The 72,089-nt window shown below is 44.1% G+C and overlaps 3 protein-coding genes and 1 long non-coding RNA gene across 5 annotated transcripts; 2 read left to right on the top strand and 2 right to left on the bottom strand.

The window, feature by feature from the left end:
* Positions 1-37,433: 37,433 nt before the first annotated feature.
* LOC123443162 lies at positions 37,434-39,087 on the top strand. Its single transcript, XM_045119450.1, has 4 exons — positions 37,434-38,100; positions 38,245-38,361; positions 38,427-38,507; positions 38,588-39,087. The coding sequence occupies exons 1-4, from the start codon at positions 37,627-37,629 to the stop codon at positions 38,744-38,746; spliced, it is 831 nt and encodes a 276-aa protein (XP_044975385.1). The 5' UTR covers positions 37,434-37,626; the 3' UTR covers positions 38,747-39,087.
* Positions 39,088-39,151: 64 nt separating this feature from the next.
* On the bottom strand, positions 39,152-47,386 carry LOC123441550 (probable hexosyltransferase MUCI70). The gene is made up of 4 exons (XM_045117936.1): positions 47,116-47,386; positions 46,646-46,861; positions 39,562-40,134; positions 39,152-39,495 (listed from the first exon to the last, which is right to left on the bottom strand). The coding sequence occupies exons 1-4, from the start codon at positions 47,384-47,386 to the stop codon at positions 39,152-39,154; spliced, it is 1,404 nt and encodes a 467-aa protein (XP_044973871.1).
* Positions 47,387-48,267: 881 nt separating this feature from the next.
* LOC123443163 (heme-binding protein 2) lies at positions 48,268-49,547 on the bottom strand. The gene is made up of 2 exons (XM_045119451.1): positions 48,973-49,547; positions 48,268-48,821 (listed from the first exon to the last, which is right to left on the bottom strand). The coding sequence occupies exons 1-2, from the start codon at positions 49,200-49,202 to the stop codon at positions 48,383-48,385; spliced, it is 669 nt and encodes a 222-aa protein (XP_044975386.1). The 5' UTR covers positions 49,203-49,547; the 3' UTR covers positions 48,268-48,382.
* Positions 49,548-63,087: 13,540 nt separating this feature from the next.
* Positions 63,088-66,227, top strand: LOC123443161. 2 transcript variants are annotated; one of them, XR_006630583.1, is made up of 3 exons: positions 63,088-65,109; positions 65,186-65,271; positions 65,850-66,227. It is a non-coding gene; the product is annotated as an uncharacterized LOC123443161 (long non-coding RNA). The 2 variants fall into 2 exon arrangements; XR_006630582.1 differs by having other exon boundaries at positions 63,088-65,271.
* Positions 66,228-72,089: the final 5,862 nt, after the last annotated feature.

The raw sequence follows: 72,089 nt of genomic DNA, 5'->3' as shown, positions 1-72,089 counted from the left end.
TCCACGTATGGAGTTGAAGCGGCGCTTGATGTGCTTGGTCTTCTTGTGAAACCCGGGCTCCTTTGCAATGGCAATAGCTCCAGTGTTGTCACATAACAAAGTCATTGGACCCGACGCACTGGGAATCACTTCTAAGTCAGTGATGAACTCCTTCATCCAGACTCCTTCATGTGCTGCTTCCGAAGCAGCTATGTACTCCGCTTCACATGTAGATACCGCCACGAAGCTTTGCTTGCAACTGCACCTGCTAACTGCTGCATTATTCAAAATATGCACGTATTCGGTTTGTAACTTGGAGTCATCCGGATCTGTGTTGAAGCTAGCATCGACGTAACCCTTTACAACAAGCTCTTCGGCACCTCCATAAACGAGAAACATATCTTTAGTCCTTTTCAGGTACTTAAGGATGTTCTTGACCGCTGTCCAGTGATCCACTCCTAGATCACTCTGGTACCTCCCAACCAAACTTATGGCAAGGTTCACACCAGGTCTAGTACACAGCATGGCATACATAATAGAGCCTATGGTTGAAGCATAGGGGACGGTACTCATCTTTTCTCTATCTTCTGCCGTGGTCGGGCGTTGAGTCGTACTCAACCTCACACCTTGTAATACAGGCAAGAACCCCCTTCTTGGCCTTATCCATATTGAACTTCTTCAATGTCTTGTCAAGGTACGTGCTTTGTGAAAGATCTATGAGGCGTCTCGATCTGTCTCTATAGATCTTGATGCCTAATATGTAAGCAGCTTCTCCAAGGTCCTTCATTGAAAAACTCTTATTCAAATAGGCCTTTATGTTTTCCAATAGTTCTATATCATTTCCCGTCAACAATATGCCATCCACATATAATATAAGAAATGCTACAGAGCTCCCACTCACTTTATTGTAAATACAAGCTTCTCCATAAGTCTGTACAAACCCAAACACTTTGATCACCTCATCAAAGCGAATGTTCCAACTCCGAGATGCTTGCACCATCCCATAGATGGAGCGTTGGAGCTTGCATACCTTGTTAGCATTGCTAGGATCGACAAAACCTTCTGTCTGTATCATATACAATTCTTCCTTAAGAAAGTCGTTTAGGAATGCCGCTTTTACGTCCATTTGCCAGATTTCATAAAATCATAAAATGCGGCAACTGCTAACATGATTTGGACCGACTTCAGCATTGCTACAGGTGAGAAGGTCTCAACATAGTCAATCCCTTGAACTTGTCGATAACCCTTAGCGACAAGTCGAGCCTTATAGATGGTCACATTACCATCCGTGTCAGTCTTCTTCTTAAAGATCCATTTATTTTCTATGGCTCGCCGATCATTGGGCAAGTCCACCAAAGTCCATACTTTGTTCTCATACATGGATCCTATCTCGGATTTCATGGCCTCAAGCCATTTGTGGGAATCTGGGTCCACCATCGCTTCTTCATAGTTCGAAGGTTCACCGTTGTCCAACAACATGATTTCCATGACAAGGTTGCCGTACTACTCTGGTTTGGAACATACCCTTATGGACCTTCGAGGTTCAATAGCAACTTCATCTAAAGTTTCATGATCATCATCATTAACTTCTTCTCTAGCCGGTGCAGGCGCCTTAGAAACATTTTCTTGCGCTGCGCTACTCTCCAGTTCGAGAGGAGGTACAATTACCTCATCAAGTTCTATTTTCCTCCCACTTACTTCTTTCGAGAGAAACTCTTTCTCTAGAAAGGATCTGCTCTTGGCTACAAAGATTTTGCCTTCAGATCTAAGATAGAAGGTGTACCCAATAGTTTCCTTATGGTATCCTATGAAGACACATTTTTTCGCTTTGGGTTCGAGCTTTTCTGGTTGAAGTTTCTTCACATAATCATCGCAACCCCAAACTTTCAGAAACGACAACTTAGGTTTCTTGCCAAACCATAATTCATACGGTGTCGTCTCAACGGATTTAGACGGTGCCCTATTTAAAGTTAATGTGATAGTTTCCAATGCATGTCCCGGGAATGATAGGTAAATCTGTAAGAGACATCATAGATCGCACCATATCCAATAGGGTGCGATTACGACATTCAGACACACCGTTGCGCTGTGGTGTGCCAGGCGGCGTGGGTTGTGAAACAATTCCACATTTCCTTAGGTGTGTGCCAAACTCGTGACTCAAATATTCTCCTCCATGATCAGATCGCAGAAACTTTATTTTCTTGTCACGTTGATTCTCCACCTCACTCTGAAATTCCTTGAACCTTCCAAAGATTTCAGACTTGTGCTTCATTAAGAAGACATACCCATATCTACTTAATCATCAGTGAGGGTGAGAACATAATGATAGCCACCGCGAGCGTCAACGCTCATTGGACCGCATATATCAGAATGTATTATTTCCAATAAGTTGGTTGCTCACTCCATTGTTCCGGAGAACGTGGTCTTGGTCATCTTGCCCATGAGGCACGGTTTGCATGTGTCAAATGATGCAAAATCAAGAGACTCCAAAAGTCCATCTGTATGGAGTTTCTTCATGCGCTTGACACCGATATGACCAAGGCGGCAGTGCCACAAGTATGTGGGACTATCATTATCAACCATACATCTTTTGGTACTCACACTATGAATATGTGTAACATCACGTTCGAGATTCATCAGGAATAAACCATTGACCAGCGGGGCATGACCATAAAACATACCGCTCATATAAATAGAACAACCATTATTCTCAGATTTAGATGAGTAGCCATATTGCATCAAGCGAGATCCTGATACAATGTTCATGCTCAAAGCTGGTACTAAATAACAATTATTAAGGTTTAAAACTAATCCCGAAGGTAGATGTAGAGGTAGCGTGCCGACGACGATCACATCGACCTTGGAACCATTCCTCGCGCGCATCTTCACCTCATCCTTTGCCAGCCTACGCTTGTTTCGCGGTTCCTGTTTTGAGTTGCAAATGTGAGCAACATCACCGGTATCAAATACTGAGGAGCTACTACAAGCGCTGGTAAGGTACACATCAGTAACATGTATATCATATATACCTTTGACGTTGTCGGCCTTCTTGTTCACTAAGTACTTAGGGCAATTCCGCTTCCAATGACTGGTTCCCTTGTAGTAATAGCACTCAGTCTCAGGCTTGGGTCCTTTCTTTGGCTTCTTCCCGGCAACTGGTTTACTAGGCGTGGCAACTCCTTTTCCGTCTTTCTTGAAGTTCTTTTTACCCTTGCCTTTCTTGAAACTGGTGGTCTTATTCACCATCAACACTTGATGTTCTATCTTAATTTCTACCTCCACAGATTTTAGCATTGAATACAACCTTGCATGTTGTAATTCATCCCTTGCATGTTGTAATTCATCACAAAGACTTTATAGCTAGGTGTAAGCGACTGGAGGATTCTATCAATGACCGCATCATCCGGAAGTTCAAATCCCAGCTGAGTCAAGCGGTTGTGCAACCCAAACATTCTGAGTATGCGCTCACTGACAGAACTATTCTCCTCCATCTTATAGCTAAAGAACTTGTCGGGGACTTCATATCTCTCGACCCAGGCATGAGCTTGAAAAACAAGTTTCAGCTCCTTGAACATCTCATATGCTCCGCGTTGCTCAAAACGCCTTTGGATCCCCGATTTTAAACTGTAAAGCATGCCACACTGAACCAGAGAGTAGTCATCACTCCGCAACTGCCAGGCGTTCCTAACGTCCTGGGTTGCCGTAGGAACGGGAGGATCACCTAGCGGTGCATTAAGGACATATGCCTTCTTGGAAGTAGTGAGAATGAGCTTTAAGTTGCGAGCCCAATCCGCATAGTTGCACCCATCATCTTTCAGCTTGGTTTTCTCTAGGAACGCGTTAAAGTTGAATGAGACATTTGCGTTGGCCATTGGATCTACAATATTTGTAAAGACAATTTTAGACTAAGTTCATCTAATCAAATTACTAATGAACTCCCACTTAGATCGACATCCCTCTAGTCATCCAAGTGTTACATGATCCACGTCGACTAGCCCGTGTCCGATCATCACGTGAGACGAACTAGTCATCAATGGTGAGCATCTCCATGCTGATCGTATCAACCATACGAGTCATGTTTGACCTTTCGGTCTCCCACATTCGAGGTCATGTCTTTACATGTTACTCTCGTCGAGTCAACCAAAGTGTTTTGCGTGTGTAAACTGGCTTACACCCGTTGTATGCGAACGTTAGAATCTATCACACTCGATCATCATGTGGTGCTTCGAGACAACGATCCTGCGCAGTGGTGCACACTTAGGGGAATACATATCTCAATATTTTAATGAGGGATCATCTTATCTTTGCTACCGTCGTTCTAAGCAATAAGATGAAAAACATGATAAACATCACATGCAATCATATAGTGATATGATATGGCCAATATCATCTTGCTCCTTTGATCTCCATCTTCGGGGCACCATGATCATCATCATCACCGGCATGACACCATGATCTACATCATTGTGTCTCCGTGAAGTTGTCACGCCAACTATTACTTATACTACTATAGCTAACGTTTAGCAATAAAGTATAGTAATCACATGGCGTTACATCTCATACAATAAATTACGACAACTCATATGGCTCCTGCTGGTTGTCATACTCATCCACATGCAAGTCGTGAATCCTATTACAAGAACATGATCAATCTCATACATCACATATGTAACATCACATCGTTTTGGCCATATCACATCACATAGCATACCTGCAAAAAACAAGTTAGACATCCTCTAATTGTTGTTGCAAGTTTTACGTGGCTGGTTTGGGTTTCTAGCAAGAACGCTTCTTACCTACGTGATAGCCACAACGTTGACATGCCAATGCTATTTACCCTTCATAAGCACCCTCTTCATCGAACCCGATCCGACTAAAGTGGGAGAGACAGACACCCGCTAGCCACCTTATGCAACAAGTGCATGTTGGTCGGTGGAACCAGTCTCATGTAAGAGTATGTGTAAAGTCGGTCTGGGCCGCTTCATCCCATGATGATGCCGAATCAATATAAGACTAGTACCGGCAAGCAATTGACAAATCAGTGCCCACAACTTTTCTGTTCTACTCGTGCATAGAATCTACACATAGAACCTTGGCTCGGATGCCACTGTTGGGGAACGTAGTAATTTCAAAAAAAACGTCATGCAAAGATCGATCTATTTAGAAACCAGCAACGATCAAAGGAGTAGAGCATCTTCATACCTTTGAAGATCGCTAAGCGGAAGCGTTACTAGAACGCGGTTGATGGAGTCGTACTCGCAGCGATTCAGATCGCGGTGGATTCCGATCTATGCGTCGAACAACGGCGCCTCCGAGTTCAACACTCGTGCAGCCCGGTGACGTCTCCAACGCCTTGATCCAGCAAGGAGGGAGGAGAGGTTGAGGGAGAGCTCCGGCAGCACGACGGCGTGGTGACGGTGGACCTATGTGGAGGGTGAGGAGGAGGAGGAGTAGGGCTACGCCGAGAGAGAGAGAGAGAAATTGTGTCTCAAAACAGCCCCAAAACCCTCCACTATATATAGGAGAGAGGGAGGAGGGTGCCCACCCTTAGGGTTTCCACCCTAAGGGGTGCGGCAGCCCATCTAGGGCAAGGGGCGGCGGCCAAGGGTGGAGGAGGCGTCCTAGGGTGGGCCTTGGGCCCAAAGTTGCCCCTCCACGCCTAGGGTTTTGCCCCTCTCCACCCCTTGTGCATTTTGGGCCCTTAGTGGTGGTGCACCAGCCAACCTAGGGGTTGGTTCCCATTCACTTTTGTACCATGTAGCACTTCGGGACTGGTGGCCCTTCCCGGTGGACCCCCAGAACCCTTCTGGTTGTCCCGGTACATTACCGGTGTCGCCCGAAACACTTCCAGCGATCAAATCCTCACTTGATATATATGAACATTTACCTCCGGAACTCCTCGTGATGTCCAGGATCTCATCCGGGACTCCGAACAACCTTTGGTAACCACGTACACTATTCCCATATAACCCTGGCGTCATCGAACCTTAAGTGTGTAGACCCTACGGGTTCGGGAACCATGCAGACATGAGCGAGACACCTCTCCGGTCAATAACCAACAGCTGGGCCTGGATATCCATGTTGCTTCCCACATGTTCCACGATGATCTCATCGGTTGAACCACGATGTCGGGGATTCAATCAATCCCGTATGCAATTCCCTTTATTGTACCGGTATGATACTTGCCCGAGATTCGACCGTCGGTATCCCTATACCTTATTCAATCTCGTTGCGGGCAAGTATCTTTACTCGTTCCGCAACACATCATCCCATGGCTAACTCCTTAGTCACAGTGAGCTCAATATGATGATGGATTACCAAGTCGGCCCAGAGATACCTCTCCGTCACACGGAGTGACAAATCCCAGTCTCGATTCGTACAACCGAACAGATACTTTCGGAGATACCTGTAGTGCACATTTTTATCACCCAGTTACATTGTGACATTTGATACACCCAAAGCACTCCTACGGTGTCCGAGAGTTGCACAATCTCATGGTCTAAGGAAATGATACTTGACATTAGAAAAGCTTTAGCAGACAAACAACACGATCTAGTGCTATGCTTAGGATTGGGTCTTGTCCATCACATCATTCCCCAATGATGTGATCCCGTTATCAATGACATCCAATGTCCATGATCAGGAAACCATGATCATCTATTGATCAACGAGCTAGCCAACTAGAGGCTCACTAGGGACACATTGTGATCTATATATTCACACATGTATTGCGGTTTCTGGTTAATACAATTATAGCATGAATAATAAACAATTATCATGAACTTGGAAATATAATAATAACCACTTTATGATTGCCTGTAGGGCATATTTCCAACAGGCACTTCTCCCCCGGTTAATGGCCGAGGCACTCTTAGCACTTCATCTTTTCATGCTACGATGTTGCTCATGTTCCTTGTCTTACCATGCATCTCATTATTGGTGGTCAGATTGTTGACTCTAGTTGTAGTGTCATTCTCGACTTTGACTCATATTCAGTTCTGGACCGTCACACTCGTGCTCTTCTTGGTGCCGGCCCCCGGCACCGTGACTCTCAGGGTCTCTCGGAGCTTGGATGGCTTCAACTTCCATCCACTGCCATCATAGCTAGTCTCTCCACCTCTGTTGCCTTGTCTACCAACTCTTTTTAGTAGTGGCATCATCGCCTCGGCCACTTATGTGGCTCTCGTCTCTCATCCTTAGTTCAGCGTGGTCTTCTTGGATCCGTCTCTGGCAATGTGTCTTTAGACTGTCAGGGTTGTCGGCTTGGTAAACAGGTTCAATTACCTTATCCTCATAGCGAGGCCGTGTCTCAGCGTCCTATTGACCTTGTTCACTCTGATGTCTAGGATCCAGCTCCCTTTGCTTCGAAGGGAGGCCATTGCTACTATACTATCTTTATAGATGATTTCTCTCGAGACACATGGATATATTTCTTGTATTTTCATAGTGAGGTCTTATCTATATATAAGCATTTTGGTTCCATGGTCCACACCCGGTTCTTTACGCCAATTTGTGTGTTTGGTGCTGACTCTGTTGGGGAGTATATCTCCAATATGTTGCGTGGATTTCTTGCTGAGCAGGGTACTCTTGCTGAGTTCACTTGTCCTGGTGCTCATGCTCAGAATGGTGTGGCTAAGCTTAACATTGTAACCTTCTTGAGACGGATCATGCGATGATGATTGTTGCCTCTCTTCCGCCTCACTTTTGGGCTAAGGTTGTCTCCATTTCCACCTATCTCATCAATCTTCAGTCGCTCACTGCTTTGCAGGGTGGCATTCCTTTCGAGCGTCTTTTTGATCGTTCTCCCGATTACTCGATGCTTCGTTTGTTTGGTTGTGTTTGCTATGTTCTTCTTGCCCCTCATGAATGCACCAAACTATCCGCTCAATCAGTTGAGTGTGTCTTCTTAGGTTATAGGGATGAGCATAAGGAATATCGTTGTTGGGATCTGGTTGGTCGTCAGATGCGTATTTCTCGCGATGTGACTTTTGATGAGTCTTTTCCCTTCTACTCGGGTCCATCTTCCTCGAACTTTGGAGTGGAGGATATATTTTTTCTCACTTTTCCTCACACACATATCACTCATGTTGAGCCCTTTCCCGTCCGTCCTACTGTCCCTGCTTCTCCGGCTGTTGCAGATTCGACGCCGTCTTTTCCCATGGTTTCCACACCTCACTATCACAGCATTCTGGACCTTCATCCCTGGTGTGTTCTCCGTCACCCTAACCCATTTAGGAGATTCCTCCTCGTATTCTCCCATCTTTTCCTCAGTATTATACGCGTCATTCACGTAATGTGTATGTGTCTACTAATGTGTCATCCTCCTCGTCTGAGGCTACCTATGGATTGCGTTCTCATCCGCTTCCGCATGTTGATCGCCTTGGTTTTTCAGTGTTGGTGCTTCTGTTCTTGAGCCGACTTCTTATCATCAGCCTATTCTTCATCCTGAATGGCAGTTTGCGATGGCACAGGAGATTGCTTCTCTTGAACGCACCAGTACATGGGATCTTGTTGTTGGGGAACATTGCATGGGAAACAAAAAAAATTCCTACGCTCACCAAGATCAATCTAAGAGATTCACATCTATGAGAGGAGAGATTGAATCTACATACCCTTGTAGATGGCTAAGCAGAAGAGTTAAGGAACGCGGTTGATGTAGTGGTACATCTTCGCGATCCAATCACAATCCGTCCCATGAACTCCCGATCAAGAGCCAACGGACGACACCTCCATGTTCAACACACATACGACTTGATGACGCCTTCACCTCCTCGATCCAGCGAGCGTTGGTGAAGTAGCAGCCCGAGTCCTCCGGCAGCACGACGATGTGGTGAGGTGGTGGTGGTGACAGCTCAGCACAGCTTCACCGCGTGATGTTTAGAGGAGAAGAACTACGAGGGAGAGGAGGAGGAGTGGCGTAGCACGTTGTGGTGCGGCTGTCCTCTCTCTCCCATTCTATATATAGGGAGGAGGGAGGAGGGGAGGGCTCCCTAGAGTTTCCCTTAGGCGCCGGTGGCTAAAGGTGGGGTGGCGGCTAGGGTGGGGCCTCCCACCTAGGCGCCTTGTCACCCAAGTTGGGCTGGTCGGTTGCCCTAGGGGGTGAGGCCCTCCCTTCTATAAAGTGGGCTAGGGTTTGGGCTGGTGTGCCACCTCTCCTTGGCACATGAGTCCCCCAACACTTGTCGGGGGACCCCGAAACTCCTTTTGGCACTCTCGTGTTTCATCGTTATGCCCCGAAACACTTCCGGACTCCGATATCCTTCATCCTATATATCAATCTTCACCTACGGACCATTCCGGAGTTCCTTGTCATGTCTAGGATCTCATCCGGGACTCCGAACAACCTTAAGTCACCAACAAATGACTCGATTATGCTTATATCGTCACCAAACGTTAAGTGTGTAGACCCTACGGGTTCGAGAACTATGAAGACATGACCAAGACACTCTCTGGTCAATAACCAATAGTGGGACCTGGATGCCTGATGACCCACAAGTATAGGGGATCAATCGTAGTCCTTTCGATAAGTAAGAGTGTCGAACCCAACGAGGAGCAGAAGGATCTGACAAGTGGTTTTCAGCAAGGAAATATCTGCAAGCACTGAAATTATCGGTAACAAGTGATTGTGTGGTGAGATGATTCGTAGAAAGCAACAAGTAACAAGAGTAGCAACGGTGCAGCAAAGTGGCCCAATCCCTTTTGTAGCAAGGGACAAGCCTGGACAAAGTCTTATAGGAGGAAAAACGCTCCCGAGGACACACGGGAATTTCTGTCATGCTAGTTTTCATCATGTTCATATGATTTGCGTTCGTTACTTTGATAGTTTGATATGTGGGTGGACCGGCGCTTGGGTACTGCCCTTACTTGGACAAGCATCCCACTTATGATTAACCCCTCTCGCAAGCATCCGCAACTACGAAAGAAGAATTAAGACAAAGTCTAACCATAGCATTAAACTAGTGGATCCAAATCAGCGCCTTACAAAGTAACGCATAAACTAGGGTTTAAGCTTCTGTCACTCTAGCAACCCATCATCTACTTACTACTTCCCAATGCATTCCTCTAGGCCCAAATAATGGTGAAGTGTTATGTAGTCGACGTTCACATAACACCACTAGAGGAAAAACAACATACAACATATCAAAATACCGAACGAATACCAAATTCACATGACGATTATTAGCATGACTTATCCCATGTCCTCAGGAACCAAAGTAACTACTCACAAAGCATAATCATATTCATGACCAGAGAGGTAATGAGTAGCATCAAGGATCTGAACATAAACTCTTCCACCAAGTAATCCAACTAGCATCAACTACAAAGAGTAATTAACACTACTAGCAACCTTACAAGTACCAATCGGAGTCGTGAGACGGAGATTGGTTACAAGTGATGAACTAGGGATTGGAGATGAGATGGTGCTGATGAAGATGTTGATGGAGACGAGTCCCCTCTGATGAGAGGATTTTTGGTGATGAGGATGGCGACGATTTCCCCCTCCGAGAGGGAAGTTTCCCACGCAGGATCGTCCGGCCAGAGCTCTAGATTGGTTCTGCTCAAGTTCCGCCTCGTGGCGGCGGCGAATCCTCGAAAAAGCCTCCTCCTGATTTTTTTCCTTGACCAAACCCTTCATATAGAAGAAGAGGGGAGCCAGATTGCCAGCTGGGTGCCCACAAGCCCCCTAGGCGCGGCCAGGGGGGTGGCCGTGCCTAGCAGGCTTGTGCCCACGTGTTGGCTCCCCTCTGGCGCTTCTTCGGCCCAGTATTTTTTATAAATCCGGAAAAAAATCCTCGTTGATTTTTACGGCGTTTGGAGTTGTGCAGAATAGGCATCTCAACTTTGCTCCTTTTTCATGCCAGAATTCCAGTTGTCGGCATTCTTTCTCTTCATGTAAACCTTGCAAAATAAGGGAGAAAAGGCATAAGTATTGTACCGTGAAGTGAAACAACAGCCCAAGAAGCAATAAATATCAACATGAAAGCATGATGCAAAATGGACGTATCAACTCCCCCAAGCTTAGACCTCGCTTGTCCTCAAGCGAAAGCCTAGCTCAATAAATATGTCCACATGTTTAGGGAGAGAGGTGTCGACAAAACAAGATACGAACATGCATGCATCATGATCATGATCAGAACAGCAATACCAACATATAATCTCTCATGCTAAAGTGACAATTTCTTCACAAAGTAAAGCATGGATCAAGAACCTTACCGAGAAGTAACAACCGATAGCCTGTAGTCATTGAAGCAATTGCAATTTATCACCACATCAGAAAGAGTCAAATTAGAGCTTGTAAAGCAAATACACATACTCAATCATCCTTTCATTCTCTACAATTGCTACAACTCACGTGGTACTCATGAGATCAAAGTTTCAGCTGAACACAGAGAAAGATAGGGGCTTATAGTTTTGCCTCCCAACTGCTTACCTCAAGGGTAATGTCAACAATAATAATTCATGAATGCTTACCTCCAAGTTGACATATGAATATAGATTTTTCCATAGCATATGACGTTAGCCAAGATAAAGGTAAAACAAGGAATTGGTGAAGATCACCATGACTCTTTGAAGGGTAAAAAGTAAAGGTACAAGATAGGCCCTTCGCAGAGGGAAGCAGAGGTTGTCATGCGCTTTTGAGGTTTGGATGTGTGTCCTCTTAGTGCGAAGGAATGTCACTTTATATTGCCTCCTGTGATAAAGAACTTTATTATGCAGTCTGTCGCTTTTATGTATTCCTCATCATAGGTTCGTACAAAGCTTATTTTCCACACACTAATGGATCATACATATTAGGGAGAAATTTTTATTTCTTGCACCGATGACAACTTACTTGAGGGATCTTATTCAATCCATAGGTAGGTATGGTGGACTCTCATGGCAAAACTGGGTTGAAGGTTTGTGGATGCATAAGTAGTATCTCTACTTAGTGCGGGAGTTTTTGCTAATATGAGGTGGAGGCAAACGTCACATGCTAAGGGATCTCTAATCATATAACATTGTTCGGAACCAAGCAAACACAATTCATTATGTTGTCTTCCTTGTCCAACATCCACTTCTAGGCATGCAATAGTTTAGTGAGTATTCACAATCATAGATGGTGTCAAAGATGATATATTTATATGTGAACCTCTCCTTCCGTATCACTTCCTATTAATTGCAACAATGACCAAGGTCTACGTTTGTCTACCCTCAACAAGTTTCAATCATCATTCTTTTTATATGTGAAGCCATCACTTCCCATAAGATCATTACATGATCTTTCATGCTTTTATTATTTTCTCACTCTTTTGATCATGGCAAGAGGCAAAGCCCTTCAACTAAGACACTCTTTAATATATGGCTCACGAGCTCGAGTACGTCGGGGGTGACACAAAGCAAAACTGAAGACTAAAACAATAAGACTTTTAAACTACTAGAGAAAGAGAAAACTGAAAAGGAACAAACTAAAACAAAGGTAAAGGCAAAAGATGTGATGGTGATACGATACCGGGGCAACTCCCCCATGCTTGGCAAAAGCCAAGGGGATTGCCCATACCCATGCTCTGTTGTCTCCCTTTGGTGGTGATGGTGGTGGAGTTGTTGCAACATGAATTTGATCCTTCGTCTTCCAAGGCATAGGTGCTCCATCATGGAAAGATGAACGAGTCTCCGGAATCCTCAAATCTGCACCCAGCCGTATTGATTTAAATCTATACTCATACTCACAGTTTTGGTTCTGCAGGTCATAGATCTGGGCCTCGAGTTGATCAATCCTGTCATAGAGCCTGGAGAGGTGCTTCATGTCATTGGCATCGATCATGTGCTTGTCGGTGAACTCCGTGATCATCATGTGGTTGGCATTGTGTCCACGCTCCACCATCCCTTGGCACTTGAAGACCTGTTGCTCCATTGCTTCAAGCCTCGTCTCAACGCTTCTAGTCTTCTTAGGCCCCTCAACATCACGGATATGCAACATCCCCTCATGCATCTCGATAGTTTGAGGGTGTTGCAGCACTCCCGTGAGGTAGGGATTGATGACCTTCTCGAAGATCTTGTCCTTCGGAGCTTTTGGGGACGTCATGGCGATCTAGATCTGCAACAGAAACAGGCTCGAAACGAAAACACAGGACATCTGTGTGATACGAGGGTCAGACCTTTCGGGAGAATATATAATGATTTTTTCCAGACCAGAAGGAGTAGTCTGCACGAAAACGGAGTCCGGGAGGCGCACGAGGTGGCCACAAGCCCCCCAGGCGCGGCCAGGGGGTGGGCCCGCGCCTGGCAGGCTTGTCGCCTCCTCGCGCACTTTCCGGACTACTTCCAATTTTTCTATTTTTTTCAAATATTCCAAAACGGAGAAAAAATCCTATTGGAAAAGTTTCCGAATCTGTTTTCTTACCGAATCACATACCTCTTCGTTTTTGGAGTCTGAAATAGGCTGATAAACATCCCTTATGTATTCCTCCTGAGTTATGGTATTGATGATATTGCTTTCAACATTTATGGGAGTACCTGAGATATAATGCTTGATTCTCTACCCATTTACAACTCTCGGACAATTACCTTTCATGTTGTTGATCTTGATAGCACGGGAATGATATACTTCCTCAATAATATAGGGACCTTCCCATTTAGAGAGAAGCTTGCCTGCAAAGAATCTTAAACGAGAATTATATAGCAAGACATAATCACCTACATTGAACTCACGCTTTTGTATCCTCTTATCATGCCACCTCTTAACCTTCTCTTTGAACAACTTGGCATTCTCATATGCCTGAGTTCTCCATTCATCAAGCGAGCTAATGTCAAATAGCCTCTTCTCACCACCAAGTTTGAAATCAGAGTTGAGCTCTTTGATTGCCCAATAAGCTTTATGCTCTAGCTCAAGAGATAAATGACATGCTTTACCGTACACCATTTTGTACGGTGACATGCCCATGGGATTCTTATATGCAGTTCTATAAGTCCACTGTGCATCATCAAGCTTCTCAGACCAATTCTTTCTAGACCTATTGACAGTCTTTTGTAGAATTAGTTTAATCTCTCTATTGCTTAGCTCTACTTGACCACTGGACTGAGGGTGATAGGGAGACACAATTCTATGGTTGACATCGTACTTGGCAAGCATTTTACGGAAAGCACCATGAATGAAATGTGAACCACCGTCAGTCATTAGATATCTAGGGACTCCAAATCTAGGGAAGATAACTTCTTTAAGCATCCTGATAGAAGTGTTGTGATCAGCACTACTAGTGGGGATAGCTTCTACCCACTTAGTGACGTAATCAACAACAACTATGATGTCAGTATACCCGTTGGATTTTGGAAAAGGTCCCATATAATCAAAGCCCCAAACATCAAATGGTTCAATGACAAGTGAATAGTTCATAGGCATTTCTTGACGTTTACTGATATTACCTACTCTTTGACATTCGTCACAAGACAAGACAAACTTTCGGGCATCCTTGAAGAGAGTGGGCCAATAGAAACCTGATTGCAATACCTTGTGTGCAGTTCTATCTCCCGCATGGTGTCCTCCGTAGGCCTCGGAGTTACACTTCTGTAGGATCTGTCCCTGTTCATGTTCAGGTACACAACGTCTAATAACACCATCTACTCCTTCCTTATAAAGGTGAGAATCATCCCAGAAGTAATGTCTCAAGTCAAAGAAGAATTTCTTCTTTTGCTGGTATGTGAAACTAGGTGGTATATATTTGGCAACGATATAGTTTGCATAATTAGCATACCATGGTGCACTACAGGAAGTACTGATGACATTTAGTTGCTCATTGGGAAAGCTATCATCAATAGGTTGTGGGTCATCAAGAACATTCTCCAACCTAGACAAGTTATCTGCTACTGGGTTATCAGCACCCTTCCTGTCGACAACGTGCAAATCAAATTCTTGTAGCAAGAGAACCCATCTGATAAGTCTAGGTTTAGCGTCCTTCTTCTCCATGAGGTACTTAATAGAAGCGTGGTCAGTGTGAATAGTGACTTTGGAATCAACCATGTAAGACCTGAACTTTTCACATGCAAACATCACTGCTAAAAACTCCTTTTCCGTAGTGGCATAGTTTCTTTGGGCACTGTCTAGAGTTTTACTAGCATAGTGAATAACATTCAAATTCTTATCAACCCTTTGCCCTAGAACAACACCAACAGCATAATCACTAGCATCACACATGATTTCAAACGGCAAGGTCCAATCAGGTGGTTGAACAATAGGTGCGGTTATCAAAGCCCTCTTAAGTATTTCGAAGGCTTGCTCACAATCATCGTCAAAGACAAAAGGAATATCCTTTTGCAAGAGATTGGTAAGAGGCCTAGAAATCTTAGAGAAGTCTTTAATAAACCTTCTATAGAAACCAACATGACCAAGGGAACTTCTTATACCTTTGATATCTATGGGGTATGGCATTTTCTCGATTGCATCAACCTTAGCCTTATCGCCTTCAATACCTCTTTCAGAAATTTTATGTCCTAAGACGATGCCTTCATTAACCATAAAGTGGCACTTCTCCCAGTTCAAGACAAGGTTGGTGTCTTTACATCTCTGCAAGACTCGATCAAGGTTGCTAAGGCAATCATCAAAGGAAGACCCGTAAATGGAGAAGTCATCCATGAAAACCTCAACAATCTTTTCATAAAAGTCAGAGAATATAGCCATCATACATCTTTGAAAGGTGGCAGGTGCATTACATAAGCCAAAAGGCATACGTCTATAAGCAAAGGTACCGAAAGGGCAGGTGAAAGTGGTTTTCTCCTGATCAGATTGTGCAACTGCTATTTGGGAGAAACCAGAATAACTGTCTAGAAAGCAGAAGTGTGTGTGTTTAGACGGTCTTTCTAGCATTTGGTCGATAAAAGGCAGAGGGTAATGATCTTTCCTAGTGGCTTTATTCAATTTCCTAAAATCGATCACCATCCTATAGCCAGTAATAATCCTCTATCAGATCAATTCATCCTTATCATTAGGGACAACGGTAATGCCTCCCTTCTTAGGGACGCAATGCACCGGACTCACCCAATCACTATGAGCAACATGATAGATAATACATGATTCCATGAGCTTTAGTATTTATTTTCTCACTACTTCTTTCATCTCAGGATTTAATCTCCTTTGATGATCAGTAACTAGTTTGGAATCAGGATCAGTTTTAATCCTGTACTGGCATATATATCTCTTTTTCATCAAGATAAGCATACTTAAGAGTATCAGGCAACTGTTGAAGCTCGAATACAGGATCACCCTTTGGTGGGGGTGGATCCCCAAGCAGTTCAACAGGCAAGTTATTCTTAAGGATAGGATATTGTTCTAAGACAACTCTATCTATCTCATCCCTTTCATCCATTTGCATATCATTTTCATGCTCAAGCAAGTATTGCTTTAAGGGGTCAGTAGGATGAACGGCAATAGAAGCTAAGGAAATAGTTTCATCCTTACTAGGCAACTCTTTTTCATGAGGTTGTCTACCAAACTTGGAGAAATTGAACTCATGTGACACACCTTCAAAGCCAACAGTGATAGTTTGCTTCTCACAGTCAATATGAGCATTGACGGTATTGAGAAAAGGTCTGCCAAATATGATGGGACAAAAGCTATCTTTTGCGGTAGCAAGAACGAGGAAATCAGCAGGATACTTCATTTTACCACATAAGACTTCAACATCCCTAACAATTCCCACAGGGCAGATAGTATCTCTATTGGCAAGCTGAATAGTGACATCAATAGGCTCTATCTCAACAGGTGCAATCTCATCTTTGATTTCATCATATAAGGATTGAGGTATTGCACTAACACTAGCACCCACGTCACATAAACCATGTTAACAGCGATCTCCTATCTTAACAGAAACAACAGGCGTGCCAACAACAGGACTATGTTTGTCTCTAGCGTGAGGTTTAGCAATTCTAGCAGCATCTTCAGAGAAGTGAATATTATGTCCCTCAACATCGTCGGACAGAAGATCTTTGATAATAGCAATGCTAGGTTCAACTCTAATTTTCTCACGGGTGTAGGTGTTCTAATGTAGCCTCTACGTATCACAGTTGAAGCTTTATAATGATCCTTTATCCTAACACGGAAAGGTGGTTTCTCAATGTAAGCACTGGGAACAATAGGATCATTATAGGCAATGACTTTCTCTTCAACTGGATTGGGTTTCAATACATTGACTTCTAAAGGAGGATGATATTTAAACCACTTCTCTTTGGGGAGATCAATATGAGCAGCAAATGATTCACACAATGAAGCTACTATCTCAGAGTCAAGTCCATACTTAGCGCTAAAGTCACAAAAAGAATTTGTTTCAACAAAGGATTTAACGCAATCAAACTTGAAATTCATACCTGACTCCTTACCTTCTTCAAGATCCCAATCTTCAGAGTTGCGTTTATTTCTCTCCAATAAATTCCATTTGAAGTCAATATCTCTCTTCATAAAAGAACCGGTACAAGAAGTGTCAAGCATGGTGCGATCATCATGAGAAAGCCGAGCATAGAAGTTCTGAATGATAATTTCTCTCGAGAGCTCATGGTTGGGGCATGAATATAACATTGATTTAAGCCTCCCCCAAGCTTTAGCAATGCTTTATCTGTCACGAGGCCAAAAATTATAAATATAATTCCAATCACAATGTACTAAATGCATAGGATAAAACTTTTGATGAAATTCCAATTTCAACCGATTGTAGTTCCATGATCCAGTATCATCACATAGCCTATACCATGTCAACGCCTTATCCTTCAAAGATAAAGGAAAGATCTTCTTCTTGACCTCATCCTCGGGCAATCCTGCAAGCTTAAATAAACCACAAACTTCATCTACATAGATTAGACGCAAGTCTGGATGTGATGTTTCATCTCCTGTAAAAGGATTAGCGAGCAGTTTCTCAAGCATACCCGAAGGAAATTCAAAGCAAATATTTTCAGTAGGTGCAGCAGGTTCAGGAGCAACAATTTGTGCTTCCGTTCGAGGTGAAGATAAATTTCACCTTAAAGGATTAGTTTCCATAGTGACAAGTGACAATAAATTTCAGCACACTATATGAATGTCTCCTTACCAAGTTCCACTTACCAAAGGCGCTTCACTCCCCGGCAACGGCGCCAGAAAAGAGTCTTGATGACCCACAAGTATAGGGGATCAATCGTAGTCCTTTCGATAAGTAAGAGTGTCGAACCCAACAAGGAGCAGAAGGATCTGACAAGTGGTTTTCGGCAAGGAAATATCTGCAAGCACTGAAATTATCGGTAACAAGTGATTGTGTGGTGAGATGATTCCTAGCAAGCAACAAGTAACAAGAGTAGCAACGGTGCGGCAAAGTGGCTCAATCCCTTTTGTAGCAAGGGACAAGCCTGGACAAAGTCTTATAGGAGGAAAAACGCTCCCGAGGACACACGGGAATTTCTGTCATGCTAGTTTTCATCATGTTCATATGATTCACATTCGTTACTTTGATAATTTGATATGTGGGTGGACCGGCGCTTGGGTACTGCCCTTACTTGGACAAGCATCCCACTTATGATTAACCCCTCTTGCAAGCATCCGCAACTACGAAGAAGAATTAAGACAAAGTCTAACCATAGCATTAAACTAGTGGATCCAAATCAACCCCTTACGAAGTAACCCATAAACTAGGGTTTAAGCTTCTGTCACTCTAGCAACCCATCATCTACTTACTACTTCCCAATGCCTTCCTCTAGGCCCAAATAATGATGAAGTGCTATGTAGTCGACGTTCACATAACACCACTAGAGGAAAAACAACATACACCACATCAAAATATCGAACGAATACCAAATTCACATGACTACTATTAGCATGACTTATCCCATGTCCTCAAGAACAAAAGTAACTACTCACAAAGCATAATCATATTCATGACCAGAGAGGTAATGAGTAGCATCAAGGATCTGAACATAAACTCTTCCACCAAGTAATCCAACTAGGATCAACTACAAAGAGTAATTAACACTACTAGCAACCTTACAAGTACCAATCGGAGTCGCGAGACGGAGATTGGTTACAAGTGATGAACTAGGGTTTGGAGATGAGATGGTGCTGATGAATACGTTGATGGAGACGAGTCCCCTCCGATGAGAGGAGTGTTGGTGATGATGATGGCGATGATTTCCCCCTCCGGGAGGGAAGTTTCCCCGGCAGGATCGTCCTGCCAGAGCTCTAGATTGGTTCTGCTCAAGTTCCGCCTCGTGGGGGCGGCGAATCCTCGAAAAAGCCTCCTCCTGATTTTTTCCCGCACGAAACCCTTCATATAGCAGAAGAGGGGGGCCAGAGGGCCAGCTGGGTGCCCATAAGCCCCCTAGGCGAGGGTAGGGGGTGGCCGCGCCTAGCAGGCTTGTGGCCACGTGTTGGCACCTGATACGTCCATTTTGCATCATGCTTTCATGTTGATATTTATCGCTTTATGGACTGTTATTATACTTTGTGGTACCATACTTATGCCTTTTCTCTCTTATTTTGCAAGGTTTATTTGAAGAGGGAGAATACCGGCAGCTGGAATTTTGGACTCGAAAAGGAGCAAGTATGAGTCCTCTATTCTGCGCAACTCCAAATGCCCTGAAAATCAACATGGAATTTTTTGGGAATATATAAAAAATACTGGGTGAAAGAAGTGTCAGAGGGGAGTGTCCATGGGCCCACAAGCCTGGTTGCCGCGGCCTACCCCCTGGCCGCGGCAACAGGGCTTGTGGGCACCCTGGTGGCCCACTGGCCCCCCTCTTTTGCTATATGAAGGGTTTCGTCTGAGAAAAAATTAGGGTGGAGCTTTTTCGTGGATTCTCCACCGCCACGAGGCGGAACTTGAGTAGAACCAATCTAGAGCTCCGGCAGGACGATCCTGCCGGGGAAACTTCCCTCCCGGAGGGGGAAATCATCGCCATCGTAATCACCAACACTCCTCTCGTCGGAGGGGAGTCATCTCCATCAACATCTTCATCAACACCATCTCTTCTCCAAACCCTAGTTCATCTCTTGTAACCAATCTCCGTCTCGCGACTCCAATTGGTACTTGTAAGGTTGCTAGTAGTGTTGATTACTCTTTGTAGTTGGTGCTAGTTGGATTACTTGGTGGAAGAGTTTATGTTCAGATCCTTGATACTACTCATTACACCTCTGATCATGATTATGATTATGCTTTGTGAGTAGTTACTTTTGTTCCTGAGGACATGGAATAAGTCATGCTGATAATAGTCATGTGAATTTGGTATTCGTTCGGTATTTTGATATGATGTATGTTGTCTTTTCCTCTAGTGGTGTTATGTGAACATCGACTACATAACACTTCACCATCTTTGGGCCTAGAGGAAGGCATTGTGGAGTAGTAAGTAGATGATGGGTTGCTAGAGTGACAGAAGCTTAAACCCTAGTCTATGTGTTGCTTCGTAAGGGGCTGATTTGGATCCACTAGTTTAATGCTATGGTTATACGTTGTCATAATTATTCTTTCGTAGTTGCGGATGCTTGCGAGAGGGGTTAATAATAAGTGGGATGCTTGTCCAAGTAAGGGCAGTACCCAAGCACCGGTCCACCCACATATCAAACTATGAAAGTAACGAACGTGATATCATATGAACATGATGAAACTAGCATGACAGAAATTCCCGTGTGTCCTCGGGAGCGTTTTTCCTCTTATAAGACTTTGTTCAGGCTTGTCCCTTGCTATAAAAGGGATTGGGCCACTTTGTTGCACCGTTGCTACTACTTGTTACTTGTTACTTTTCACTTGCTACGTTTCACCTCACTACACCATCACTTGTTACCGCTACTTTCAGTGCTTGCAGTTATTACCTTGCTGAAAGCCGTTTATCAGAGCATTCTTCTCCTCGTTGGGTTCGACACTCTTACTTATCGAAAGGACTACGATTGATCCCCTATACTTGTGGGTCATCAGCGCCCCTCTGGCGCTTCTTCGGCCCAGTATTTTTTATAAATCTGGAAAAAAATCCTCGTTGATTTTTACGGCGTTTGGAGTTGCGCAGAATAGGTATCTCAACTTTGCTCCTTTTTCAGGCCAGAATTCCAGCTGCCGGCATTCTCTCTCTTCATGTAAACCTTGCAAAATAAGAGAGAAAAGGCATAAGTATTGTACCGGAAGTGAAATAACAGCCCAAGAAGCGATAAATATCAACATGAAAGCATGATGCAAAATGGACGTATCAATGCCCATACTGATTCCTACATATTGTACGAAGATTTATATCAGTCGAACCTCGATATCAAGGATTCAATCAATCTCCTTTGTCCATTGGTATGTTACTTGCCCGAGATTCGATCGTCGGTATCTCCATACCTAGCTCAATCACGTTACCGATAAGTCTCTTTACTCGTTATATAATACAAGATTCCATGTCTAACTCTTTAGTCACATTTCTTGCAAGCTCATTGTGATGATGTATTACCGAGTGGGCCTTGAGATACCTCTTCGTTACACGGAGTGACAAATACCAGTCTTGATCCATGCCAACTCAACATACACCCTCGGAGATACGTGTAGAGCACCTTTACAGTCACCAAGTTACGTTGTGACGTTTGATACACACAAGGTAATCCTCCGATGTGAGTGAGTTGCATGATCTCATAGTTATAGGAACAAATACTTGACATGCGGAAAATAATAGCAATAAACTGATACGATCGTATGCTACGTTCATAGTTTGGGTCTTGTCCATCACATCATTCTCCTAATGATGTGATCCCGTTATCAAATGCAACTCATGTCTATGGCCAAGAAACCCTGACCATATTTGATCAACGAGCTATTCCTTTAGAGGCTCACTAGGGACAGTGTGTTGTCTATGTATCCACACATGTATTTGAGTTTCCAATCAATATAATTCTAGCATGGATAATAAACTATTATCATGGACAAGGAAATATAATAATAATCACTTTATTATTGCCTCTTGGGCATATTTCCAACACTTGTTTTTGTTCCTCCAGGTGTTCGTCCCATCACTTGTAAGTGGGTTTACAAGGTTAAGACTCACTCCGATGGTTCTCTTGAGCATTACAAAGCTCGTCTTGTGGCTCGTGGATTTCAGCAGGAGTATGGTCATTACTATGATGAGATATTTGCTCATGTGGCCCATATGACCACTATTCGTACACTTCTTGCCATGGCCTCTGCACGCCACTGGTCTGTATCTCAGCTTGATGTTAAGAATGCCTTTCTTAATGGTGAATTGCGTCAGGAGGTCCACATGCACCCATCACCTGGGTATTTTGTTTCTGATGGCATGGTATGTGATAACCCACAAGTATAGGGGATCGCAACAGTTTTCGAGGGTAGAGTATTCAACCCAAATTTATTGATTCGACTCAAGGGGAAGCCAAAGAATATTCTCAAGTATTAGTAGTTGAGTTGTCAATTCAAGCACACCTGAAAGAGTATCTGCAGCAAAGTAACAACAGCAAAGTAGGGTGATAGCAGCAGTAGCAACAGTAACCAGTAGCAGTAAAGTAACAACATATCAACAGAGTAACAGTAGCAGCAGCGGCAGCACTAGCAGCAAAGTAACGTAGCAAGGACCAGTAGTAAAAGACTCGTAGGCATTGGATCGGTGATGGATGATTATGCCGGATGCTATTCATCATGCAACAGTTATAACACGGAGAGATAAGTAACTAGCTCCAGTTCGTCAATCTAATGTAGGCATGTATTCCGTATGTAGTCATACGTGCTTAGGGAAAAGAACTTGCATGACATATATTGTCCATCCCTCCCATGGCAGCGGGGTCCTAATGGAAACTACGGGATATTAAGGTTCTCCTTTTAATAAAGAACCGGACCAACGCATTAACACTTGGTGAATACATGAACTCCTCATACTATGGTTATCTGCGGGAGTAGTTCCGGCTATTGTCACTCCGGGGTCGCCGGGTCATAACACATAGTAGGTGACTACAACTTGCAAGATAGGATCAAGAACACACATATATTGGCGACAACATAATAGGTTCAGATCTGAAATCATGGCACTCGAGCCCTAGTGACAAGCATTAAGCATGGCAAAGTAGTAGCAACATCAATCTCAGAACATAGTGGATACTAGGGATCAATCCCCGTCAAAACTAACTCGATTACATGATAGATCTCATCCAACCCATCACCGTCCAGCAAGCCTACTATGAGATTACTCATGAACGGTGAAGAGCATAATGGAATTGGAGATGAAGGAAGGTTGATGATGACGATGGCGACGAGCTCCCCTCTCCGGAGCCCAGAACGGACTCCAGATCTGCTCTCCAGATGAAGAACATGAGGTGGCGGCGCCTCCGTATCTTAAAATGCGATGAACTCTTCTCCTCGATTTTTTTTCCGGGCGAGACGGACTAAATAGAGCTGAGATTGGAGGCGGTGGAGCGTTGTGGGCCCCACAAGCCTGCTAGGCACGGCCAGGGGGGCCCGCGCCTGGTGGGATTTTGGGCTCACAGCTCCACCCCTCCGGTTGATTCTTGCGCCAGTATTTTTAATATATTCCACAAAAATTCTCCATAAATCTTCAGGTCATTCCGAGAACTTTTATTTCTGCGCAAAAACAACACCATGGCAATTCTGCTGAAAAGAGCGTTAGTTCGGGATAGTTCCATTCAAATCATGCAAATTAGAGTCCAAAACAAGGGCAAAAGAGTTCAGAAAAGTAGATACGACGGAGACGTATCAACTCCCCCAAGATTAAAGCCTTGCTTGTCCTCAAGCAATTCAGTTGACAACTGAAAGAGACAAAAGAAAAACTTTTACGAACTCTGTTTGATCTTGTTGTTGCAACTATGTATAACTCATAACCAGAATTTCAGCAAGATCACAAGCTAACCACATAAGCAAATGATATCTAGGTCTCACGGTAAACTCATATCAATGGCATAATCAACTAGCGAGCAAATAATAATAAGTCTAAAATGTCATCACTTCAATCAAAATAATCATGAAGCAGTACGAACATATGGTATCTCGCTAGCTCTTTCTGAGACCGCAAAACATAAATGCAGAGTACCTTCAAAGACCAAGGGTTGACTAAACATTATAATTCATGGCAAAGAAGATCCAGTCACAGTCATACTTAACGCAGTTAAAAGCAAAGCACAAAAATGACGGAGGTGCTCTCTAATTGGTGCTTTTATAAGAAGAGGATGACTCAACATGAACATAAATAGACAGGCCCTTCGTAGAGGGAAGCATTGATTTGCAGAGGTGCCACAGCTCAAGCTTTGAAAACAGAGATAATAATTTTGGGTGGCATGCTTTCATTATCAACGCAATGACTAAGAGTTCTCACCATCTTCCATGTTACACATGCTATAGGCGGTTCCCAAACAGAAAAGTAAAGTTTTGACTCCCCCACCACCAATCAATCACACTCCACGACTAGCCGAATACTTGGGAGCCGTCCATACCAACATCAATCCCGGGGGACTTTTGTTTGCAATTATCTTTTCTATTTGAGCATGGAACTGGGCATTCCAATTACCGGTCCCTTTCTCGTGAATGATAGTGAATAAACACATATCGAGGATAACACGCCTAGCATGGAAGATACTGATAGCTCCCTGTCACCACATGAGCGGTTCGGGCATGCAAAACAGATTATTTCTTGAAGGTTTAGAGAGTGGCACATGCAAATTTACTTGGAACAGCGGGTAGATACAACATATAGGTAGGTATGGTGGACTCATATGGAACAACTTTGGTTTTATGGAAGTGGATGCACAAGCAGTATTCCCGCTTAGTACAAGTGAAGGCTAGCAAAAGAGTGGGAAGCGACCAACTAGAGAGCGACAACAGTCATCAAAATGCATTGAGATTAACTAACATTGAGTGCAAGCATGAGTAGGACATAAATCACCATGAACATGAATATCATAGAGGCTATGCTGATTTTGTTTCAACTACATACGCGAACATGCGCCAAGTCAAGCCACTTGAATCATTCAAAGGAGGATACCATCCTATCATACTACATCATAGTCATCTCAAAATTCATGTTGGCAACCAAGACAAACCATTATAAGCTCCTAGCTAATTAAACATGGCATCAGCAACTATGATCTCTAGGTTGTGATTGCAAACATGTTTCTCTCACAACAAAGTTGAACCAGGCACGATGAGCTAGTCATATTTACAAAAACAAAATAGATCGAGTTCATACCAGCTTTTCCAGGCTCAGTCACTTCATCATATATCGTCATTATTGCCTTTCACTTGCACGACCGAATGATGTGAACAATAATAAGAGTGCTCGTGCATTGGACTAAATCTGGAATCTGCAGGCAAACACAAAGGAGGAGACAAAGTAATATGGCTCTATGACAGCTAAACAGGTATGCATACGAGAGCCACTAAACATTGTAACCATTATCTTCTACCTTGACCCAAAGAAAAAGAAAACTATTTACACGGGAAAGCTCCCAACAAGCAAAAGAAGAACAAGAAAATCTTTTGGGGTTTTCTCAAACTAGACAGACACACGAAAAGAAAACGAGAAAAATAAATAAACTAGCATGGATGATACAGTGGCAAAGTGTGAACACCGACGAACAAAGTGAAAGCATAAGCAAGAATGTAAATTCGGTGAGAAACACGTACTCCCCCAAGCTTAGGCTTTTGGCCTAAGTTGGTCTACTCCCAAGGAGGGAAATAACCAGCTTCGGGGTACTCCGGAGTGGACTGAGGATGCCACTGCTGTGTGAGCTCCTCTGGCTCCCACTGATAAACTAGCGTCTGATACTCGACTAGTGGCTCGGGCATGGGCACCTGTGGTTGGGCTAAGCCCCAATATGCATAGATGTCCGAGGGCATAATAATGTACATGCCTGCATGAAGATTGAACAAAGAAGGAGCAGGCAAAGTAATAGTCTCACGAGTACCCTGACTAAATATCAGATTATAAATCATCCTTCTATTTATATCTCTATCAAGAAAGTCATGGCGAACCATGCTATCAGCATCTAGATATCTCTCGGGAAGAAGAATCTCTTCTTCCTCGTCGAGTCTAATAGGTATCTCAAAGTGTCTAGCAAGACGGGTAGCATAGATACCTCCATAGACAACGCCTTTAGAACGGTTCGTGTTCAACCCTTGAGCTACTATAGCGCCCAAGCTATAAGTTTTATCGTTATAAAGGACTTCGCGCAAGACCGCAAGGTCTGGGGAGCTAAGGGACCCATCATTCCCACGGCCAATCAAACATTTTCCCACAAATAGTGAGAAGTACCCAAGCACGGGAAAATGTATGCTAGCATCTCTAGCGCAAGACACTCTTCTCTCCTCTCCTACAGCAATAGTGTCGATGAAAGCTTCCAAGTCCCGTGGACGAGGTTCATGAATATCTCCAACGTAAGGTAATTTGCAAACATTGCAAAAATCCTGGAGTGACATGCGCTGGAGGTTCATGAATATAATTTGAACTCAACCATAGGAGGATTCTTCCTCGGATAGAAGTTAAAGCTCTGTACGAAGATATTAGTGAGGAGGAGGTATTGCGGACACTTATCTTCAACGAAGGCGGTAAGTCCTGCGTTCTCCACCAAGTGATAAAAGTCCTCATAAAGTCCGGCGGCGCGTAAGAACACATCGCTTGGCCATTCGCATGCTCGAACTTCTGCAACTCGAAGGACCAGATAATTGGGCTTCTTCTCACTTCCATCATCCTTGGGGTCACGGCTTGGAGAGCCTCTTAAGAACCTCCTCATCTTTTCCCTTTTCTATCTCTGAAAATTTCTGAAATTTTTAGTGATTCTAAGGAAAAGTGAACAAGGCTCAACAAAACTCATAAAAACTACTCCCACAAGTGCCTAGAGGCCATATTACGCATCAAAACTACTTGGGACGAGCTAAAATTAGCATGCAAAGCTCAAGAACAAGGTCACCAAGGCAGCAAAAATACGCGAAGTATAAGGCACTAGAGCAAAAACTAATTGGACCAATGGAGGAGTCACTTACCAAGGAGTAATTTCCCCAAAATAGTTCGGAGAATGGTGCTTTGAGCAAGGAGATCGAAAATCCGAGCAAGAAGAACAAGAACACGGGTTTGAGCTGCGAAACGATTTTTTCTGGAGGTAGGAGAAGCAGATGGGAGCTAGAATGAGTGGAGGGGGTGTACGTGGGCCCCACAAAGCCAGGTAGGCGCGGCCAGGGGGTGCCCGCGCCTCCACGGGTTGTGGCCCACCGGTGCAGCCCCCAGACTAGCTCTTTGTCTCAGTATTTTTCAAAAATTCCAGAAAAAATCATACTTGATTTTCAGGACGTTCGGAGAACTTTTATTTTCGGGGTACTTTTCCACGGGACGCTAAAACAAAAAACAGGGAAAACTAAACTAAACCTATCATTTTTCTTCTAAGCAACCAAAGGTGAAAGCTTGGAACAGAGGTTTGTGACTCCTCGATTCATCCATCTCATGGTCATCGAAAGAAATCCGTCAATGAGGTTGATCAAGTCTCCTAGACAAACCTTTTTGAATCGCAAAAGAAGACGGAGAATTTTTGAATAGTCACTAGGTTACCTCAATGGGGATGTGTATCTCCCCAACAAGCAAATCGTACTTCATCTTAACAGGAGGAATAGGGCATTCAAAGCTCCCAATAAGAATCGATGAAGTTTTTTCGATAGCATTGATGCAATGTACTCGATATTGTTTCTTCGAAAAGTGCACCGTATGCTCATTACCGTTGACATGGAAAGTGACATTGCCTTTGTTGCAATCTATAACAGCCCCTGCAGTGTTTAAAAAGGGTCTTCCAAGGATGACCGCCATGGCATCGTCCTCGGGAATATCCAGAATAACAAAGTCTGTTAAGATAGTAATGTTGGCAACCACAACAGGCACATCCTCGCAAATGCCGATAGGGAAAGCAGTTTATTTGTCGGCCATTTGCAGAGAGATTTCAGTGGGTGTCAACTTATCCAGTTCAAGTCTACGATAAATAGATAGAGGCATAACACTAACACCGGCTCCAAGGTCTCATAAAGCAGTTCTAACGTAGTTGCCTTTAATGGAGCAAGGTATAGTGGGAACTCCGGGATCACCTAGTTTCATAGGAGTTCCACCCTTGAAGGTATAGTTAGCAAGCATGGTGAAAATCTCAACCTCAGGTATCCTTCTCTTATTAGTCACAATATCCTTCATATACTTAGCATACGGAGACATTTTGAGCATATTTGTCAAACGCATTTGCAGAAATACAGGTCTAATCATTTCAACAAATCACTCAAAATCCTCATCATCCTTTTTCTTGGATGGTTTGGGAGGAAAGGGCATGGGTTTCTGAACCCACGGTTCCCTTTCTTTACCATGCTTCCTAGCAGTGAAGTCGTTCTTATCGTATCTTCTACTCTTAGGCTGTGGGTTATCAAGATCAACAGGTTCAATCTCCACATCCTTATCATTGCTAGGTTGAGCATCTTCATGAACATCACTATTGGTATTACCATTAGGCTCATGTTCATCACCAGATTGTGTTTCAGCATCAGAGACAGAGACATCGTTTGGACTCTCAGGTGTAGCAGCAACAGGGTTGCTAGCGTGCAAATCCCTATCATCTTTCTTCTTCTTTCTAGGATGACTAGGTGCATCAGTGCTAACTCCTTGAGAATCTTGTTCAATTCTCTTTGGATGACCCTCAGGATACAAAGGTTCCTGGGTCATTCTACCGCCTCTAGTGACGACTCTGACAGAATTGTCATTCAACACATTGAGCAAGTCATTTTGAGCCTTAAGTACTTGTTCTACCTAGGTAGTAACCATAGAGGCATGTTTACTCAGAAGCTTAAGATCATTGACATTTATGTCCACACAAGCACTTAAATGACTTATCATATGAGCATTATGTTCCAATTGTCTGCTAACATAACCAGTGAAACTTTGTTGTTTGGCAACAAAGTTATCAAATTCATCCAGGCATAGGCTAGCAGGTTTATCAAAAGGAATATTACTCTCATCGAATCTACGCAGATAATTTACTTCTACTACTTGTATCGGGTTATCAAGACCATGGATCTCTTCGATAGGTGGTGGATTTTTGACATCTTCAGATTTAATGCCTTTCTCTTTCATAGATTTCTTAGCTTCTTGCATATCTTCAGGATTGAGGAATAGAATATCTCTTTTCTTCGGAGTTGGCTTAGGAGGTGGTTCGGGAATAGTCCAAGCATTCTCATTGCACAAGATATTATTCAATAAGATCTCAGCTTGTTCTACAGTTCGTTCCCTAAAAACACAACCACCACAAATATCTAGGTGGTTTTTAGAAGCGTCGGTAAGTCCATTATAGAAGATATCAAGTATTTCATTCTTCTCAGGAGGGTGATCAGGCAAAGAATTCAGCAGCTGGATAAGCCTCCCCCAAGCTTGTGGGAGACTCTCTTCTTTAGCTTGAGCAAAGTTGTATATTTCCTCCAAGGCAGCTTGCTTCTTATGGGCAGGGAAATATTTTTCAGAGAAGTAGTAGACCATATCCTGGAGGCTACGCACACAACCAGGAGCAAGAGAAGTGAACCAGGTCTTAGCATCATCCTTTAGCGAGAAAGGAAACAACTTGAGGATATAGTTGTGGCGGATCTTTTCCTCACTCGTGAATATGGTGGATATCTCGTGCAGTTTGGTAAGATGGGCTACAACCGTTTTCAGACTCATAACCGTGAAAAGGATCAGATTCGACCAGAGTGATTAACTCAGGGTCGACAGAGAATTCATAATCCTTATCGGTCACAAAGATAGGCGAAGTAGCAAACTTCGGGTCGTATTTCATCGTAGCGTTCAGAGATTTTTCTTTCCACTTTCGTAGTAAATTCTCAACATCATAGCTATCCTTACACGCAAGAAAATCCTCAGCTATCTCTCCCTCCATAACATAACGCTCAGGCATATCACGCAATTCAGGCATAATAGCAGGTTCTACTTCAATAGTATCAGCAGTTTCAGGAGTATCATCACATCTAGCAGCAACTCTAGCAATTTTTGCATCAAGGAATGCACCTAGTGGCAAAGCAGTATCAAGCATAGCATCATCAAGCAAAGCAGTATCAAGCATAGCATCATCACGCAAAGCAGTATCAAGCATAGCATCATCAGGCAAAGCAGTATCAAGCATAGCATCATCATAAGCATCATGGGCAGCAGAAGTAGCATCATCAAGCACAGGCGACATATCAAGATTTCTAGCAAGAGGCGGTGTCGCAAACTTACTCATAACTGAGGGTGAATCGAGTGCAGAGCTAGATGGCAGTTCCTTACCTGTCCTTGTAGTTGAGGTCAAGACTTTAGTTCTTGGATCTCTCAGATTCTTCATAGTGACCAGCAGATGTAAATCCCAAGTGACTCAGAGAATATAGTTGTGCTTCCCCGGCAACGGCGCCAGAAAATAGTCTTGATAACCCACAAGTATAGGGGATCGCAACAATTTTCGAGGGTAGAGTATTCAACCCAAATTTATTGATTCGACTCGAGGGGAAGCCAAAGAATATTCTCAAGTATTAGCAGTTGAGTTGTCAATTCAATCACACCTGAAAGATTTAGTATGTGCAGCAAAGTAACAACAGCAAAGTAGGGTGATAGCAGCAGTAGCAACAGTAACCAGTAGCAGTAAAGTAACAACAGTAGCAACAGAGTAACAGTAGCAGCAGCGACAGCAGTAGCAACAAAGTAACATAGCAAGGACCAGTAGTAAAAGACTCGTAGGCATTGGATCGGTGATGGATGATTATGCCGGATGCTATTCATCATGCAACAGTTATAACACGGAGAGATAAGTAACTAGCTCCAGTTCGTCAATCTAATGTAGGCATGTATTCCGTATGTAGTCATACGTGCTTAGGGAAAAGAACTTGCATGACATCTATTGTCCATCCCTCCCGTGGCAGTGGGGTCCTAATGGAAACTATGGGATATTAAGGTTCTCCTTTTGATAAAGAACCGGACCAACGCATTAACACTTGGTGAATACATGAACTCCTCATACTATGGTCATCTCCGGGAGTAGTTCCGGCTATTGTCACTCCGGGGTCGCCGGTCATAACACATAGTAGGTGACTACAACTTGCAAGATAGGATCAAGAACACACATATATTAGCGACAATATAATAGGTTCAGACCTGAAATCATGGCACTCGAGCCCTAGTGACAAGCATTAAGCATGGCAAAGTAGTAGCTACATCAATCTCAGAACATAGTGGATACTAGGGATCAATCCCCATCAAAACTAACTCGGTTACATGATAGATCTCATCCAACCCATCACCGTCCAGCAAAGCCTACGATGAGATTACTCACGAACGGTGAGGAGCATCATGGAATTGTTGATGGAGGAAGGTTGATGATGACGATGGCGACGATCTCCCCTCTCTGGAGCCAGAACGGACTCCAGATCTGCCCTCCAGATGAAGAACAGGAGGTGGCGGCACCTCCGTATCGTAAAACACGATGAACTCTTCTCCTTGATTTTTTTCGGGCGAGACGGACTGAATAGAGCTGATATTGGAGGCGATGGAGCGTTGTGGGCCCCACAAGCCTGCCAGGCGCGGCCACGGGGGGCCGCGCCTGGTGGGATTTTGGGCTCACAGCTCCACCCCTCCGATTGATTCTTGCGCCAGTATTTTTTATATATTCCACAAAAATTATCTTTAAATTTTCAGATCATTCCGAGAACTTTTATTTCTGCGCAAAAACAACACCATGGCAATTCTGCTGAAAACAATGTTAGTCCGGGTTAGTTCCATTCAAATCATGCAAATTAGAGTCCAAAACAAGGGCAAAAGAGTTTGGAAAAGTAGATACGACGGAGACGTATCAGTATGTCGTCTTCGTCGCTCTCTTTAAGGCCTTAAGCAAGCCCCCCGCACCTAGTTTGAGTGTTTTGCCTCTCTGGTGACTACCGCTGGTTTTTCAACGAGTGCTCATGATCCAGCGTTGTTCGTACACCTTTCACCTCGTGGACGGACTCTTCTTCTTCTCTATGTCGATGACATGATCATCACTAGCGACGATCCCGAGTATATTGCCTTTGTAAAGGCCTGTCTTAGTGAGCAGTTTCTTATGTCCAAACTTGTACATCTTCGCTAATTTCTTGGGATTAAAGTGTCTTCTACCTTTGATGCCTTTTTTGTATCTCAGGAAAAGTGTATCCAAGATCTTCTTGCTTGTGTTGCTCTTACTGATGAGCGCATGGTTGAGACTCCCATGGAGCTCAACATTCACCTCCGTGATACTAATGGTGATCCCTTGCCTGATCCGACGTGTTATTGTCATCTTGTTGGGAGTCTTGTCTATCTAGCTGTCACTCGGATATATCTTATCTGGTTCATATTCTGAGTCAGTTTGTCTCTACTCCACTTCGGTTCACTATAGTCACCTCCTTCCTGTTCTCCGATATCTTTGGGGCACGATCTCTCACCATCTATTCTTTCCTCGCTCCAGTTCTTTGCAGCTTCAGGCCTATTTGGATGCTACGTGGGCTAGTGATCCCTCAGACCGAGGTTTAATTTCTGCTTACTGTGTTTTTCTTGCTGGTTCTCTCATTGCCTGGGAGACAAAGAAGCAGACTGCAGTTTTCCATTCGAGTGCAGAGGCTGAATTGCGAGCTATGGCTCTGTTGACGGCTGAGGTGACTTGGTTAGGGTTGTTACTTCAGGATTTTGATGTTTCTGTCACTACACCTACATTCCTATTATCTGACAGTACATGCGCTATCAGCATTGCACGCGACCTTGTGAAACATGAGGTCACCAAGCATATTGGTGTTGATGCTTTTTATGTGCGTGCTGGTGTGTAGGATCAGGTTATTGCTCTTCAGTATGTGCCTTCCGAGTTACAGCATGGCTTCCATCTCTCCAAACTCAGTGTTGTTAATCCACCATGAGTTTGAGGGAGAGTGTTAGAGTTATATATATAGCCACGTAACCTTTTGCATTTACCTCATTGTATAAGGGGTTTCCTGCATATTCTACACTTGTACATGTATATATATATATACCGGCCTTTGGCCTTTGAAAATACAAATTGCATATTTCCTAACAAGCGAGTCTCTTGAAGATGCTTATGTTGTGCGTGTATGCATTTATAGAGATGAGTGTATGCACGTATATATGAGTATGTTTGTACTATCTTAAAAAAGTATCTTCATGAAACGATGCGTTCACATTTATTCTCATCACACCGTTACTTGGCTTCTTTCACATACAATCATCCTTCATGCTTGGCATTTTAGATTATATCGACCTAATATAATTAGTCGCTAGGATCCTGATCGGCAAAGTTGTCATTTTTTTATGTTTGAACCTCAATATTCTTGACACGTTGCCGACGTTTTCATCAAATGTACCATGCAGCGACGGCCTTGGATTTGGGGGAGTTTGGACTGTCTTGGATTTTGGCTAGCCCGTTGGGCATCCTTTTGATGTGTGAACATGTCTGAACCTTCCTCAATCCCTGAGACAGCCTTATTATATTTGATTCATTTATACTAGCAAAAGGATCCATGCGTTGCGACGGGAGAAAGAAATACCATACGGTACACGCTTTTAATTTATAAAAAATATTTATAATTTGAGAATTTGTAGTTACGATACAAATAAATATGGTCTTATCCTACAAAAATGCAGTTCAAAATTTCACAGGTCTTCTATTTTAACACGGCTTGCATGTAGATTTAATACGTACAAAGAATCAGTCAAGTGACCTTCAGTTTCATCTCTAATTCTGATTTTGTTGATGTGTTCATTTTCAATCCGGATGAGTACCGGTATGAAAGAAAGACGAATAATGACTTATTTATTAAGATTGCATCCTAGATAGTATTTTTATTAAACGTTTAACAGATAAAATAATATCATATTTAAATTCTACATATTTTTCTAATCAAATTCCATGTATAATATGTTAAATTTGGAGTTACGGTTTTAAAGATATGAGTATTTAAAAAAATATTTAATATATACTACGAGTTTAATGTCATAAACAGTAAGGTTTTTTTTATAAAATCACTTTGGTGGGTTTTCCGACAGAAGCGATAGCCTCTTTATTATTAGATAAAGATGCATTATAGCTTGTAGCAACGCACGAATATTTTATTAATATAATTAGTCGTTAGGACCTTGATTGACAAAGTTGTCATTTCTGGTGTTTGAAACTCATATTCCTTGACACGTTGTTGACGTTTTCACCAAATGTACCATGCAGCAGCGACGGCTACCAACTCGGCATTTTGGGGATTTCAGCCGAACCATTCTGTAATGCAATCAGTATTTCCATGATAATTGATCCTGTAACTGCTTCCACTCGGAATATTTATTTGCTTGTCGAAGGAGCAAATACTGAAGGGGAGTGATCTGTGCCGGCGCAGCGGCCGAAACTTTCAGTCAGTCGCGCACGCGTCGCCCGATCCATCAACCCCGCGCATCCGCACCGTTGGATCTTCATGCAACATTTTTTTCCCGATGCAGCAAAACTCGTCATGATGCAGTAATTTTTTCAACGGTTGCAACAAAAAATAAAATTTGTAGCAAAAAAATTATCTACATGATCGGAACAAAAAAACAAATCTGATGGTGCGTGCTAGCAAAAGTCAAACGCCGGTTGTAACAAATATGTACGTGAACGTGTATGCAACTTTTTTAGTAAACGGTTGCAGCAAAAAATGATGTCGGTTGTAGCAAAAATTAACACGGTTGTAGCAAAAGTAAAAAACATCAATTGTAACAAAAAATTCGACGAACTGAGTTGTAACCAAACGTATATACAAGTTTTTACTGAACAAAAATGTAACAAATTTACACGAGAAAAAAGTTGCATGGAAAACGTTTGTATAAAAAAATACACGGTTGCAGCAAATTTGACAAAAAAATGCTGCAAGCATCTGCGAACGAGGCGCGCGGCCCGCGCGCGACGGCCGAAGCGTTTCCCAATACTGAAGGCCGTATCCAGGATTATTTCCATGATAATTGATCCGGATCTATCATCAACTAGCGGCATCAACTAGCGGCCTCTGAGCTGCTTCCACTCGGAATAGTTCTTCGCTTGTCGAAGGAGCAAATGTTGAAGGTCGTATCCAGGATTAGGAAAAGAGATTGGGCGACAAAATTATGCCGATTCAAGTCGACTTTATGCTTATGGAAGGTTTGTAATTGCTTGAGATAGCGAAGATCTCAATCTGGAAACCTCGATATTACTAGGTTCCTAAAAGAACCTGAGCTTATCTCTTCCTAATAATAAAGCAAATACGGTTTCTGGTCGTCCGTCGTGGCAATTTCGCGAAAAAGCCCCTCCGTTTTTGAGGATTCAACCCGCGGTCCTTCTGTAAGTCAAGTCGAACCGTTATTTTACGTTTTGCACAAAACCCCCTATATTTTATCCGAACTAACCCGTCCCTCCTTTTCCCCTCTCTCTCCCCACAACCATCACCCCGCAAATGGCGACGCCGCCGGCTCCGGCGGGCGCAGAGGGACCTCCGACCTGAGCTAGCCACCGTCGCCGACCTCTCCGCCCACGTCGCCGCCCGCTTCCGCCTCCACCGCTCCTGCCCTTGCGCCCTAGATCTGCCTCGCTGCCGACCCTACACCTCCGCCACCCCCCGCCACCGGCGGCCTTCCTCGCCGGACCTCCGACCGCTCCGCCACCTCGTCGGGTGTGGGACAAGCTGGCGTCCGCCAGGGTCGTCTACCTCGGCGAGGCCGAGCTGGTGCCCCGTGCACACTCAGCGCTCGGGGAGAAGATGGACCACGCAAAAAAAATCCTCTTGCTGATTTGAATTTGCAGTAACTGATTTTGTTTGATTTTGTAATATTTATGAGATCCAAAAACATGAGACTGGGAGGCACAATTCATCTTTTTGCAGATTTGATATATGTGAACTCGAGCTCCTCCGGATTTTAATTTGTTTACTGGAGCTCCTGCAGATTGACATTCATGGACATATACTTCTGCAGATTTCATTCAAGGTATATCACACCCAGTAGTTAGACCATGGTGAGAACGATGTGTAGTTGTTGTCTGCTGATGCCCAAGCTTATATTACAAATAATTCCACGGCCTTGGCAGCTCAAAGGTGAGTGCAAGTGTATAATTTCACATGATAATTTTTTTGGAAAAGTTACAACATACTTGGTATATAATAGCATTGCAAATTTTGATAATCAAAAGTGCGTGCATATGGATACTTTGATTGTCAATGCAGGGATGCACTCGGTTTTCTAAAGAAAGACCCTGTACGCAGATACATCATACATGTATCACTTTAAAACATCAATACATGAACGGTATTAATCTGCCTGAACAAAATCCCATGTGTGAAGAATGTGGTATTGTTTACCTCGACTCAATGTTTCTTGGTGTATAGAGATGTTGTATTTGGATGAAGTTAAATATTTGCATAGAAGAAATGAACATGTATATTTCCTTTTACTGCTCCATGTATATCTCAGTAAGTTATGGATCATACAATTTCCGTAAACGGACTCTAAGCTAAGGCTAATCATGCCTTATAATCAATTGTCTTCATAGGAGTTCCTATTGTTGTTCACCTCTCACCAATCAATCCATGTGTAGGCGTGCTTGCAGAATGAGATATACATGCACACGTGGCGTTGCTGCCAGCGTACTTCTCCACGGCCAACCATCAATGTCCGTTGCAGGTATCTTATTGATGTCTCAATCCACACGAGTTGTAATCCCGTGCTGAGTTCGTCTTATAATTCTGATGTTGAGTGACGGGTCGTCGACACCCACAACTTATGTGCACTTCCATTCTCACGTAGCAAATTTTATACTAATCGCTGAACTCAACATTATGTATACCATGGTGATGGATGTGTGTATTCTTATAATACATGAGGAACGTTGAGATAATATAGTACATCAAGCGTATGTGCTCACCGTGAAGATCGAGGTGTGTTTTCTGTTAACTCTGGATATTTTTAATATTTTTTTCTGTTCCAAATGACAAACTGCAAGCATGATTAAGTTCATGGATTCATATTAAGAATTAATATCGTTAACAACCATTCATATGCACTGGTTTTAATAACTTGCACAATCATAAGATCCATAGTGCATCAATGATTCAAGGTTTGTTCACGGTAATCACAAAAAGGTGTGTTCACTTAACTATTATTTAGTCCATTTAGCTATTAGTATAATATTGCATGATATCAATATTACACAGTCAAGATGCATGTAGTAATTGGTTCTGGTACAAGAAATTTGCCCATTGTCAGTATGCTTGTCTTACAGAAATTATGCAGGGCAGCATGATTGTAAATGTTGACCCTTCATTCTCTTTGCTAGATAGAACCATAAGATGTCGATTTGGCTGATCCTTGAACACGAACATGCAATTTTTAAAGATAAAATGTGCGGATATGATGTGTTTTTTTTTCTGATGCAACGCACGGACAGATCTTGCTAGTGGTCTCCAAAGAAAATAAAAGGACCTGAAACTTGTACCCCTGGCTCGTTAACTGTGTACATAGAAAGCAGGTCGCACTCTTGATGCCTTGCTTGGTGTAGCAAAAGATGTAAAGCGCCATGCATGCAGAGGCCATGGTGCTACAACTACTAACATTCGAATAATAAAATCGAAAGAGGCGAACACAAGCTGAAGAATCACTAGGCGCCTCCAGACCCCAGACTGCGATCGAGCCGAGCGATCTTCCAAGAGCATGGAGTCCTCGCTCTGCACAGCGTTGCGCGCCGTGGTGACCGGAGCACATGCCACTCCGGGTGCCGGCATTCGGCGCCGCCGCGCCCCGGCCCGTGCCAGCACGTCGGGACGTTGGAAATCTCGCGTTTTGCACGCTCAGGTGAGCGCGACGGAGCCGGAGCCCCCGGCACCGGCGAAGGGAGGACAGCCGGCGCTGTCCTGGACCGCGCTGAGGGTGGGCGCGGGCGTCGCGCTCGCGCTGGCCCTGGGCGGCGCCTCGTGGTCAGCGCGGGGCGGTGGCAGCAGCGCCGTCCTCGTGCGGCCTGCCATGGTGTATACGCTCAACGCCGTCACGGACGGAGCGGAGCGGGGCGGCGCCGCGGCGGTTAAGACGAGCGTGGGCGCGCTCTCGGACTCGCTGTTCCGGCGCGAGGACGCGCCCAGAGAACACGCCACGCTCATGGACCTCGTCTTCGAGCAAGTCACCAAGGAGGTTCTCTCTCTCTCTCCCTCTCTGCTTGTCCGACGCCATTGCTCTGTTCTGCACCCAGCATGAATACAGATTACAGAATACATGGCACGCCATGATGCCGGTGAGTTTTGATCTTGTTTGCGTCCGTGCCACTGCCATGCGCAGCACATCGGCGACAGGGGAAAGCTGACGAGCCTGCTGCAGAAGGAGTGGGCAGCGTCGCGCGACTCGGAAAGAAAGCTCGACCTCGGCTTGCTCCTCACCGACGTGCTGATCAATCAGGTGAGTTCGTCTCTTCCGTTCGTGTGCTCTACTGCGTGCTGACACACTGTTTAATCGCCACGTAGAGAGAGTGGCAGAGGGCCAAAGAAGTCTGCCAGCAGCTGACTGGCCGCTACCAGCGTGACTCGAGGCCATATTTACATCTGGTAATGTGTTCATGCCTAGCCCACATGTGATCGATTCCCAACTTATTAGTTTCCCGTGTGCTCAACTCTGTTTTGTGCAGGCTGTGGTGAACATGATGATGGCGGTGGAGACCATGCTATCTCCGGAGACGGCCACCGCCGACGACATCGACAAGATGTCGAAGAACGCCATGGACGCCTGGAAAGAATTCAAGAACAAGTACGAGCTAGCCAAGGGTTCAACAGAGTCCAGCACCTGACCACCTGATGCAGTACTGACCAATTCTTGTGAAGAATCTTCGTGTCTTTGCTTGCCCTAAAGGCAGAGCCTTGTGTTGAGTGCTGACCACTCTTGTGATGCATCTTTGTGCCTTGCCAGCGTAGTTGCGTGTGAAGTTGATTCAGTGTCTGAGTTCCATGTAATCGTGAAGTCTTGTCTCCTTGTGTGCTTGTGTTTACCAAATTCCCCTCTGTCGTATTGTCGAACGGTGCAGTCTTCAGACCCTACGACAAGTATGAAATGCCACATATGCATATGTATTTTACACACTAGTCTGATAATTAGTGTTACCAAAAGTTTACCTACTGTATATCTACCCTACAGTGGAATTCTTTCTTCGAGCAAAATGAATGGATGAAATGCTACATTTTCAAGGGTCTTTCTTTTATTCAGCAGGCTCCCCCCACATCTTCATGAGGTACCCCTCGCAGCTGCTCCCGGCGATATCTCGCGAGGACGCCATCCTGGCGATCCCCTGCTTCGCCCCTCCGCCTCCGCCGATGCCTCCATTCTCGCGCTTCAGGTTGTGCCGGTACTCGACGCTGATGTGCTCCAGCACCTCCGCCTCGAACATGTTGATGCTCACCTTGGGGCTCATCTGGTCCCGCACGTAGGCGAAGGCCAGCTGGTCCCGCGGGTTGAACGCCTCCAGCTCGTTGAACAGCAGGCAGGAGAAGAGGTCGCTCGCCGAGCCGTGCCTCCTGACGATGATCGCCGTGTCCGGCACATCTGCACCACGTCAAACGAATCAGAATCGAATATACAGTTCTGTCTCTTCTGGTCTTGAGTGCATACCTGAAGGATATGGGAGCTTGCTGGGGGACCATGGCTGCAGGCCGTTGCCGCAGTACGCCTCCATCTGCGCCCTGATGGCGTCCACGTCGCGCCACTTGCGCCACCGCGCCGTGGCGATCGCCTCCTCCATGGCGTGGAGGTTGAACGGGTGCCTGGAGACCGCCATGTCCACGCCCTTGCCAACGAGGAGCGAGTGCACCAGCAGCAGCGGGTCCACCGTGAGCTGCATCTTGGCGTCCACCCAGACGCTGAACATGGCGTTCGGGAACAGCCTGTGCAGCAGGTGCTTCACCACGACGCCGTTCATGGCGGGGTGCTCGTAGGGGAGCTCCTGTTGCTTCAGCGTCACCACGCGCCATGCGCCGACGACCGCGCTGGCCGTCCCGACATGCTCGTCTCTCAGGATGCCGTGGCTCGCCAAGACCCGCTGGGTACCGTCGTCGATGAACATGAAGAAGCACGCCGCCTTGACTGTATGGGACCCGAGCCCCTTGGGCTGCCGGATCTTGTCGTGGTCGTTCAAGATTGCCGAGGCGATCACCACACGTCGGCAACTCTCCATGGCCAATCTGTCTGAAACGCTATCAATGTTAAAGAAGCACAGTTCCCACTCGTCGCAGATCTTTGGGTCTCACGTGCCAATGCACCCGCATTGGATTTTTTTCTTCAAAATTTCAAAAAAAATAGTAAAAAGTTCCTGGAACCTTTTCGAATCAAACATGGTCTCGTGTTACATCGGGCTACTCATAGCGGGGAATATCATATGCTACTATCTCCGTAATGCATATTATCATAAACTAGTATCATATATGACCTCATTTATTGACATACATGACACACAGTGGCATATTATTTAACATGATACGGTATCTACCTATGTTACTCTAAGGTTGTCTGTAATGGGAGTATCATAGGTAGTATCATGGATGCTAACTAGGCAATTTAGATGAGGTGGCATAGAATTAAATGAATAAAGAAATGGTTGAGTATCATATCATGATACCGTATCATATTAAATGATGTGCTACTATGTGTCTTGCATGACAATAAATGAACTACCTTATGATATTAACATATGATATTATGCATTACGAATGTGTTATCATACATTAATATCATATGCATGATACTAGTATATGATACTATCCATTACAACCAGCCTAAGGCTCACCATAGTGAAGGTATCATAGCTAGTATCATATTCTTGAGACTAACAAACATGCTGATGTGGCAAATAATTAAAGAAGAGAGAGAGGGGATTAGAGTAGAGTAACATAGGTAGATATCATATCATGTTAAATGTTATGCTACTATGTTTCATGCATGCCAATAAATGAGATCACCTATGATACTAGTTTATGATATTATGCATTATGAAGGTAGTATCATACAATAGTATCATATGCATGGTACTACTATATGATACTCCCCACTATGAGTAGCCTAACCCTCTCTCTTCTTTAACTGTCTGGCATATCAACATGTTTGCTAGTCCCAAGTATATGATACTAGCTAAATTACTTCCACTATAGCGACCCTCCGTGTGAAAAGTTTAGCTAATAAATGACTTTCATCATATTCTGAGCAGAAAAAAGCAAAATCAACACTATATAAGTTACTAGTCAGGCTTTTTATACTCGAAATTTTGTTTTGTTGGCCCTGGAGTTGGTCAAATTTATTCCTTCGTGAACTTTTGACACGGGTATAATACCTTATCATGTTTGATTCCAAAAAAACTGAGAAATAGTCGACTCTTTTGAGTTTTTTTTAATTCAGGTCCATTGGGACCCGAGACCTAGTGGGTATTTCGAACTTCCTACTACCCTCTTTGTGAATGAATCAAGCATGGTAACAATAATAAGTGGAAAACTGTTATATTTTTTAAGGCTATAAACCATATATTAAACAAGTCTAAGTGTTACCAAAACAACCTAATAAAAAATGGTCTAAGGGAATTCTCGCCTCCCCAACCAGCACAAACCAATGGCACGACATGAGCCTAAATAGACGATGCACATGTCCTACACTACTGAAACAAAGAGAGTCGATGTTACTACGGTCGTGAAGTCATCGGACGTTGCCATTAGACAACACTAATAACGATTCGATGCATGGATCCCTACCTAGAAGAGGACAAAGGACAAATGGGAAGACCTAACACAAATTGATGTCAAAAGCGTCGTAATAGGAGAGGGAAGGAGAAGGCCAGAAGAGGAGACAACCAACCCCTCGTCCACGTCAAAATAAGTGTTGTAGGATCTTATTGACAAGACCACCGTGCCACTACAAACTGAGGGACAAGAATCATGCTTGACGACTCACGGCCACAACCGGATGAATTGGATATGGGAAACCAACCCTCACCGTCCGGGGTGACACCTGCACGATGAGGATTACCGGGTGTACTTATTGCTTTGCATCGTTGCCTCCACCTCTCAAAGAAACGATATGAGTACACCAAAGCCAAATAAATTTGACCAAACTCACAGTGACACGAGTACACAAAAACTTAACAATTTGTGCATTCTTGTTTTCTTCTATTTCCTCTGATAAAATATTTGATGCAGATAATCACACAATAAACATGCTGAAGGCAATATTTTATGTATTGATTAGTCCTACCCCTCTGTTCCAAAATTACATATAGATTTGGCCTAAGTTAAATCTCTTAACATTTGACCAGGTTAAAAAATATACTCCCTCTTTTCCATAATATAAGAGCGCTTTTGACATTAGTATAATGTCAAAAACGCTCTCATATTGTGGGGCGGAGGGAATCGATGTCAGTGATGAACAAATATGACCAAGTCATATAGGAAAGTCTAGATAGACTGAACCTCAAGAGGGATAATTGAAAGTTAACACAGATGTTGCATTTGTAGCAAATTAGGGAGAAACTAGTGTTGGATATATTATAAGAGGTAACATGGGAAGACTTGTAGGGAGGAGGGCGTAAAACTTTATGCATGTGCGAGTGTCGAATAGTCTGAAGCTTACGCGTGAGTCACTGGGCTGAAGGTTGCTCTTGACTTGGAAAATGAAAAGATTATCATTGAATCTGATTGTGTTGCGGTTATTTCAAATATTTTGTCACCTATGACCACTTTAGCAGCTTTGAGAGAGCATTATATAGGGATTAGGGAGTTTTTGCAGGATAGATTGAATATTGTCTCTTAAAAGATAGGGAGAGATGGCAACAAGTTTGCTCATGAATTAGCCAAGCAAACCGAGATCATCGGTAGGGGATATGAGAGGGGAGGTTTAGAACCATGGCTCTGTCAAACCCACGATCAGTGACGTTGGATGTGGCAGTGCTTCCATGAGGATACGAGCCATGTTAGGATTCAAACTGTAGTGTTTGCGCTACTGATCATTTAGCTTGTAGGCCGGCACATGTGCTAGCACGGGCTCCAAAGTAGTGTATAACACTAGACAAGCTTGAGAATGAAAATATATATGTTCAACATTGTTCATGTTCTCCTATACAAGTTGATTGCATAGCAAACATATTGTTTCTTGTGCTTATTCTCTGATTTTGCCAAAACAAAAGGCAAAATTTTGTCAGAAAAATATGCACTCATGTGTTGTTAGAACAAAATTCATGTGTTGTCAGAATAAAGGACAAGCAAGAAGCATATAAACAACTGTTTGGCCGTGAATTGGGTATGTTACCTTTTAGTTATTTGGGAGTACCAATTCATCACCGAAAGCTAACTAATAAGGAATGGAAGTGCATCGAAGATCGATTTGAAAAAAAGTTAAGTTGCTGGAAGGGTAAGCTTATGTCTTATGGAGGCACGCTAATACTGATTATCTTAGTTTTTACGTGTATGTCGATGCTCCTATTGTCTCTCTTTGAGGTGCTTGTGGGGGTGCGGAAAAGGTTAGACTTTTATCGATCTCGATTCTTTTGCAGAGTGTTGATACCAAGCAAAAAAATATCGGCTTACTAGATGGGATATAATTTGTAGGCCGAAAGACCAGGGTGGCCTTGGGATTGAGAATTTAGAGGTCAAGAACAGATGTCTGCTCAATAAGTGGTTGTTCAGATTATCTATTGAAGAGGAAGGTATGTGGGTGCAAATCTTGTAGAACAAATACCTACATACTAAGACTTTGGCCCATGTGTCTCTCAGTCCAAATGGTTCACCTTTTTGGAAAGGCCTTATGAGGACGAAGGCACTTTTGTTCCAACGGTCTAAATTTATCATTAGAAATGGAGAGTTGACGAGATTTTGGGAGGATACATGGTTAGGGGAGACGCCGCTTGCTACTTAGTATCCGTCTCTTTATAATATTATACAACGGAAGGACGTTTCGGTTGCTATAGTATTACAAACTATACCTCTCAATATACAATTCTGGAGAGCTATATCCGAAGATAAATGGGCATCCTGGTTGCATCTTGTTCGAAGGTTGATGGACATTCACCTGTCCGCTGAGGACGAGAGACTCCAATGGAAATTGAATCAGAATGGTATCTTTTCAGTCAAATCTATGTATTTTGATTTCATAGATTCTGGCCCAATCTCAAAGTCACAACATATTTGGAAGGTTAAGGTTCCTTTGCGGATCAAAGTCTTCATGTGGTTTACGCACAAGGAAGTGATTCTAACAAAGGATAACTTGGCCAAACGTAACTGGGAGGGTAATAAGAGATGCAGTTTTTGTGATCAAAATAAAACTATCAAGCACCTCTTTCTTCAATGTCTGTTGGCTAGGATTTTGTGGCGATCACTTCACAAAACTTTCAACATTAACCCTCCTCGTAGCATAAGCACGTTGTTTGGGACATGGCTACATGGGGTTAATCCTACTATGGCACAACAAATTTGTTTTGGAGTATGTACCTTGTGAGCGACTTGAAACTGCAGAAATGATTTGTTTTTTAACACACAAAAAAATTAAAAAATTCTGCAGATTATCTTGAGGGCAACTGCATGGATCCGTATGTGTTCGTTGCTAACTTCTGCGGGAGTCAGGAAGCCTTTGGTTACTAGGTCTGCCCGATGGGAGATGGTAGCTCGGGTTATCTACAACCGTTTGAACGACGGTCCAGTAATAGGATATGTGTTTAGTCATCTAGACCTATTTTTACCGGTTGTGGCTGTCTTATTTTTACTTTGTTTCCTACTCTGGATGAGCGACCGTTTGCTTTTTTATTTAATAAGAGGCCCATGCATTAATTAATGCAGAGGCCGGAAGTAAGCCTCCTTTTAAAAAAAAAGTTAACTCACACATACCGTCGGAGGTCACACAAAAATTAGTAATAAATTATCAATACACCAAGAAAATCAGTTTACACTAAGTAAGTGAAGAACAAAAGTTTTTGCAAAGAAGAAAAGAATAAGTTAGATAAAGATTTAGTCAAACCAATATACGTAGTATTCATATTTTCTTGACATGGGACCATTCTAGTCGCGAGGCAAATAAGAAATATTTCCTCCGTCCGGTGAAAAGTATACATATAGACATTTTAGAACAAATTATGAAGTAGAGTAAAACAATGCATTGGAAAGGTGCAAGCCACCATCTCTCTCTTTTTTAATTAAGTAACCCCTAATGAGCTAAGTGCATATAGAAATTAAGAAGACTATGTATAAAATGTTACTCCCTATAAGGTGTGCACATATATCTAGGTCGTCAATTTAACTTATATAAAATATATTGTTTAACATAAGAATTATATCATTAAAAAATAGAACATATAAAGTTTTTAATGATATATTTTTTGTAATATATATCTCTCATTAAGTTGGTCAAATTAACGAACTAGGTATACGTACATGCCTTATAAACTGTGATGGAGAAAGTATTGGTCTTGATTATCGTGTGATGAAAGAGAAACATTTTTTTACTTCAAAGTACATTCGAAAGATAAAAGTACACTTTTTTATGAACAAATTTTAAAACCAAACGTACACCCCTCACGGAACGGAGGGAGTAGTGAGGTGTCCAGATCAACATGAAGATCGAGGACGTATTGGATGCAAGGTTTATAATTTAATGCCCAGGGGAATCAGCAAACAGTAGGCTTTGTGAACAGTGCTGGTTTATTAAATACTCCCGTCGTGAGTTTTGATGCGTGCCAGACACAAATCCAATATATGGTGTGAGAGGATGTACGGTGTTGCGCATGGGTTCGACTGCACCATGGCTCAACGCAACATTTTCGAACAGTTTATATGGGCCGACTACCACTGGATCTAGCACTGTTGGTGCTATCTAATTGTAATGAGTGTGATGATATTTTAATATAAATGTAATCTTTCGCTAAAAGAAATCTAGATGTTCATTTTTGTTTTAAACTTTGTCAAAGTTTAATATTTCTGACCTATCACAAAATATGTGTACGCAATATTTTATCATATGCACTAAATATGTGTGTAAGTACAATTTGCCAAAAGCTTGTACTCCTCCCGTTATGATTTAGAAGACACGATTTTATTTAGTACATGTATTTTTAGAATAAAATAAAATTAAGACGCATAACATTTAGTGCTTGTTAATTAGAAGTATTAGTAGGCTGTATTCATTTCCTAACGATTGTGTGAGTTATTGTGCATTATCTTTTTAAATAATTAGACATCGTGTGATTATTGTATGAGCATTTGCAAAAAAAATATTCCTTTTGATCTTAAAGATCGCTCATGCGCGTCTTCTAAACTATAAGCGACGGTGTACCTTATAATTGTGTACGCACTAACTTATGATATGCATTAAATATGTACTTAGGTACAATTTTCCGTTGACTCATATTTTTTATTGGTGTATCTTATCATTAAAAACATTTTATGAGAGAAGAGCCATGTTTTGGCTATTGCTCTTTCCTCAGCAACTACTCGCTCTCCTAAATATAAGTCTTTCTAGAGATTCAACTAGTGGACTACATACGAATGTATATAGACATAATTTAGTGTGTATATTCACTTATTTTGCTTCATATGTAGACGATTAATGAAATTTCTTAAAAGACTTATATTGAGGAACGGAGGGAGTAGTATTTTGTATAGTTTCATCTTTTTGGTAAAGTTGACGTGATTACACTGGAGTAAAAACGAAATAAGGATAAAAAACAACTCACCGGCTTGTGCGAGCGGAAAGTCCTTGAAGAATCCACAGGGGATTTCCACTGCGCTGCTGTCCGTGTGATTGAAGAACGATCTTCGGTCCTCGATGGACAAATTTCCCGCAAACGAGTCCCTCCTGCCGTTCTGGTACCGCAAAGCAGGGGATGCACGAGGAGTCGCCGAGAGGTTGCGGCCGATGCCATTGATCTCTTGCAAAACGGTGTTATAATCTGCTCGAAGAACGAAATTTGTGGGTCAGAAAAGCAATGAAATGACCCCGATCGAGTTTTCGGCACATAACAATAGATGAAAAAAATAAGAGGCAGAATCATCAGCAAGAACTACAATTTGACGGGATATCCCGTGCTATTAAGAGTGTGCAACTCCGGCAGGATATCGGATCGTTGCGAGTTATGGTGCGAATGATGGGATCCTCTGAAAAGCGATATGACAACGATCTCTGCGGGCGACGGAGGCCAGAGACCTGAGAAGAGGGCCGGGTCGGCGCAGAGCGCGCGCGGGGTCGGGAGGGCGTGCTTGTGCGCGCCGTAGCCTCGCGGGTACTGGAAGAGCGGCGTCGCCGGAGGTGAGGCGCGGGCGGGGAGGAGGAGGAGGCGGTGGAGGGGCAGGCAGCGCGACGGGTCGGAGAAGGAGACGTAGAGCGCGAGCGGGAGCGTGGTGAGGAGGTAGAGCAGCGAGAGGCAGAGCAGTTTGTACTGCAGCAGCGGGGGCCTCCGCATGCGCACCCACGCCATGCCGGCCGCCCCAGCCAGAGCGCGCGGGTGGGCCGGCGTACGTACGTGCCACACGCGCCCAGTTTTGTTTTGACTCTTTGATGAGCTGGGTGATGATCGGGTCACACGGGAAGAGGAGATCGCGGGTCCTCGTGCATGCCGCACGTCCGTTACGGAGAGAAAAACGAGCTGCCGTGGTCCTGCATTGCATGCCGCACGTCCGTTACGGAGAGAAATAGGAGCTGCCGCCACGGATCGCTCAAGGAACCGAAAATGGTAGACCTACTAAAGCCTACATAAGTTTACTACACCTTTCAACTAATCTAAACATGCCCCCCTTCTTCTGATTTTTAGGGATGGGTGAGCCTCATCATCCTCTTAATCCAATCAGTTATTGTCAAGTCAGACTATCACTTAAACGTACGTAAACATTTACGTATATGTAGCATTGCTCCTCAAGAAACTGGTTGGGAGTTGGATGGTGAGTTTCCAAGCATCACAGAATGTTTAGGAGTAGTACGTCGGTGGTAGCACGTAGACGCTCCCTATTGTAGCGATGCTCCAAGAGAGGGTGCACAGTGCAGCCGATGTGGCGAGAATCACCGATTCTGTTTGAGCTGACGGAAGAAACTTGGATTCGGACACCCCTGTTTGATTCTTCTGTTGCAACAATAGCAGCAGCGGTCCATCCAAAGAAAACAAAGAGCAGCAGCGCCGTGTGATAGCCGAGGATTATTTATAGGAAACGTTTCATCGGAGCAATCGTCTCAAACGAGACAGGAAGCAAAAGGGCCGCCAAAATGGCAAGCAGGTTGTTGCACCAAAGAGGCACTTTTTTAATTTAAAAAAAAAGAGGCACTTTTTATTGCTCTCAAGTCCATACATCGCAAAACAGCACACTATTTCGCTCAAGTTTTTTATAAGCTACCATTATTCGTCCGCTTACATAAGCTTAAAGGACAAGATACTCTTATATACGAGTTGACTGATTGATCTAGCCAGCGGCTAGCTTGCACGTTACATGTCAGACGACGCGCCCATGGTGTCGAAGAGCATCCATATCTCGTTGACCCTGCCGCTGAACTCGAAGGGCGAGTTGTACTGCGCCACGGTGTACTCGGAGGCCGGGTCGGCCTTGCGGCCGTCGGACACGGCGGCGGCCCACCTGGTCCCCTGCAGGCTGGCCTCGAGCAGCGCGGCCTGCTTGCCGACGTCGGCGTCGGCCACGAAGCCGCCGAACCGGCGCACGGCGGCGTACCTTGCCCCAGCCCACTTCTGCACGTGCAGGCCATCGGCCGGCGGCGGGTCCGCCTGGTTCTTCGTCGGCACGTAGAAGCTGACCACGAAGGAGGAGACGCAGAAGGGCCCGTCGCTGGGCGCCACCCGCGTCAGCACCGGCGCCGTCATCTCGATCGTCTCCTTGTACGCGTTCTTCCCCTGGATGTACTTGAAAAGCCTGGCCCATACAAACAAGGTGAAGCCCGTTATTGTTATCTCAGGCCCAGTAAACGTCCACTGGTCCATTAAGTTAAGCGCACGTGAAACCCAAGAAGGGGGAGCTTGACACACACAAAAAAACTGCTGGCGCAATGGCGACGGGAGCTTACTGGAGGAAGCCGGAGCGGGTGGCGTCGACGAGGGAGATGTCCTCGATGGGCGCGGTGGACACCCACATCGCGTCCTTGTACCGCCGGATCTCGAACCCGTTGGCGCTGTCCACCACGTCGTACGCCGGGCACTCGATGCGCTCGCAGGACGGCGGCACGGCGGCGACCGCGCCGACGGCGACCAGGGCGGCCGCGGCGAGTAGGAGGAGCATGCCACTCCGCCGCGCCATGGTTTTCGGTGGGGAGTGGAGTGGGGGATGGGATTTGTGGGGCTCGGGTGTGTGCGTGCCTCTGGGGATTGATTAGGTGGTGGCGTGATAAATACGGCTCGGCTGCGGCTCAGGGTGGCCGCGGCCGCCGTGCTTCCACGTCGACGGGATTCGAGCACTTGGCCGTCGTCGTTCGAGCCTTGAGGATCGAGACTGGCAAGCGGGGAGAGGGGACACACGTAGACAGCACAAGCATCGGTTGGTGGTTTTTGAGATGATTTTCGGCGTGGTATCTGAAGGTGTGATAATATTATCTTGGATATTCTGTGAAAATTTAAAACGCTCGAGATCTCTCTACTGATTATTTTTTACTCCTAGCATGAACTTACACACTCTTTCTCCTTAAGCCAACCACTCTACTGGATATTTTTACTACTACTGTGAGGAACATGGATACTCTTTCGTCTTGACGTATTACTCCGTTTGTTTTATAATGTAAAACGTTTTTTAATCTCTACTATTAAGGGAATGTGCCGTCGTGATGATTGGACCTCACCCCCGTTCGGTCGTTGTTTTCGCTCCACCTTCCGCGCGACGATAAGAAACCCCACATCCCACTACCGAGCGCAGAGAGAAAAAACCGCGCGTTCTCCACCCCTCCACGACCTACCTCCTCACGTCACATCCCGCGGCTGCCGCTGCTCTGCTCTCCCTCGGCTCCCAAATGTCCACCGCCGCCTCCTTCCTCGCCGCGCCCTCCCCGCTCGCCCGCGCCATTCCCTCCGCCACCTCGCGCGTGCCGCGGCCGCCAGGCCGCCGGCCAGCCCCCTCGCGCCCCCGCCTCGCCGAGCCCGCGGAGGCCGCTCCCGGCCGGCCCCCTCGCGCCCCCGCCTCGCCAAGCCCGCGGAGGCTGCTTCGGGACCTGGCGCTGCGCGACCTGGCGGCGGGCCCGTCGCCGAGGCCGCGCGGCGGCCGCTGACGGCCGCCGCGGGGCCCCTGGTCGTCGTGCTCGCCTCCGCCACGCTGATCCCCGGGGACACCGGGCGCGCGTCCGCGTTCGTCGTCGCCACGCCGCGGAAGCTGCAGGCCGACGAGCTCCGTGCGCCTCTTCAAGGACAACACCCCCTCACCACCCACGAACACCCGTTCCATGCCTCCTCTCCTTCAACTGCAACCCCTCTCTCCTGATCACATCTCTCTCTCTCTCTCTCCAGAAAAATCGCCGTCGCCGTGCATCCTCTTGTGCTCGGCATCTCGCCGTCCCAGATCTCGATCCACCGCCAGGAGCCTCGCGTGGACAACCCATGCCTCTCCCACCATCATTGACCTCCTCGTCCACATCCTGGTCGCGGTGGCCGCCGTCCTCGCTGTAGACAACGACAGCCCGCCCTGCCCCCTATCTTCTGTAGGATAATCTCACCGCCGCAGTTTGCCGCTCTTCTTTGGCTCCTCGCGCCGCCCTCGTCTTCATTGCAGTCGTCCCTCACTGTACATCAGAAGGGCAAGAGGGCGTGCAGGCAAGAGCTGCAGGCTGCACTGTTGTGCGTGTGGGTGAGAAGCACGGGATGCTCGTGTAGGCAGGAGAATGGCCCGTTCAACCGCCGCCCTCCTCATCTTCAAGCCCCACCCCGAGCTCGGCTCTCCAAAGCATCTCCCTTTTGGTTTCAACCTCCACCCCCGATATCCTATTATCCTCCCTACCACCACCATCCTCCCTGCAAACCAGCTCTGCTTTGATCCCCTGTAAAACATGCTGCTCCATGCATCGGTAGGTAAAAGGTGTCGACCGTGACATCTATCTCCCTCCCAACTCCTTGTGTTCTTTATCTTTCAAAGAATGTGCAGAAATTTAATGCTATTTGTGGAGAGAGTACTGTTGTGCGGATTTGTTTTGTTATTTTGAAGAATTTTGTAGCTATTGTGTAGAATAGTTTACAGAGAATGTGCTATTCTGGACGTGCCTAATTGAGATAGGCTTAGTCATGGTCCCGATCATAATCCATCCTGCTTCTTGGGTGTTAACTGTATATCTTGTTATGATGAGACACACTTTCCATTGTGTTATCGTTTTAATGAATGTACCCAATTATTTCTTCCTTCCCATTGTGCTACAAGGATACGTCGGCGCCCCTCATCCTCCCACCTACAGCCAGTCTGCCGCCGCCATCCCCAAGGTGAGCTATCTGGGCTAGGGTTCACCGAAAAAAGGAAGAAATAACACACACATCCCTCCCTATCAGCAGCACTGATTAGATTTACGCACTGATTAGATTTACTCGCCCCCTTTGGTGAATGTCAGTGGATCAAATTTTCCGGACCGCAGGTGAAGGAAGACGGTGCTTTTGTACATCAAAAACATCAACTCGTGATGAACAAATTGATGTGTTCCTGCATCTTGTTAGTTAGTAGTATCACTGATGGTGGCACTATTCACCTGTTGCCTATTAGATTAGAAATATTTAGAAAATAAGCAGATTTATTTCATATTTTGGATAATTTTGCACGAGTTGCCGTCTATACATCTGGAAAAGGTTCATCTACAGCTGGTTTTACATCATCTGTAACCGGAATAGTAGCTGGGTATGGCTTTCTCAACATTTTAGGACATTTTGTTATGATTGTCACAATCGATTTTTTCATTTAGATAATAGTATTCATTTTCAATATGAGATATTAACATGTTTATTTTATCATTATGTAGAAAAATGAGACAACAATCCCACGAAACAGGAAGAGCCGCAAAGAAATCAAGGTGGGTCTTGCATCCAAAACTCAAACACAACATTTTAGCGTTTTGTATTTCCTCACCTTCTCTTCTATCCCATCTTAACAGCTGAAAGTGCAGTCATGCCCTTAATCGTGTTTTGGTGTTGCTGACAACACATATATAGATAACTAATCACTAATCCCCTTTAAGCTGTTGTTAATGATCATGTGTTGATAAGGACAAGCTCATGTGCTAACAAGGACAAGATCAAGATAAGCATTCATGAGCACTACATGCTTGATTCTTGTGGATGTTCACATGATGGACAAATGAAGATGAATACATAAGCTAGGCTTTCCACATTGTGTATGAGAGAGCTAATTGAAGACTTCACCATGTCTTGCTTTCAACTTGAGCCAAGAAGGAACAACAACATCAAGCTCAAGTGAAAGGACTAACTCAAAGGTATCAGTTCCTTTGACGTTAGTGGTGCGGAGTGATGATCAGCGAATAAAAGTATACACTCAAGCATGGATCATCAGTACTCTTTTTATGATTCTTGAGTCTTTAGGGATCCCGCACTATTAAGAGGGGATCACAGTTTTGCGATAAACTTGCTCAAACTACATCTCTACTTTTCTGCTCATACCACATCTCCACTCCTCTGCTTTGATCTAGAAAACAGAACCAATGCCTCGGACATCCGGCTTCCTCCGAACGTCCGAGGGTCGGACGCCCGACCACTTCGGAAATCCGGAACCTTATGCCGGAGCCAAAGTCTCGGACATCCGGCTACCTCCGGACGTCCGAGGGCCGGACGCCCGACCACTTCGGAAAACCGGAACCTTGCACCAGAGAATCTAGAGTCATTTAACTCGTACTTCCGGCCTCCCGCTGTCGTCCGAGGGCCGGACGTCCGTCCACTTCCGGAATTCGGTGCCCTTGAACAGAAATGAACTCTCGGACATCCGACCTTCTCTTCGGTCGTCCGGTCCCTGTTCGTCTATACAGTGATTCCTGATATCTATACAGTGGTTCCTGATATATATATACATCCCTCGGACAATCGACCCCTGTCGGACGTCCGACTCCTTGTGGGCGTCCGGACATCCGAGAACTGCCGGACGTCCGACCACTGTCAGACTTAAGTGACCCCAACGGTCACTTTCCCCTCTCCACTATAAATACCCCCTCCCACTTCGTGAGAGGGTGCCCAACACAGCCATATCTTCATAAGAACACATTCCTACCTCACACACATTTGCTCACACCAAATCTTAGATCCCAAGAGCATTTGTGAGCCCCTTTGAGAGTTGTTCCAATCAAAAGATAGATCGTCTCCCTTTCCTCCTCTCAACCCAAGCTATTTGAGATTTGAGCAAGTTTTGAGTATTTCCCGTGATCTTGTTACTCTTGGAGGTTGGAGACTCATAGGCGGTAGGAGTTCTTCGGAGAGGAATCAATCCGTGTGATTACACCCGGAAAAGTTTGTGAGGGTTTGGAAGCCACCTCAAAGGCTTACCACCAGTGGTTGAGAAACGCCTTCGTGGTGTTATCTCAAAGGGAGAATAAGGTGAGCCTTCGTGGCGTTGGTGTGCCTTCGTGGTAACATCCACCTCTCTAACGGTGACTAGCTTCCCTCCAAGGAAGTGAACATCGGGATACATCTTTGTCTCAGTGACCTTGGTTATCCCTAACCCTAACTCCTTACTTGTGGTTTACTTGTGTTACTTGAGTATACATACATTGCATATTGTTTGTGCTCATTATATTGTGTTGGCTATTTCTTTGTACAAGATTAATCGTTCAAGCATACCCTCTATATCCACACGTTCACACTTGCAGCTTTTGATATATCGTGTGCTATAGTGTGATCTAGTATCTTGTGTCGTTCACCTACTCGTCGTGTGATATAGCTCAAGTACGTTTGTGTAACTTACTTGTGCTTGTTAGTAACCGTGTCATGTCCATCTTGGTAGATCGTGTTGTTGGTGCACGTTGCGGTGTCTATTGCATTTAGGGTTTGTGCTTGAAAAGTATCCTCTTAGTTTATTTCCGCATTAGGTTTAAGCCAAATTCGAAGAAGTTTTTAAATAGCCTATTCACCCCCCTCTAGGCGTCATCGTGGTCCTTTCAATTGGTATCAGAGCAAGGTCTCTCTTTAGTTAGGTTTCACGACCTAGAGAGTATTGATGTCGACTATTGGATTAGTGCACAATGACACCTTTGACTTTGATGGCACAAATTATACCCTATAAAGAATTCGTATGCTCCATCACTTTTGGGGGCCCAAATACTTTACGAATTGTTCTTGTAGGGATTGCCGACAAAAAGGATGATGCATCTTCATCTACTAATGAAATGTATCTTGATTGTGAGGCTTTTCTTGCCATTCATCGAACCATAAGTCCTTAAGTGTTTAAGTCTATCTCGACTTGCAAGTCAGCTCATGAAGTTTGGACTAAACTTGAAGATATATATGGTGGGTCCAATCTTGATGAAGACGATATTATGATGAATGAGTTGGTGCATGAGCTCTTCACTCTTTTCGATCATAAAGAGTCCGCCACTACTTCCATATTTGATTGCTTGCACACCTCAGCATCTTCAATCTCACAAGGTAATGACATGGTGAGTGAAGAAATGTATGTTGATGAAAATGTCATAGCCTCTATGGACACGAGCATATCTAGCACCACCCATAGTGTAAATTATTGTGCTGATAGGTCATGCATTTCACCTAAAGATCCCTCAACAAATGTCTGTGGTGATATGCCTGCTTTTCCGTGTCCTCTTGATCAAAATATCTTGTTTCTCCCTAGTTGTCCTATGAATAATCATTTAGGGGAAATCAAGAAATATGAAGTATTTTGACTAATGAAGAATCCGATTCACCAAAAGAATCATCATCAACTCCTTCAGTTCACATGTGCCTCATGGCAAGAGGTAATAATGAGGTATCATCTTCTCTGTGCAATAACGATGATATTTGCGATGAGGATGATGATGATGACTTGACTGAAAATATCTATGTGATCGGTAAAATTCTTCATAAAGCTAAAAATAACGTTCTTCAAAGATTCCAAGATGTTCTTGCTTATTTTGAAAATTGTAATGATTCACTTAATCATGAACAAGCTAAAAGTGAACAACTTGAACATGAACTTGAGAAGAGTCATTAAGCATGTAGAGACTTAAGATCTTCAAAAGAAGAGACTAAAGTTGCTCATGATAAACTTAAAAAGGATTTTGAGGTCCTTCTCCTTGAATGCAATAGTGTCAAGGGAGAGCTCATCAAAACCTCTAAGATCTATGAGGAGCTTCAATCTACTCATGAGAAGTCTCTAATTGCCACTTACTTCTCTCATATTGTTGATGATACTTGTACATCTAACTCTACCTCATTTGAAGTATCAACATTGAAGGAGAATGCTGAGCTACGTGCTCAACTTGATTTACTAACTAGCAATTATGGGAAGTTGGAAGAAAACCATGTAATGCTCATAAGCTCTCATGCCGATCTTCTAACATCCCATAATGTGCAAAAGTTAGCTCATGAGGCTATCATCACCAAGTTAACATCAAGTGAGCCTCATGTGAAAAATGACACTACTTCTGGTCGAAGTACTATATTTCCATGTACTAGTCCTCGTAATTCGTCTACTCATAATGTTGCTACCTCGTGTGATGAATTACTTTTCTTGCCTTGTTGCTCTAACAGTGAAGCTTACACTTCCTCTAGTACTTGCCTTGATACTAACCGTGCAGAGGAAATCGAAGAGCTCAAGTCCCAAGTCACTTCTTTGAAGAAAGACTTGGAACTGTGTCATGAAGGGATGTCCACACTCAACAATGTCCTGTGTGAGCAAACATCTCCGAATGATAAAAATGATGTTGGAGTAAACTTAAAGGGCACCATGTTAGATCTTGCCCTCTGAAGACGAAGTCTCAAAGCCACAAGCAACAAGGGAAGCGGCCAAAAACTCAATCACATACTCAGCTACAAGTTGAAGGAAGGCCTCTTCCCAATAATATCCAAGCCAACACTCCCCGAGGTGGGAAATCAACTGGGAAGAAAGAAAAGGGTAGATGTTGCTACTTATGTCGTGAGAAGGGTCACGTCACTTCGTCTTGCACGAGAGGTAACTTATCCAACCCAATCACTATTGATGATAGCTATTCCCTTGGGAAGGATAAGGTTGGCAATGTGTTTGCCAAGTTCGTTGGTACTCAAAATGGTGTCAAGAAAAGAACCATTTGGGTTGCCAAGCCTATTGTGACTAACCTCTTAGGACCCAACGTAGTTGGGGACCAACAAGCTCAAACTTGATCAATAGGTGACTTTGGAGGACATTGGAGACTTGGATACACAATGAAGATTTGAGGACTCTTCATCATTTGTATTATCTCAAGCCAAGTCATTCGGATTATCAAGCCCATATCTCATATCCAATGTGCCTCTTTGCGGTAACTTGTACTTAAATTGTTTACATTGGAAGTTACCTGCCCCACTCCTTCTCATGTCTAGGTTTGGTACCTAGCATGTACTTTGACATGTTGCGCATACTAGTATGATTGTCGTGTGTTATCTATCATGTGTAGGTCGTTATGTTTGTCATATAGTTGTGTGTAGTCCCGATCATTACTTGCATCCTAGTTGCACCGTTGTGTGGGTCCTTTGAGACGTTAATAGCTCATCACATTAAGGGGGAGTGTTCTGCTCTACGCACATCACTAACCCAAAATGTGTATATATGTATTGGACTCCATCTAGTATTCACGGTGCAAGATTATCCAATCATTCCATTGGATGTCAAAGCCATCCGAAGTTCAAATTAGCATCCACTTATCAGCTTAGTTGGATGATTGATTGCCTTGTATGATAAATACATGGATTATCACATTAAGGGAGTGTGATATGCTTTGTGCACGTCACATCCCCTGGTAAGATAAACATCCGATGTATGCCACTCAGAATCTACCACATGGGGTTATTCTATAACTGTGTGGCGTATCATGCTCCACATGTCTTAATTCGTAAAATAACCCTGTTGGTGTCTAAATCCCTTAGATGTGCGTGAGTATGACGTTCTACTATAGCAATACTCATGGCTTAGCCGCTAGATCGTACATAAAAGAAGGGCATAGTTGGTTCATGCCTTTCGAATTATTTCTCTGCACTATGATCTAACTAATTGGGATGTTAACCTACGACATCTAAACATTATGCTTATGGTTGAACTCCCATATCACACTTGTGTGAGTATAAAACGATCTTTGTGCTCATTTGACATCTACCACCACTGATAATTCTAAATACCATTGTGTTCTCTCACACATGGTATCTCTGGCCTGGTAGTGTTTTTCATGGTCATTCTATTTCGGCTTTGTCTTCATTTGACCTACATAACTTGCTGAGAAATTAATCTGTCTCCCGGTAATCTCCCATGCATGTCTTTGAGCTCGTACTATTTATTTCATAATGTTGTGGGAGTTATAATCGTATTACCTACACTTATACATCTACTGGGGTGAGACATGCATGTAAGGTTGTGCAAAATGCATACCTTACATGGTTTGATGCTTTGACCGGTTCATGTGTTGAACTCGGGGTGCTATCATATGTTGATTTGTCACCCTGATCCATTTTGGACGACATGAATGTTCTGTAATTGACAATTATGTGTTCATTTGTCCAATTTGTATATCCTTGAATTTTGATAGGCTTGTGTAGGCATATCTACTATGTGTAGATGCACATGCCGTGTCTATCGTATCTTTGATCCAATATATGTATATGGTAAATCAGACGTATCCATTAAAAGGTTAAGGTGTGCTTGAAAGTAAAACTTATATCTATTTGCACATAATTGAGTGATCTTACCCTATATATATTGTAGTTGGACTAACTACTTCGGACCCAATAAGTTTGGGGACCATATTGTGCTTAAATGGTGGTTTAGGTACTTTGGAGAAGCATTGCTATCTTGACTTATTCTCAGAAGAAGATGGTGCTGGTCACGAAGAAATTAGAGTCAAGACAAGACTCGGCTACTTCTATGCCATACCAATGCTATCCTGGTAACAAGTATTTACTTCATGCATGTATAACATTAGAGTCAACCCTGTGTAGGTTGCATCATTGCATGAACATAATACTTTTTCCACTTTGTAATTTCCTACATGTCCTTGTCAATCACACTGATGAAATGCTTAGTGTTGGTGTTCTCTTAGCACTTCATGGTCATATGAATGAGACAAATTTGTGCCATGGCCCTTGTGTCATGTGCCTTGCTCTTATAATAGGATAACTTGTGCATGATTCTATGCACTCATGCGTTTGACCGTAATTTGGACCCACACTTATCATAGTAATCGAATTAGAAGATTTACATCATACCATGTCCAAAATATGTTAGTTGAGAGGCCCTGGGTTGCTACACATGCGAGAATACTCCTTATCACCTCACCATCATGAGCAAGACAGAAAATGCTTAAGTGTCCCTGTCTCGAGGTAGCACTCGAACTTGGTGGTTAAACCCACCACACACTCCATTGTTCGAGCGTTGGGAAGGTATAGTCACTATATGAAATATTGTTGGATGTTACCTCCGCTCTATTCACTTGAACCATCTCACCATCATGATTCAGCCCTGTCTGCCTCCCTCTCGGACGTCCGGCACGGCTCGGTCGTCCGACCGCTGATGTCTTCCGGACGTCCGGCACCTGTCGGTCGTCCAACGGCTGATGCTCTCCGGACGTCCGATGCCTGTCGGACGTCCGACACATCGGGAGCCTCTATAAATAGAGGGGCGCGGGCTGGGCCTTGCCCTAGCCCCCACGTGCCCCCTTTCTCACAGCCGCCTCCACAGCCGCCGCCAGCTGCCTGAGGAGCTCTTCCCTGCGACCTCGCCGCCACAGGGGCCCTGCCCCGCGATCTAGCTGTTCTCCTCCGAGGGATCCTTCTTCCATTCCTCTCCTCTCTCGATCTGAGGTATCCTCTCGGTTTCTCTCGTGATTGGTTCCCCTTCTCACTAGTTCATGTGTTCGTTCATGTGTTTTGACCGTGACCATTCCCCCATTGGGTTTCCAATCGTGTAGGCCTTTTTCCATCATGCCCAAGATTAAGCACACTGCCCGGAAGAACTCCGCTGGCTCATCCGCTCGTGCCACTCCTGGCACGGGGTCGGATGACTCCGATGTACCACGCCGTCCCTTCAAACGGCTCGCCCGGTGTCCTCCTCCACAGCCCCGCTCCTCATCTGATGGCTCTGACTTCGAGGATGAGCTTGCAGCTGAGGAACGTGCTGAATACGTTGCCGTTCGGAAGAATATGCCGAAGCCGGGGACTCGCAGGACCTCATATATGCCACTGCCTCCTCCTGAACAGCCCGAAGGTGATGCTCGTCAAATCTCCCTTGAACCTCCTCCTGCTTTAGGTCGTGAAGTCAAGGACTTCACCAAGGTTCCTAAGTCTTCTTACTTTACATTCCGCCGCGATGTTAACCAATTTTCTGTTGAATGTGACTCTATGGACTCACGTTTCCACACACACGTCCAAGTGAACATCTTTTCTACTGTCATCGTTCCTAAGGATCTCTCAGTACATCATTATATTGATCTTGAGCATATTCGCACTCACCCGGCGAAATACCCGGGTGCCATTGAGCTCATTGAGTCATCGGGGCTCGCTGCCCCCTTTGCTTTTCGGTGCGATTTTAACAGTGCCGCTATTCATCAATTTTATGCCACGTGTTTCTTTGGCTCAAACAACACTGTTAGCTGGATGACTTCTGATGTTGAGTTCACAGCCTCTTATGCTGAGTTTGTTGCCGCACTCGGTTTCCCCGACTCCGGCATCAAAATCCATAAGAATGATCCTAACCATGCACCTAAGCCCATTGAGGCGTGTGGCCTTCTCCTCAAACCACTGCGTGAACTTGATGCAGACGAACGGATGAAGGATCTTAACCAAGTATCCATTTGGCGCTCTCCCTTCTTTATCATATTTCAGTGTCTTATCCGCACCATCTATCCCAAGATGGGTGACAGGGGAACCTGCAGCGGCTACTGTATTGATATCATGTCACATTTACAGAGTTCCCCAAGCGCAAGATTAATGTGCCTCACTTTCTCTGGCATGAGATTCGGCTTGCTAGTCTTCAATACAAGCGAGCCTTCCCTCATGCCCCCTTCATCCAGGCCTTTATTCACCATGTTGCTGAATTCACTGTTGCTCCCACTCACACGCATCACAAGTGGGCCATTCCCAATCACATGGCGGATGACTATGCTCCTAAGAAAACCTCATCCACCTCCACTCACCGCACTGCTGCCCGGTCAGCAACCCCTTCATCCAGCTCAGCTCCTCTCGGTCGCTTTGCCAAATTCATTGGCAAGGCACATTCTACCATGATGAAGGCTTTCCCTTTCAAGTGCGGTCAAACTCATGATGTGGTTTCTCGCATCATCTCCTCCAAGAATGCCCTCAAGGCTCGTTTGAGAGACTCGGGCGCTCTTGATGTGAGTGACGATGAGGATCTTCTTGCTGCTCCTTCTGACTTTGGCTTCCCATCTGGCCCTGAGTGGGCTGACTTCCTTCACGAGGCTGGTGGCAGTGGCCTGCCTGATGATGATGATGTTGATGAGGATGATATTTGAGTATGTGGTAGCATTGCCGGGTTCCTTCCTTTTTGGTCCTTGATGCCAAAGGGGGAGGACATTATCTTATCTTAGTTTCGATTTTGGTTTCTCTCATAATGTATGGTATGATGTAGTATGTCGAACTTAATGATGTGTCATCATGTAACGATACTTATGGATGATGTGCTATGCCATCACTTATGGATGATGTATTGTTAAACTATCATGTGGTGATGAGATATCATGATATTATCGTTGTGTCATATGATGATGAGTTTTATGATATCCTATTGATTCATATGATATGCTTTGATTCATATGATATGCTATGAATTATTGATTCATATGATATGCTCTGTATTGTTGAACTATTATGGTGTAATGTTATATCATGCTATTATCTTCAAAGCACGCATTAAGGGGGAGCTCCCGCACTTACCTATTTTACTATGCATATAATCAGGGGGAGCTTCATAAGCATCGTAACAAATCTCTCCTAAGCCACACATGTTTATTACTATTTTTGAGAGCTATATGTATGTTGTCATCAACTACCAAAAAGGGGGAGATTGAAAGTGCAGTCATGCCCTTAATCGTGTTTTGGTGTTGCTGACAACACACATATAGATAACTAATCACTAATCCCCTTTAAGCTGTTGTTAATGATCATGTGTTGATAAGGACAAGCTCATGTGCTAACAAGGACAAGATCAAGATAAGCATTCCTGAGCACTACATGCTTGATTCTTGTGGATGTTCACATGGTGGACAAATGAAGATGAATACATAAGCTAGGCTTTCCACATTGTGTATGGGAGAGCTACTTGAAGACTTCATCATGTCTTGCTTTCAACTTGAGCCAAGAAGGAACAACAACATCAAGCTCAAGTGAAAGGGCTAACTCAAAGGTATCAGTTCCTTTGACGTTAGTGGTGTGGAGTGATGATCAGCGAAGAAAAGTATACACTCAAGTATGGATCATCAGTACCCTTTTTATGATTCTTGAGTCTTTAGGGATCCCGCACTATTACGAGGGGATCACAGATTTTGCGATAAACTTGCTCAAACTACATCTCTACTTTTCTGCTCATACCACATCTCCACTGCTCTGCTTTGATCTCAAAAACAGAACCAATGCCTCGGACATCCGACTTCCTTCGGACGTCCGAGGGCCGGACGCCCGACCACTTCCGAAATCCGGAACCTTATGCCAGAGCCAAAGTCTCGGACATCCGGCTACCTCCGGACATCCGAGGGTCGGACGCCCGACCACTTCGGAAAACCGGAACCTTGCACCAGAGAATCCAGAGTCATTTAACTCGGACTTCCGGCCTCCCCCTGTCGTCCGAGGGCCGGACGTTCGACCACTTTCGGAATCCGGTGCCCTTGAACAAAACTGAACTCTCGGACATCCGACCTTCTCTTCGGTCGTCCGGTCCCTCTTCGTCTATATAGTGATTCCTGATATCTATACAGTGGTTCCTGATATATATACATCCCTCGGACGACCGACCCCTGTCGGACGTCCGACCCCTTGTGGGCGTCCGGACATCCGAGAACTGCCGGACGTCTGACCACTGTCAGACTTAAGTGACCCCAACGGTCACTTTCCCCTCTCAACTATAAATACCCCCCTCCCACTTCGTGAGAGGATGCCCAACACAGCTATATCGTCATAAGAACACATTCCTACCTCACACACATTTGCTCACACCAAATCTTAGATCCCAAGAGCATTTGTGAGCCCCTTTGAGAGTTGTTCCAATCAAAAGATATATCGTCTCCCTCTCCTCCTCTCAACCCAAGCTATTTGAGATTTGAGCAAGTTTTGAGCATTCCCCATAATCTTGTTACTCTTGGAGGTTGGAGACTCCTAGGCGGTAGGAGTTCTTCGGAGAGGAATCAATCCGTGTGATTACCCCTGGAAAAGTTTGTGAGGCTTTGGAAGCCACCTCAAAGGCTTACCACTAGTGGTTGAGAAACGCCTTCGTGGTGTTATCTCAAAGGGAGAATAGGGTGAGCCTCCGTGGCGTTGGTGTGCCTTCGTGGTAACATCCACCTCTCTAACGGTGAATAGCTTCCCTCCAAGGAAGTTAACATCGGGATACATCTTTGTCTCAGTGACCTTGGTTATCCCTAACCCTAACTCCTTACTTGTGGTTTACTTGTGTTACTTGAGCATACATACATTGCATATTGTTTGTGCTCATTATATTGTGTTGGCTATTTCTTTGTACAAGATTAATCGTTCAAGGATACCCTCTATATCCACACGTTAACACTTGCAGCTTTTGATATATCGTGTGCTATAGTGTGATCTAGTATCTTGTGTCGTTCACCTACTCGTCGTGTGATATAGCTCAAGTAAGTTTGTGTAACTTACTTGTGCTTGTTAGTAATCGTGTTGTGTCCATCTTGGTAGATCGTGTTGTTGGTGCACGTTGCGGTGTCTATTGCATTTAGGGTTTGTGCTTGAAAAGTATCCTCTTAGTTTATTTCCGCATTAGGTTTAAGCCAAATCTGAAGAAGTTTTTAAATAGCCTATTCACCCCCCTCTAGGCGTCATCGTGGTCCTTTCAACAGCAAGCCCACCTTTGAAAGTAACAATCTAGTGCTGATTTAAGGATGAAGCAAATCCCACGCAAGTAACAGGTTAGTCTATTTTGATGCATACTCTTAATGTTCAAGCTATGACACTACATACATGTGTCCACGTGCATATGTGGTGGTAGTGTGATTGCATCTTCGTGGAGATTGTAAGCCACCTTAGGACTTAGGTGCATGGTTCTGCATTCGTTTTCTTCTTGTCTTGCATATGTAGTTATGTTCTTCTATAATAGATTTACCTCATGCTTGGCCCTTTTAGTTGGTGTTGTTAAAGAAACTTCCCTTTCTACAATTACGAGCTCGAATCAAGATCTCGATGAATGGAATCTAAAAAAGAAAACTCAATCAACAAAGAGAGGCGTGCTTAGATTGTAGGTACACCCTTATGGGAGCAAGATTCTACTCCTTCGCTGTTTTAGTTCAAATTTGAAAATAAGTTTGAACAAATTTGAAAATAAGTTTGAACAAAAACAACATGAGGTATTAGCATTCTTGCAATGCTGGACATGATTTGTTGAGTAGCATTCCCTCTCAAATAACGCACGGTAGAAGTGGCAAGCTATCCCAAAACCTATCAAAAATAATAATCAAATGGGTAGTTGTTTGTTTCGAGGCCCCAATAACGTCCAACACATGTGCTAGCAAAATTGTTTGGAACTTCTGTACTTGGACCTAGGCCAAATGTTCACTGCTACACTGATCTTATGTGTAGTACAACCAAATGTTGGAAGTAAACAAAATTTTGGTTTGGTTCAGAGCAATCACTGACCAAGCAGCTTCTGCGCACATAATCTGACCAGTATATTTTCAGGATCAACGACGTTACATTTTATTAAGGTATAAGCATATTGTTTAGGAACAGAAGTTCATGTAGAACCAGCGCAAATCGTATCTGCTCTGAATCTTCCACTAAGTAACAAAGATAACCGAATGAACTGTACGCAAGAACACAACTCTATTATTTTTCAGTGTTCTACAATTAAAAGTAATAAAATGCACCCCCTACCATCAGTAACATTTACCAGAGCACAACTTTGACCACAATAGGACTAAAGGCTCAACTTATATAGCAGCTGCTGGCTTCTTCTTCGATGGTGGATTCCCCCTGGCAAGCAACACATACGAGTAGAAGCAGATCATCAAGGCATTGGCGACAAGGGAAGTTGTAAGGAGGAAAGAAGTGTGCAATGAGCAGCTGAAACACGATAAAGAGACAATCGAGAACTACCTGAGAGCAGTATAGAAGCCCCAGGGAAGCAGCTTCTTTGTTTGTTAAAACAGAGTCAATTGATCAGAATAAGATTCGGATTCACTAATTTTTTACAGCAAAGTGGCAGTGTCACTTACCGTGGTATACGCCTGGCAGTGCTTCCATGCTACAACAGTAGCAACAGCTGCAAATAACGAACAGAGGAGGTTAATTACCGCCGGGAGTTTCCCCACAATGTGGCACTTCGGTTTGGTATAGTAGTAGATTACCAGAGTCAAGGGTCAAATATTTATACAAATACCAATATGGACTGTTTAGACATGCATGTCATTGTTAATCCGAGGTGACTGGGATGTAAGTAAGGGAATCAAAATACCTGCTTGTGCCAGTATAAATGGCAAGCTAGACTTTCCACTCCTCCAACCCTTAATACTAAGCACGGCAAGTCCCAATATAGCAAGACCAGGTCGACCTCCGAAGGACGCATCGGCAGGGACGCATCGTCGACCTCCTGCTTCTTCTTGCATCACATACAAGATGCCGAGAACCTTGGCGTGTTTCAGACTTTCAGCAAATTGTTCTAAAGTGACATCTCTGCTACTCTAATGGTGTTCTTTATGATATATATGCAGGTTCTTTGGGCTATACAAATACATCATGTTGAAAGTTCTACAACTTGCAAATGATGATGTTCCCGCAAGGGAATATATCCAACCTCATCTGGATGGTCTGACTCAAGTTTTGCAAGAAGAAAACAAAAGGTAACAAACCTCCAAGTGTTCATGTTTCCTTTTCCTTCCTTGAAATGTTTCTGTCTTTTGGATTAATATATTGTAGGCTGATAAGAGGAATCACTATATTATGGATTCTCAATGATTGGGTAGTTGAATGAAGCAAATTCAGTTGAATAAATGGAGGAGCTGGTAAGTCACGATGGTGACTGTATTGTGTATTCCCCTTCTCGTGTTAGATTATTACTCTCAAAACTATTCTGGTTATTACTTTCATTCAAACATGACTGATTATATGGTTTTGATCTCAAAACTATTCTGAGTATTACTTTCAAACACGACTGATTATACCAATTAATAGATTGACTATGTGTTTTTACCTGAAAACAGTAAGGCATGACCATACTATAATTTTTAATTTATCATCAAGAAAACCAAACAAATAAGGGAATGAGAAAAAACTAGAATCTACAATATAAACATAACTCTCATGCTACAAGGATACGGGCAATAATTTACCCTTGTCTACAATGTTATAGTTAAAGCATGGAGTTTTGTTTTATAGCAACCACACTACTGCTTTGTTGCCTATTCTTCATGTTTCTATCCTTGTCTGAAGTGACCTGCTGTTCTTGTATGAATAAAATTATAAAATTAAGGTACTGATTCTTAAATAAATTGACTTATCTGTAGATTCTCGTATTGTGAGAAGAAAGATATAACTGACCTTGTGAACTAACTGTTGTTTGGATGTCGGCTGCCGACCAAAGGAGGGTTCTCTGAGACGTTGTGGAGGTGCCGCACTCGCCGGCGAGGAGCTCCAGGTCAGATAGTAGTGTCCGATAACGAGCAGAGTCCACTTGCGCAAAGGTCATCCAATTGGTTTGTATATGCCTTTTTTACATTCTTGCCTTGGCAACAAGAACTAGGATTGGTTTGATTTGGTTCAGTTTGATTTGATTTTGTAGCTGTGGTAGTGTTTTATTCTCGGATATGAGATGGAAGAAAGAGAAAATATGAACAAGTAAAGGTTCTAAGTTTGACTTATTTAGAGGTAATTGTAGAGCTACAACATGTAAAGGCCCACACTAGACACTACAAACCCCTTCGAATCTCATATCTTAAAAATGGGACCTCAGAATTTTCCATGTGAGCATAATTGATCTTATGCATTTTTTAGTTTCTTTACCATGAATGATTATGTTGTAAACCCAATAGTTTCTGCATTATATACTTGATGTCTGGTTCTTTTGGATAATAGTGTCAGCAAGCATCTCCCTGCAACGTTTGGCCGGGTTCAAGTGATAACACGGGCTTGACCATCCCCAACTCATTGATCAATTGGTTTGGTTGTCTTATTCTAATCGATGTGTTAACACCTCATCCCCAAAGGAACCAAGTTATATGTTGTGATGGAGATCAACAGATCAGTTAAGCAAGATAAAATTATGAAATGATCATCTCTGTTGTTTTCCTGGTCCGTCCATGCACTTTTTTAATAGTTCCCATTGCATTACATGCATGAGCTTCTTGGTCCTGAAGAAAATGGAAGTTTTACCGTAAATTTTCATCTATGTGGATCCTAAGAATTACTCTGATGGAAGCAAAAGGGTTAACCTCATCTTATGAACTCAGTGTGGAGACATATGTACCTGTATAGGTTTTATGTCTTATACTTTTGACTTCTATACTTTACTGAGTTAAACAAATATCAATGTAAGGAGAAGATGCAGTGCCACAAACAACTCATCATTCTCATAGTATCTAGCAAATCATTTTATAGTTATGTGTACTATTACTATTTTTCGGATAGTCATAGTATTTACGCATATGTTAAGTTTTGATAGACTTCTTTAGGATTGCATGGAGGGGTGTATTCAACAAAGGAGAGATGTATTGGTGGTAGATTTTTTGCAGGGAATATGTATCTAATACTACTGTAGATAAATGTTCTGGATCTGCCGCTTGGATAATAGATCTGATGATGCTATTTGAGAACTTTACTAGGCCCATAATCCGCGACATTCTGATGGCTGCATAGATTAGGGGGGAAATGGACAAGATATTGTATCTTTTCTTGCCATATTAGTGTTAAATAATTACCCTGTACCTTAGTATCCATAGATAACGTTTTTGTATAGCAGAGGTGGATAGCTAGATCATAAAATTGGCTGATTTGCATGCCTGATTTGAAAGTACGATATGTTCTCATAGCAAGACTTTTATCGCTCAATATGTCAGAGATGCCCTGCTTCTTGGGTGTTCACTGTATATCTTGTTACGATTAGACACACTTGCCATTGTGTTATCGCTCTAATGAATGTACCCAATTTATAATGTAGTGGGTGTTATAGAATTTTGTCTTTTCTTTAATGGTGTATGTGTAGTTCTGCACAACACACCTTTTTTATGAATTACATCAACATAACTTGTTACACTAAAATTAACAAAGCTCTTATGCGAAATTTACTTATGCGACAATTTGCACATTTTAGAACTCAATCAGCTGCTTAATTCATTCAAGGGTAGTAGCATTACAAGGTAATAAGTAAACATGAAGCGTGAAACACCAAGATCTCGCTGTTGGAAATATGCCCTAGAGGCAATAATAAAATGGTTATTATCATATTTCCTTGTTCATGATAATCGTCTATTGTTCATGCTATAATTGTATTAACAGGAAACAGTAATACATGTGTGAATATATAGATCACAATGTGTCCCTAGCAAGCCTCTAGTTGGCTAGCTCGTTAGTCGATAAATGATCATGGTTTCCTGGTCATGGGCATTAGATGTCATTGATAACGGGATCACATCATTGGGAGAATGATGTGATGGACAAGACCCAATCCTAAGCATAGCACTAGATCGTCGTATGCTAAAGCTTTTCTAATGTCAAGTGTCTTTTCCTTCGACCATGAGATTGTGCAACTCCCGGATATCATAGGAGTGCTTTGGGTGTATCAATAGTCACAACGTAACTGGGTGACTATAAAGGTGCACTACGGGTACCTCTGAAAGTGTCTGTTGGGTTGGTACGAATCAAGATCGGGATTTGTCACTCCGCGTGACGGAGAGGTATCTCTGGGCCCACTCGGTAGAACATCATCATGAGCTCAATGTGACTAAGGAGTTAGTCACACAATGACGTGCTACGGAATGAGTAAAGAGACTTACCGGTAACGAGATTGAACAAGGTATAAGTATACCGATGATCGAATCTCGGGCAAGTTCTATACCGACACACAAAGGGAATTGTATACGGGATTGATTGAATCCTTGACATCGTGGTTCATCCGATAAGATCATCGCGGAGCAAGTGGGAGCCACCATGGGTATCCAGACCCCGCTGATGGTTATTGGCCGGAGAGGTGTCTCGGTCATGTCTGCCTGTCTCCCGAACCCGTAGGGTCTACACACTTAAGGTTCGATGACGCTAGGGTTATAGGGAATTGTTATACGAGGTTACCGAAAGTTGTTCGGAGTCCCGGATGAGATCACGGACGTCACAAGGAGCTCCGGAATGATCCGTAGGTAAAGATTGATATATAGGATGGATGGTTTTGGACACCGAAAATGTTTCGGGCGTCACCGGTAATGTACCGGGACCACCGGGACCACCGGTAATGGTCCCGGGGGTCCACCAGGAGGGGCCACCAGCCCCAAGAGGTAGCATGGGCCAAAATAGGGAGGGAAACCAGACCAAAGTGGCTGGTGCGCCTCCCACAAGGAGGCCCAAGGTGCAGGAGGTGGAGACGGGGGAAAACCCTAGGCGCTGGTGGGCCTAAGGCCCACCTAGGGGTGCGCCACCCCCTCCCCCTGCCCTGGCCGCCGCACCTCCCATCTGGGGGGCTGCCGCACCACCTAGGGTGGGAACCCTAGGGGTGGCACCCCCTCCCCTCCTCCTATATATAGTGGGGGTTTTGGGGCTGTTTTGCACACAGTTTTCTATCTCCCTCGGCGCAGCCCTGCCCCCTCCTTCCTCCTCTCCCACGGTGCTTGGCGAAGCCCTGCGGGGAGACCTCGTCTCTCCATCGACACCACGCCGTCGTGCTCCCAGAGATCTTCCCCAACCTCTCCCTCCTCCTTGCTGGATCAAGGTGTGGGATACGTCACCGGGCTGCACGTGTGTTGAATGCGGATGTGCCGTGGTTCGGCACTAGATCGGAATCACACCACGATCTAAATCGCCGCGAGTACGACTCCATCAACCGCGTTCTATCAATGCTTCCGCTTAGCGATCTTCAAAGGTATGAAGATGCACTCACCCCTCTCTCATTGCTGGTCTCTCCATAGGAAGATCTGAATATGCGTAGGAAAATTTTGAATTTATGCTACGTTACCCATCAATGGCATCCGAGCCAGGTTTTCTACGCGTAGATTCTATGCACGAGTAGAACACAAAAGGTTGTGGGCGATGATTTGTCAATTGCTTGCCGCTACTAGTCTTATTCTTTTCCGGCGGTATTGTGGGATGAAGCGGCCCGGACCGACATTACACGTACGCTTACGTGAGACTGGTTCCACCGACAGACATGCACACCATGCATAAAGGTGGCTGGCGGGTGTCTGTCTCTCCTACTCTAGTCGGATTGGATTTGATGAAAAGGGTCCTTATGAAGGGTAAATAGCTTTGGCATATCATCGTTGTGGCTGTCACATAGGTAAGAAAGCGTTCTTGCTAGAAACCCAAATCAGTCACGTAAAACTTGCAACAACAATTAGAGGACGTCTAACTTGTTTTTGCAGGGTTTGACATGTGATGTGATATGGCCAAAGTTGTGATGTTGCATGTATGATGTATGAGATGATCATGTTATTGTAATAGGTTTCACGACTTGCATGTCGATGAGTATGACAACCGGCAGGAGCCATAGGAGTTGTCTTAATTTATTGTATGAGATGCAACACCATGTGCTTACTACTTTTACTTCATTGCTAACGGTTAGCCATAGTAGTAGTGATAGTAGTAGTTGGCGTGACGACTTCATGGAGACACGATGATGGAGATCATGGTGTCACGCCGGTGACAATGATGATCATGCGATGCCTGAATGTGGAGATCGAAAGAGCAAAGATGATAATTGCCATATCATGTCCTTATATGATTGCATTGTGATGTTTATCATGTTTTTCATCTTATTGCTTAGAACGATGGTAGCATAATAAGATGATCCCTCTTAAAATTTCGAGAATGTATTCCTCGAAGTGTGCACCGTTGCGAAGGATCGTTGTCTCGAAGCACCACGTGATGATCGGGTGTGATATATTCTAACGTTCGCATACAACGGGTGTAAGCCACATTTACACACACGAAACACCTAGGTTGACTCGACGAGCTTAGCATGTACAAACATGACCTCGAATACAAGAGACCGAAAGGTCGAACATGAGTCGTATGGTTGAATACGATCAGCATGAAGTTTCTCACCATGGTGACTAGTCCGTCTCACGTGATGATCGGACACGGGTTAGTCAACATGGATCATGTATCACTTAGAAGACTAGAGGGTTGTCGATTTAAGTGGGAGTTCATACTTAATTTGATTAAATGAACTTAATTTTCATGAACTTAGTCTAAAAGTTGTCTTCATAAATATTGTAGATGGCCAACGTCAACCTCAATTTCAACGCATTCCTAGAGAAAAACAAGCTGAAAGATGATGGTAGCAACTATGCGGACTGGATTCGCAACTTGAAGCTCATCCTTGAAGCAACTAAAAAGGCTTATGTCCTTGATGCGCCGCTAGGTGACCCTCCCGCTCCCGCAGCAGCCCAGGACATTCTGAACGTCTAGCAAACGCGGAGTGATGACTACTCTCTGGTTAGGTGTGGCATGTTATACAGTTTGGAAACGGGGCTCCAAAGGCGTTTTGAGCAACACGGTGCATATGAGATGTTCCAAGAGCTGAAGCTAGTTTTCAAGCTCATGCCCGTGTCGAGAGATTTGAAGTCTCCGACAAGTTCTTTAGCTGTAAGATGAAGGAGAATAGTTCGGTCAGTGAGCACATACTCAAAATGTTTGGGTTACACGATCGTCTGACTTCACTTGGAGTCGAACTTCCGGATGATGCTATAATTGACAGAATCCTCCAGTCTCTCCCACCAAGCTACAAAGGTTTTGTGTTGAACTACAACATGCAAGGGATGGAGAAGACCATTCCCGAGTTGTACTCGATGCTCAAGTCTGCAGAAGTAGAAATCAAGAAAGAGCATCAAGTGTTGATGGTCAACAAGACCACTAGTTTCAAGAAGGGCAAGGGTAAGAAGAACTTCAAGAAAGACGGCAAAGCCGTTGCCGCGCCCGGTAAGCCAGATGCCGGGAAGAATAAAAAGAATGGACCCAAGCCTGAGACTGAGTGCTTCTATTGCAAGGGAAAAGGTCACTGGAAGCAGAACTGCCCCAAATACTTAGCGGACAAGAAGGCCGGCAACGTTAAAGGTATATGTGATATACATGTTATTGATGTGTACCTTACCAGCGCTCATAGTAGCTCCTGGGTATTTGATACCGGTGTTGTTGCTCACATTTGCAACTCAAAGCAGGAACTGCGGAATAAGCGGAGACTGGCCAAGGACGAGGTGATGATGCGCGTCGGGAATGGCTCCAAGGTCGATGTGATCGCCGTCGGCACGCTACCTCTACATCTACCATCGTGATTAGTTTTAAACCTTAATAATTGTTATTTAGTACCAGCTTTGAGCATGAATATTGTATCAGGGTCTTGCTTAATGCGAGACGGCTATTCATTTAAGTCAGAGAATAATGATTGTTCTATTTATATGAGTGATATGTTTTATGGTCATGCTCCGCTGGTGAATGGTTTATTCTTGATGAATCTCGATCGTGATGTTACACATATTCATAGTGTGAGTACCAAAATATGTAAAGTTGATAATGATAGTCCCACATACTTGTGGCATTGCCGCCTTGGTCATATCGGTGTTAAGCGCATGAAGAAGCTCCATACTGATCGACTATTAGAGTCTCTTGACCTTGAATCATTTGA

This window comes from Hordeum vulgare, chromosome 3H, assembly GCF_904849725.1.
Source record: "Hordeum vulgare subsp. vulgare chromosome 3H, MorexV3_pseudomolecules_assembly, whole genome shotgun sequence".
NCBI classification, from domain to species: domain Eukaryota; kingdom Viridiplantae; phylum Streptophyta; class Magnoliopsida; order Poales; family Poaceae; genus Hordeum; species Hordeum vulgare.
This window is presented reverse-complemented; position numbering and strand designations above follow the sequence as displayed.

Excerpts from the sequence above, each read along its gene's own strand:
- LOC123443162 (XM_045119450.1), top strand. The coding sequence starts at position 37,627 with ATGGAGTCCTCGCTCTGCACAGCGTTGCGCGCCGTGGTGACCGGAGCA. Across the intron at positions 38,101-38,244 it reads TCGAGCAAGTCACCAAGGAG|CACATCGGCGACAGGGGAAA; the intron begins GTTCTCTCTCTC and ends TGCCATGCGCAG. Across the intron at positions 38,362-38,426 it reads CCGACGTGCTGATCAATCAG|AGAGAGTGGCAGAGGGCCAA; the intron begins GTGAGTTCGTCT and ends ATCGCCACGTAG.
- LOC123441550 (XM_045117936.1), bottom strand. The coding sequence starts at position 47,386 with ATGGCGTGGGTGCGCATGCGGAGGCCCCCGCTGCTGCAGTACAAACTG. Across the intron at positions 40,135-46,645 it reads CTTTCCGCTCGCACAAGCCG|ACAGATTGGCCATGGAGAGT; the intron begins GTGAGTTGTTTT and ends ATAGCGTTTCAG. Across the intron at positions 39,496-39,561 it reads CAAGCTCCCATATCCTTCAG|ATGTGCCGGACACGGCGATC; the intron begins GTATGCACTCAA and ends GACGTGGTGCAG.
- LOC123443163 (XM_045119451.1), bottom strand. The coding sequence starts at position 49,202 with ATGGCGCGGCGGAGTGGCATGCTCCTCCTACTCGCCGCGGCCGCCCTG. Across the intron at positions 48,822-48,972 it reads ACCCGCTCCGGCTTCCTCCA|GCTTTTCAAGTACATCCAGG; the intron begins GTAAGCTCCCGT and ends TGTATGGGCCAG.